This window comes from Echiichthys vipera, assembly GCF_963691815.1.
Source record: "Echiichthys vipera genome assembly, chromosome: 4".
NCBI lineage: Eukaryota > Metazoa > Chordata > Actinopteri > Perciformes > Trachinidae > Echiichthys > Echiichthys vipera.
Window position 1 is genome coordinate 25,778,666 of NC_139829.1, and position 64,324 is coordinate 25,842,989.

The window sequence follows — 64,324 nt, forward strand, 5'->3', positions numbered from 1 at the left end:
GTGCACACTTCACATGCAGGCTGTGAGGAACCTTTCCTTACAGACCTGACGTAGGGTAAAAAAACATCCTATATTCTCGCGAGATGAGTTGTAGTGGCGCGAATAAACAACAAGGAGTTTCTCCAGTAAATACCTACCCGCTACTGTGTCGCTTAGTGGTCCTCTCTGTGGTAAAACTTGTCTAAACTACTGCATTTGAACAAATATAACGTTGACATTTAAGTTTGAAACACCGACACGTCGTCAGAGTTTCGGTGAAGCTCAATATTTGTGTCTGTTTGCTTCGTAAAGGCAAACTATGTCGGACGCTTTGTCTGATGACGGCAGCGACGTCAACCAAGATGACACCGAGGAGGATGTTATGACCCCGGCGGAGCTGATATCCAAACTCGAAGAAGTGAGAGTTTAAATGTTGTTTATCGGGGACATGAAGTGCCAAAGACCTCCTCAAGTCTCTGAAACTGTCAGCTGTGTCATCCGATGTGTCAGCTTTTCTTTCTGCAGGACGGAAAACTGACACATGGGTCTGAGAATAATAATAATAATAATAATAATACCAATAGGGCTACACGGTGGTGTAGTGGTTAGCACTGTCGCCTCCAGGTTCGCATCCCGGCCTGGGCCTTTCTGTGCGGAGTTTGCATGTTCTCCCCGTGTCTGCGTGGGTTTCCTCCGGGTTCTCCGGTTTCCTCCCATAATCCAAAGTCATGCATGTGTTAGGTTAATTGATGACTCTAAAATTGCCCGTAGGTGTGAATGGTTGTCTGTCTCTGTTCGTCTCTATGTGCCCTGTGATAGACTGGCGTCCTGTCCAGGGTGTACCCTGCCTCACGCCCGATGTCAGCTGCGATCGGCTCCAGCACCCCCGCGACCCCGACCCCGACCCCGGGATAAGCGGTTGAAGATGAATGAATGAATGATAATACCAATATTATGTTCAGTATAACCTGTCATCATCATGTGCAATATACCCCTATTACATCACGTCATGCCATTTTCAATTTACTCTATAGACACTTTATGTTTATATTTCACCTATTTAATGGTCCTTTGTTATCTTATATTGTTATACTTATCTTTTAATGTTATTGCTATTGTTTTTTTAATTGTTACTGCAATTTTGGAGCAATATGGAATAGTCATTTCCTTTGGCATTAATAAAGTCTTAATTGTCTTATTTTATTTGCAGGCTTGGCTGAATGAGAAGTTCTCCCCGGAGCTGCTGGAAAACAAATCGGAGGTGGTGGAGTGTGTGATGGAGCAGCTGAGTCACATGGTAAATTAAATGGGGAATACTTCCTTCTCTGCGGGTTGTGTATCCTACTGTATGTTCAGAAACACTCGCGATTCCACCTACATTTCTAGATGTCACACAGTCACAGCACATACAGTATGGTGCAGGGCTACAATAAATAACGATCATGCACTGCATTGGTTTCAATCATTCCTTTATCTCCAAAAAGTAGTTATATATACCACATTGTAAAAGTGTCCTTCATTGAAAATGTTACTCAAGTATGCATACGTAAGTATTGATAGCAATGTGCGTAAAATATCAAGCGGTGGTTTACTGTTATATTATTAATAAATAAGTAATAATGTTTAAGCTGCGTTTCACTGTCAGTTGACCAAGACGGAGCGGTTTTTCTTCTTTTTTTGTGATGTATACATAAATGTGTGTGTTTTTTCATATTTGCTGAAACTATCACTATATCCTGACTGCACGCTGAGACAGCTGATCTCTGGAAAAGATTGTATTCCTACCTCCATCTTCTGTTCCTGCTCTGCTCCCAGAGACCTCTGCATGTGCTCCTAATGGCATCTGCTAGATTCCACCACGCCCGGCTTACAACAACCAATTATGAGCCAATCTCATTTTACAGCCAAACGATACACTAAAACATGTTTCTGAAAACACTTCATGCAAAAAATATGGAACACAGTACCAGAATCTTGATTCACATTTTTAGCGCTGCCTGGTTTCACAGGTTGATCAGAGTTCATGAGCAGTCATTGACACTGCGTCGGAGGCTCCTCGGCTCTGACTGGTTGTCCGTCAATTGCAGATGGCATTAAGAGCAGACCGAGAGGTAGATTTTCAAATACCGTCTGTCTCATTGTGCTGTCTGAATATGGTGACAATTTCAGAAAATATGAAATTTTTTTTACAGAAAGTTATCAACTCAAAAAGTACAATATTTCCCTTAGTGTTGTGGAATGAAATTAAACTACTCAAGCACAGCACTAAAGTAAATGTACTTACTTATTAACATCCCACCTATGTTAATCTGTCAGTTTTTTGGACTAATGAAATATCATTAATTGTATAATCTGGCAAGTGACTTCTGCTGTTCAAAAGTTCTTCTCTTCTTTCCTTAAATAATGGCTATTTTAACTTTAAAACCAAATGCATTATTTACGTTTTGCCCCCCCAAAAAGGAATAAATAAGCCAATAAAACTTTAAAAATGTAATCATTGTCCCCACAGTGTTGCATGACAGGGAGAATACCTTGATTTTTAATTTGTTTTCCTGTCCGGTAAAGCATCGTCTGAATGACCCTCGATCATAATTGAACCACAACAGTGCAAAGGAGATTTAAATATTCTGGGATACTTTCTTTGGGCCTAGTTCCCTGATCCAATTCCAACAATGCTAATATTAGACAAACCTTCTTGTTCTATTCTGACGCTATAACAATAGCTTTGATAAAGCAACACACCTGTTTAATTCACTTGTTATAGGTATTATTGGGCACTTGACACTGAAGCAGGAACCTGTTCCTTTTTTAATCTGCACAGATTTGAATGCTAATGTAACTGTTTATTTCACTGGTGATTTATTCTATTCCTCCTGAACTGTTGCTCAGAGTTTCTTTGTGTCTTTCTGCTCTTTCACTTGTCGTCTGGTTGGACCATTGTACAACTTTTTTTTCCAAATCCTTTATACAAAATAACATCTGTTAGTAAAGAGGACTTTCTACAACCTAAAAAGCATGAAAGGCCATTCTAAAATATTGAGTGGTCCTCTCAGCTATTAGACTGTATCCAATCAGTCAGTATCCATATTCTAATCATATTCCAAATCTGTTGCTTTTCTGGTCTTTGTAAACCCCCTTGAATAAAGGAAATGTTCATTTCTGACAGTGTCCTGACCTTTTCCCCCAATAGGAAGCCAACTTGCAGAGGGTGAAGAAAGGTGACGCGAAGGCCAGCATCCATCGCATGGAAATAGACAGGATTCGCTTTGTGCTCAGCAGTTACCTGCGCTCTCGTCTGCAGAAGGTCATTAAGGTCAACAATGCAGAATAAAGGTCACTTTACACTCTGTCTGTTTACAGAATTGCCTGACCTTTGTGCCTTGTATGTCTAGATTGAAAAGTTTTTCCCACATGTCCTGGAGAGAGAAAAGTCTCGAGGTGAGGGAGATCCGTCACTGCTTTCACCTGAGGAGTTTGCCTTTGCCAAAGAGTAAGTATAGTAGAGTTACGTCAGAGCTGTATGTTTATACTTCTGTCTTTGTGACACTTTGGGGGTAAAAATGCATGTTATCTGGTAAACAGGTACCATGCCAACACAGAAACATACCTGAAGGCTGTAGCACTAAAGCGCATGCCCCCCAACCTGCAGACAGTGGATATGCTCAAAGCAGGTAAAAAAAAAGAAGAAGAAGAAACATCTCTTTTGTATTGCCAGAAATGCTGCTGATGTATTAGCATGCGCTGACAGATGGTGGCATTTGCGCTGACATTTTCACCGACCACCATATTAAATCTCATGTATTCTGATGTAATCCCAGTGCCTGAGCCCTGCCTGGACTCCTTTGTGTTTCTACGAGTGAAGGAGAGACAGGAAAACATCTTGGTTGAGCCTGAAACAGACGATCAGAGGTACGTTTCAGTCGTTGTCCCTGTTATTTAAAACCCACTAGGTGGCAGTGTCACCGTTTCACATTGATCCTTTTTCTGGATAGATACTGAAACAACTGATATTATCTCTATTCTCTCTTCTATCAGAGAATATGTTGTAGATCTGGAAGAGGGCTCTCAGCATCTAATGAGGTATCGAACCATCGCACCGCTTGTTTCAAGTGGAGCTGTGCAGTTAATTTGAATGTTGAGGTAAGTAACAATGAGATTGACTGTTGTCTTTCTCATTAACTGCCCTCACATCCTCTAGTACCCACATCTGCTTATTAATTTCTGCAGTTCTTATATAAGCAAGTGCTTTGCAGGGATATCTGGATTTATTTTTAGCTCTCACTGTTGTGTGTCACTGTTTTTTTTCAGTGTTCCTTGTTTCTTGGCAACAGATTATGGAAGAAATGGGTTTTTTTTAGAACCAAAATATGTTCACAATAAGGCAGATTTGACATGTCACTGAACTACAGTTAACCATTTGATACAATTAAAACCATAATTTCTGTTGTTGCAGGTCAAGAGGAGGCCTATTTTTGTAACAAAGCGGAAGGAGGAAGGGGCACATTGACCTGCAGTTATTAATACATCTGGAAATGCACCCATCTTTGTCTGTCAGGATTAAGGATTAACCCATGGGATCAAAAAAACGGACATCTGTGGCAGCATATTCAAGACATGAAACACCAAATATAAAGACATACTGGTGTTGTCCGAAGTGCTGGCTGACGAATGACTCAGTTTGCTGTGATGTTATTTTTGGATGTTTTTTTGTATTTTGTCACATAAATTTGGTTATGTAATTATAATGTATTCTGGTGAGTTGGTGTCTGTTAGTTTATCTTATCTCCTAATACATTCTGTAACTTTATCCAGATGACTCACATTATTGGACTTTTTCCTCTGCTGCTCAGTAACAAGATGCACCCGAAGGTGAAATTTCATCAGTTCGCATGGCATCATAGTGCATGCCAAGCCGAGCACATGTTAATGCACGTGTATGTTTGAAAGAATGTTGTTTTTGTTTATTTGTAATGACATTCATACTTAAATTAATATGCATTACTGCTGTTATGCATTATAAATCCTCCTGTAATCGGCTACCACATCCAAAATTGTATATTATGTGCTTTTAACGCCCTCTGCTTAACAAGTTTTACTTTTCTTTTGAGTGTTTTTTTAGTTTTGCCCTGAAAGAATGTGTGTAACATTGTCTTCTGCTAGACATAATTGTCTTAATAGCATTGTTATGCAAGAGTTTCAGAGGGAGCAATCAGTGCTTATTGTTTACCCTCATGTAAATTACCCACTTTTGGAACTAATAAGGGACAGAGGGAGAGCGGGGCTTTGCAACTGACTGTCATCTTTTGAACTGCACCAGTGATCTAGCTAATATGGAATCCTTTAAGCCAGTGTTATTTGGAGATCAGGAATAATACACTGGGAGGGTTTTGATTCGCCTGTCTAACGAGGAAGAAATCTAGTAGGGTTATACACCTGATAAAACACAGAAGCGTTTCGAGTACATGAATTCTACTACTCATTCAATCTTGGAAAATGAAAGCAGGGTTTTTTTTAGACCTTGAAAATGTAGACTGGAGAAAAATAAAAACTTGATTGATCATTGAACGGTTATGAAAACATCTGATTTATTTGATTCAGTGCAGCATCCAACATTGTTTTACCTCTGTCAGCGTTCTGGACATAGACAGTCAAATCCTTACCAGTATAATCCCATCAAAATGGCCTCAAGTGTGTTGTCCGAATGCATCTCAGTAAGTCTGAAAGCACTATATGGTTTCATGTAACTCAATATGCACGTACGGACTTGGATTGATTCTTGAATAGCTTCCTCACTTAGGCATCTGGAATCCGGCCCTCAGCGTCATGCTGACGAAATGTGGGGCAGGGATCCCTCCAGAACAAGAGCCAGCTAGCAGAGGACTTGGATCCAGGCCTCAGTGTGTATTGACAGGTCTGAGAATAGAGCCAGGGATGACTGGAATAGTTTCCACAATGCAGAGCTGAGTAACATACAGTATACCTGACCGTATTCAACTAAGCAGCACTGGGCAACACCTTCATGAGGTGACAATACAGACAGCATTTTACAATAAATGCTTTTGTCTTGACCGTCAAGTACGAAATTGAGTAGCGCCTAAGATAATTGTTACAACCTACTGTAAATGTTGAAATCTGTACTATAAGCAGGTCTTAAACAACATGTCACGAAACCATCATACTGTACGTAGCTGATTGGTCAGGACTGTGGAGAAGGAGGAGTTTACAACATGACAGCTTAACTGAGGTGGTATAAATACGATCCTGCAAGATTCCCCTGCGGGCAAAGGGATGACACAGACTTCAGACAAGTTGCTGCTCCTGGGAGTTTGTAAGTATGATTTCAAATATATTCGATTTTTGTGTTTGTGTGTGGGAGATTATAATATTTAAAATATTACATCAATGATTTTGCAATCTTTATCAAAACACTGCCTGTTGTAATCCTGACATACAATGTTGTTGTTTTTTAATCCTAGAACTCCAACCAAACATTGAGCATAAGATTCTCACTCAACAACAGTCCACCAGTACAGAGATGTCCAATACAACGTAAGCACTCCATGCAAACTAAATGTGTGTTGATTCTATGTGTGTTATCACTTCTCATCAATTGAAGTGAATTGAAATTATCATGTCTTATGATGCATTCTTTAATACACCTCAAAAATAACAGCACAGTTGCAGTATATGCAAAGGTTTAATCCCATTTCTAGGGCAGCAGACTTTATTAAAAACTCACCGTTTTATCTCTTTAAAGTGTCCTCCCAGGGGTTGGCCTCGGGTCAATGGCCCACTCAGCTGGACTTGCAGAGATCGCTGTCAGGCTGTGCTTGAACCAACGTAAACAGCTGTGTCCTCATGTTTGGGTTCCCATCCTCAAACCCCAGCGTCCTTGCATCCGTCCTCAGGTTTCAGATCAGCTGCCTTCTGACATCTCGAGCCAAGCCTATCTGACCCACCCTCTTCTATCTTCCTGGGATGACTTTGATGATGAGGATGATGATATTTTTTTCCCAATCAAGAACAAACATGTGATTTTCGCTGACTCGCGGGGAATGTCTCTAACATCTGTGCGAGTGTTTTCGGATGAAGATGAGCAGCCTGACCTCGACCTACTGCCGTCGCTGCAGGGTTTGGGGAGCATGACGGGGGATGGTTACAGCTGTACCATCAGCACCTGCTGCCCAGGAACGCAGCTCAAACTGGGCTTCCTGCAGCCTTCTGCAGATTTTAAGGCTTTCCGTGCAAAGCTGGCAGAGAGCATGGTTATCCTGGAGAACTGCAGCGTTACTGAACAGGCCCTTCAAGGTACTGTCCGAGTCAGGAACATCAGTTTCCAGAAGGAGGTGCGTGTACGCATCACCTTTGACTCATGGCAGAGCTACAGAGATGTGGCCTGTACGTACCTGCAGAAACGCTTCGGAGGGCCTCAGACAGACATCTTTGAATTTGACATTGCCATTCCTAAAGTGCTAGATGCCAAAAGGAAGATAGAATTCTGTCTAAGTTATTTACCAGGAGGGCAGAGCAAGCCTTTTTGGGACAATAACAACGGACAGAATTACAGCATTGCTGTGTGTGTGAGCTCACATCTCTGTCGCGGGATGAATCCAAGTGAAAGGGCATGACTTACTTACGCAACCTAGATAGGGTCCTGATTTTTGTCAGACTTAAAACATTGTTCGTGGGTAAAGATGAGCTGGATATATTTTTTTTATTACACTGGAATTTATTTTCATAAATGTTGTAGACATCTTGGCAAGTGCATTGTATTAAAAAGAAGTCATTGCATTCATTTCTTTCCCAGTTTTCTTTCACATTCAGTTTCAAAAGAATGAGCCTTTTTTTTAGCTCTTTTGTCATGTCCTACAGTCTAGACACTCACCAATGCATGCTTTACTGTTGTGCACCAGCGATGGGATCCCTTTCACTTTGGGCATTTCTGGGATTCCCATATAGGTCAGAGATTACTGGGCAGGGAAAACAGAGCTCCGGCAGCAAGAGAGAAGCTAATCTTAGCTCAGCCCTGTTTATAGAGCCGGGGCTTGCTGTCAGAAAGACTGATTGCAGGGAACTTTATGATATCATCTTCCCTATTACCTTTATCCTACAATCGCAAAACTCTGAATGGCCATGCTTTCACTGTCACATTGCACCATATTTGTCTGTGCTCGCAAAAGTGTGTTGTGCAACATTTAGACACTGCGGTACATTTTCAAAATCATAACTCAAAAAAAAAAAGCATTAAAGCATTTGGCAGGGATGCTGAGAATTGAAGTTAAAGCTACGATGTAGGATTAGTATTGAACAATTGGCAATAATAAGTCTTTTTTTAAAAAGCAAACATCTGGCAGTGCCTTTTATAGAGAAAGCAAACTATTTGTTATAACCGCTAACATTTAAAAAAAATTTAGCTTTAGAATTTCAGCTTTTTCATCTTCAGGTTGTATCAATCCCAATCGAAACCACATCAAGCTTGTAGAACAGCATGAAATAAAACATCTAGATGGAGGAAAAAAAGATATATAATGTGCCACACCAGACACTAGAGAGAGAATACAGCAAAATATAAATGTATAGCAAAATATCTCAGCAAATCCAATATTTTTCAGCCTTCTAAAGCCTATCATGTCACCAATAGGGTTTTGTTCAACCGTCATGAATCGTCTGTATTTCCAGCTGTGATCATGATGAAGTTCTGCGTTAAACACTGTAAAAGTCATTCTATTAATTACTCACTATTCTAGTCCAGGCAGGAGGGAATAGGGGCAGTAGCATGCACGCACCCTGAGAGGTGGGCTGTTTCCACTGTGTTCTGACCTACACATGATGGTGTCGACTGTTTTGTCTTGTGCAACACTGTCTCTTTCAGTATCGCAGGCTCACACACTCCCAGGTCTGCCCTACATCTCCCTCAGCGACCCACACTGATGTTGCACACTTTGCAGCTCGGGTCTTTTTTGGCGTTTGCTGTGGTCAGACTCATAAGCTGGTGGTGCCCGCTGATTTGCTCCACACCGCCCTGATCCAAAGGAACCGGCTCTGTGAAAAGCACCTCAAGGATGACGTCGCTGGCGTGGCAGTACACAGGCTCCTCCCCCGGCCTCTGGGGCTCAGTGTATGTCAGGAAGGGGTTAGAGCCCAAGTCCAGCATAGGGAGACGTGTGCGACAGAAGGTATCTCCCTCTGAGCCAACAGGGGCCAGCACCAGCACCACATAGTGGTAGGCTGTGTACATACAGTAGAAGTCTGCAAAGTACAGGGAGATGTTAGGGTTCAGCAGGTGTCCAGCTGGGATTTGAAAACGCAGGGGGCCGTACGGGGAGTCTTTGGGAGGGAGGCCTGTATCAAACTCTGTGTTGCAGCTGAAGAAGACTCCCTGCAATTTGCCGTTGATAGGAGAACCATGACTCCCACTGATGTCCTTTAGGGCTGGACGCATCAGGCCTTCACACTCCCTTCTAATCCAAGATATGAGGACAAAAAGGAGTATTATACTTCACATTTGTTGAATACCCTTTCTTCATGTGGGTTTAATGAGAAAATCATTATCTCTCTTATGTCTGTATGCTCAATATGAAGCTACAGCGAGTGACTGGTTAGGTTAACTTAGCACAAAGACTGGAAACAGGTAGTCCGCCTCTGTCCAAATGTTACAAAATCCACCTACTGGCACCTCTAAAGTGTGTTCAATCAGGACAAAACTGACTTGGAAAGGCGTCTTCAGACCAAACGCAAAGACGTGGACCTGAGTCAAATCTAGTCACTATTTTGATGACTTGCAACTTGACAAAAAAAAAGACTTGAGACTTGACTTGGAGATTAAAGACTCATAACTTGACTTGATGCACGATGACTCTATTGACTTGACATTTTATGTTTTAGGTTTAAATATTAATAATAAAAATGTTCAATGTGTCAAACCTGTGACTTGCCCAAGAAAAAAATGACTCAGGACTTGGAGACTTGGACCAAATGACAATACCAGACGATAGCCAAAGGGTTCCAAGACTGTATTTCGGCCAGTGCGTTCCACCTCTTTTGTTTTCCACAAGGACAGTTTACCTGCATGCAACCACAGCATGCTCAAACGTGATTGGTAAAAACATACTACTTGAGATATTGTCCCATTGCCTACAGATTTTATATTCCCATGCAGAATCTGTGTCTAGAGATTAGACAGCCAGTACTATATATCTTGGCCAGGCACAGTTACTTCATGGAATCTTGTTACCACGGTGAGGTTCCAGGCAACCAGTGAGCTTTAGAGGTGCTGGTACTAGGCAGATTTTTCTTTTACCATTGGACAGGGTCAGAATAGCTGTTGTCCATTGTTTTCAGTCTTAGCTAAGATAACTAACAAACTGCTTTCAGTGGCTTCCTATTTACCATACAGAAATGAGAGTGGTTTAATTGCTGCTGGAATTGTTTTGTTTATACAATTAAAAGATGAGAATGCAGCGCTGACCTGACAAAGTCGAAGTAGTCTGGGTGCTGGTTGCGATAAAACACAGAGAATTTCAGCAGCCTCCCTGAAGAGCCCTTTGCCTTGTCAAGAAGCTGCTGTAGGTGTTCCATGGCATAATCTGCAAAATTGATAAAGGAGGGGTTGTGTAAAATGCAAATGACTACCCTGCACTGAGGCAGATACATCTTTTTCCTTGTCCTTATTTTGTATTACTTTCGTCATCAGTCTTATACTCTGAGATGTATCAGTAGTTAGCTGCCTGTCAGTCATGGTGTATCATACCCCCGGTGCAGAACTCCACCACCTGGCTCCACTCTGACACCAGGTAGTCACCGTCTGGCTGTCGGACAGCGGTTTGAACAGCAACACAGTACTCTGTCCGTGGGCTGAGAAACCAGTGTCCCCTCACCGCCATGGGAAGAGGCACAGCCTTGGCCACCAGCTTGGTTGGCACATCCTGGAGGACAAAGCAGTGAAGAGTTGACATCAGGGACAGGGAGGCTAGTACAGGCTGCTGTGTTAAATTTTCATTTAAAAACAAATGCAAATTCATTGTTAGGTCATCCTTTTCCCTCCATAAACTTTGCATGATAAGCATGATATTCCACTTCAAGCTCAAGCTGCTGTAACACACCTAATCAAATCAGCAGCTTTGTTTTGGCCAAGATCTCTTATCAGCTAACTATTAAAGGCTCAGAGGCCCATATATCCATGGCAACATATCTGATGGAAGTTTGTTTGTGCCAGTTTGTGTATCGAAGAGGGCATTCAGGAACCACTCACTTAGCTTTTGCAAAAGCACTTTTTGAGCTGAATTGCCAGCTGCAATAGTAGGCCATAACAGTCAGTAATTTGCATCTGAAACAAAGGAAAGGGTAGACTTTAGCTTCTTGCGCTGAATTTAGATATCAAATTGATCAGTCGGCATTCGACCAATGTAAAAAGGTAAAATCTTTCCTTTAGCAATATTTAAGCATGAGCCACTAGCATAGATTAGTCCTGTGAGGTTGTACTTACTAAATACTATGTCAGTATGCTAATACGCTCACAATGAACAATGAACATGCTGATGTTAAGCAGATAAATTGTTAAACATGTTCACCTCCTTAGATTAGTGTGTTAGCATGCTGATATTTTCTGAAAACAAAGTACAGTTGAAGCTAATGGGTTTGACCTGATGTTGGCGCTACATGAAAAGTCAGGTTTATCAAGTACATCCAGCTTAATCCTCTTTGGCACATGAGTGTCAGTACAAGATTTCATGGTAATCTATTAAATAGTATTTTAGCAAATCTTTTTGAACGACTCTTTTTAATGCCCTAGTCAGCCTGTGAAATGTACGAAATGCTTTTGTGGATGAAACAGATTAAAAAGGGTTCCAAATCACACTCCTCTTCCAGCTGCTTTGCTGTTATGTAATAGTAATAATAAGTATGTTGTTCAGAGCATCTCTGTTGACATTACATTGTGGCCGTATGCCATTGCTGTGCTTAATTTGTTAAGCTAAAAACAGTTCTGTGCTGCAGATGAATTTGTCAGCTTTTGTCCACTTTAAGAGGAAGCAATGTGCAAGTGAGTCACAAGCCCTGAAGCTGTTGACTGCATTCATTTTCCTTTTTCGCCTGTATTGAAAGTGACTGAAAGGGCGCAACCGCTGTCTTTTGTGCTCAGACTAATGCAGAATATCATAAGGCAGTTAGACCCATCTCAACTTCAATAAAATGCATGTTTTTTTGTCTCATTTAGGGTGTCTGCTATTCATTTTAAAGGGCATACGGTACAAGGAGGACTGGGATTGGTGTGAACCTGGAATATGAATAATGACAGCATGGCAAAAGACACATTACTGGGACGGATACATCCAGGGAAAGGACAAAGAAAGCCACATGAGGTCAGACCCTGTGTTTGAAGCGGTTAGGGTCCCTGCTTTCTTTGCGGCTCAGGTCAATGAAGAAGTGTGTGGCTCTGGCGATGTCCTCGGGGGTCATATCCCACGTGATGCGGAAGGAGTCACACGTCACCTCACAAATCTGGATATTGCAGGGGGTGGCGAGAGGCGTGTCCATATTTTTTGATCTGCCATTCAACAGAGAGGTAAAGGAGGATAGTTAGACTACAGTGTTATCACTGTAATAACAGTGCTTGAAAAGAAGGCAACATCTGCTAAAAGATTAAATTGTACCATTTTCAGCGATACCAAGTGGACACTGCAAAACAGTTCAGAAACACTGCGTCTGATATCACCTTAGACATATGCCATTAACCTTTCATTTAGGGACGTGTCTGCACTATTCTGCTCTTTTCTGCTCTTTTCTCTCCTCCTCCCCCCTTTCCTCGCCCTCAACTGACATTTCCCATCATAACACACCTCGATACGCTCCCAGCTGACTGACTAGCCCCTGCTTTCCCCTGTGCATTTCATAATCCACCTACAGCAGTTTCCAAGCAACCGTGTGTCTGCAGCCTCCCTTCTCCTGTGATCCTCAAGGAAGGGGTCACAAACAAAACCGCTGCTGCTCCCGTCAGCAACAATTTAAACTGAAGGTAACTTTTTAAACACATATGCCTTCTGATTGAAGTGTACCTTTTTAAAAAAACAAAAACAAAAAAAAACAGCTGAGCTTAGTGAACTACTTGCAGCTCGAGGAAAATCTTGAAGCAGCTTTGATACTGTTTGGGCAGGAATAAGAGAGGTTTAAGTAGGTATCAGCAGCAGGTGATGTAAGATCATATTTCCTTTAGTTGCCCATCAGTGATTCGATCCAGGCTGCTGCACATAGCCTTGAGTGTCAGGCTGAGGGCAATGTGTTGGTCTGTGTTTTATTAGCTGTCATCATCCCTCTCAAAAACTGATGGTGAGTCTCTGCAGCGTGCGCACAACGGTCATCTTCTTTTGCCCTGAGCCTCAGCACACATCGTTTCCTCCACAGCTTGCCTGTGTTTTTCATCCATCTTAAATGTGTTTTTGTAATCACGTCCTCCAGTGTTGGTCACCCGTGTAATATTTTTCTCCATACTTCTCCAGCATTTCAGCACCAGTAAAGTTACCTTTATTAAAAATCACTCTCAGACTGAGCATGCTAACAGTGGCGTCCCCAAGAGGTGGAGAAGGGGTGGGGGGCCCTTTCAATCCAGATTGAGTTAATTTCTAACGATGTTTCCTACTTCACTGCAAGCCCGTTCTCAGTGTATGTGCACTGGTGGCTTGATTTTCTACATCTCATAACATATACATTCAATATTAAACCAGGATTAACTTCCAAACTAGTTGTGATGTCACAAATCATGCTTGTAGGCCCACCCTTTCCACTTTCAGCAGATAAATGTGAAAACAAGAAGAGAAACATGTTTTTGGGTGAGCCATATACTACAACAACATGTTCTCATGAACAGGTTTGAAAAGTTCTGCACACAAATTCGTATGATAACTTATGATACGGTGAACGAAAGTCGACCGCGATATGGCGACGGACCGGAAGTCGGCTGCAAAGTCGACCCCGAAAAGGTGATGGACCGGAAGTGGTACACAACACCAACGCACCAAAACTATCGCTACGTGACTGATTTTAGCCTACAAAAGATGATGGTTAGGGTTAGGCTCGAAAACCACTTGGTTAGGATTAGAAAAAAGGTGCAGGGTTTGTTTAGTAAATACAGGATATGAACGCCACTGGCCTGGGAAAAGAACCCTGCTCGCCTGGGAGTCTTCTATTTTGTGACCCATCCATTACACCAAACACCTCCTTAGGTGGATATTCTGTGTCTTATACTACATCTCCTGATTTCAATACGTGAAATACACACGGAATAACTATGTGGAATACACACGCTTTACAGTGCTTTGCTTTATGCAGTTACAAAAGCGTGGAATACGCACAAAATTAATATGTGGAAAATGCACTAATGACTGTGCGTCGCTTTCCGTTGTTATTATGTAAATCCATGAGAATGGCCTGACGACAACAGCATAAAGAATTCCTGAAATTCAGTTATGGCTTTTGGTTTTGGTGTGTCAGCCCAAGATTTTCAGTGTCCCCATCTGGCCATCCCTGTGAATGATTTCCAGCGGTGCCACTGTATGCTTAATCACTACAAGCAATCATAACACGCTCATTTGGTTGTCTGCATGACCCTACAGATTCCTGGTGTAGTGTCATTGTCTAACTGTGAGGTCTGTTGAGGTGTTCTCCCGTCAGGATGATGGACAGGCTGCAGCAGCTCATTAAAGCCTGTGAACTGTGAAATTTGTGCGGTAGTTCATTCACACGGGGGCCAGGAGAGTGAGCTGTTGCGTCACGCACGTGTGTTTCCATGCGTCAGTTTTCCAGCTGCCGTTCTCTTTCTAACCGTGGTTTCCTTTCAGAGATAGAAACTGGGGCATGGAGAGATTCTCACAGGGCATGTCATCAAAGCTCCCATGTCTCTGTATGTGTTCCACTTCTGGATCAAAATGAGTACATGTGAACACAGTTCACACACAGGTTTCCATATCAATCACACAATCCCGTTGTCGCCCTGATTTATAAATCAGCCTGTAAAAAGGAATGTGAGCCAATTATCTCTGCTGCAGAACTGGCTTTGTTGCTCCAAAACAGGCAATTGGGTCTAACTAATAATTATAACAGGGACTCACATCATAAATCATAATTAGAAGTGTCTACATCAAGCTGTTAGTTACAATTCTTGCACTAGCTGAAATCTAGCCTTATCTCTGTGAGGCGGCATCATGAAAGAAGAAGGCTGCATTCATGCATATGGAGCAGGGCACTGAAAGCAACTCTGAGCTTTAAAGTCATTTATTTTCCTCTAAGGAGGCACATTTGGTCATTTTAGATGGTTGCATGGGGGAGGAAGCAGAATTTTCTCAGTATATGTTATAAACTAAAGGGGGTGATATAACCATTACGCATAATGAAACCCTTAGCACAAGTTTAATGAACAAGTTATTGAACTGAGATTTCGTGTGACTATAGTGCAGTTTGAGACGCTGTGCCCCCCTTGCACAATCAAACCAAGCATTAACATTTAGGAAAAGGAGCATTGCAGTCAATGCTGCTGTAGGAAATATCCTCACAACCTCATGTGAAATGGCATTAATGGGATGAAATAAATGTAATGTACATTAAGATGCAAGTAAAACTACTGTATTCATCTGACTTAATGTCTAATACTAGTTGAGAAATGCACAAATGAAATGCAGCATTACAGCATACGATTCTCTGATCTCCACAAAGTACAATACAATTTACCCGAGCACTACAAGCATCTGCAAGTAGGCTTATTTAGAAGAATTCCTTACTTGTACGTGGCTCAACCTGGTGATGGAAAAAGATTACAGCCGGGCAGATGTTTACTATCTTCTTTTTCCACTCTTCTACTTGCCTCCTCTGCTGCAGTAGGTGATGGATCCCCCAGGAAAACTGATTAGGAGGTGAAACGAACACACAGGCTCCTCTCTCAGTCAGTTTCTCTCTCACTCTCTCTCTGTGTCACGCAAACACTCTAACACCCCCACCACCACCACTCCCCTCCCTCTCTCTCACCCCTCCCAATCTCATTTTTGCTCTGGGCTCATGAGGATGATGTTTACTTGACTCCTATATGCAGCTTCACTGGATGAATTAAACACTAAACGAAGCATGAGAGTGTGACCACAGTGAGACACTCAGTCAACCTTGTCAGCATTGTGCTCTTGCACGTCAGCCAGTCATACAAAACACATGAGTCGCCAGTAAACCTGCCTTGAGGCGTAAAATCCACACACACTCTTATATAGACTGAACACTTGCATAATGTCACCTCTCAGATATGAAGACACTATGGACACAAGGACTGTGAGGGAGGGGAAAAACATTGTTTTACACGCTTCACTGGCTACTGCATGTTCAAAAGAGATTATAATGAGTGATGTCCCAGTAAATTACATAGAGCCCCATCAAGATCTCAAAAAATATACATGTGCCAACTGTTATGCCATATGGACCAACTCCACAGGCCATCTCGCCCCCAGCCTATCCGGAAGCAAGGGATGTCACTGTGTAAGTTCAGAGTAAGCAGATTTCCCTTCATTTTCAGAGTTTTTTTTTTTTACTGGTTCAATCTCATGGGGGCAATTTAATTAAGTATTTCAGTAGAGATTAAAGAGACCCTCTCCAGATTAGTGGGTATAATCTGCTGCTAAAACAATGGATATGGGCGTAGAATAAAGATAGATAACAAAGGGATAAACTGACAGTGAGAGTGCAGTCATTTCACAAAAACACATCATATTTGTGTTTAAAAAATGACAAAGATAGATTGCAATAATTCCAGAAACTGCTGTATTGAAAAACTTCATTTATTTCCAGCCAGCCGCAGAAAAGCAATACCCTCAGAGTATAATTAAACTGCAATCATCCATCATTAGTCATGCTATGACAGTCTGCCTCCGTCCAAATGACCCTCTCAGCTCCAGAGGTGGAAATAGTCCGTTTATAGGGGAGGGCTGTCTGTTGAAAAGAGAATTCAGTCCATTTACATAAAGCACTTTAAATGTCCTAAAATTGACAGTTTCCTTTGTATTTCAATGATTATATATATCTAAACTTTAAGAAACACAGATGGGTGAAAATACTATATAGCCAAACTGCAGGACAGTTGCATAATGTTCTCTTAACATTAACATGGCACTATATATATATATACGTATATGCTATAATTTACTGTATATATTGGCACTGTATTGACTTATTGCATATTACAACTATACTGTTGCTATATTGTAGCCTACCTGACTTTTAATGTAGCAGGTGAGCTCACAAGCCATGAGCTCTCTATTCTCATTATACCGGCCGAGTGTATGTGTACACGGGGAGCTTGTGCTTGAAGCATAATTCATCTAAAATAGTTTATCCAGTGTAAGCTATTCTGAAAAATGAGCCGTGAGCATTAGCCTACTTCCGTTACATTTTGTAAATCACTGACTGTGCATGTTATTAGCCTATTTATTTATTATGAACTTGTAATATGTAGTAGTCACAAAGGAATTATCCATAGGCAAGATTATTATGAAAACTGGTCATTTTATGTCCTTAATAAAGACATTATTATTAAATTGTCACAATGCTAATTATTAGTAGTATTATAATTCATTATTATTGTTATTTATATTATTATTATTATCATTATTAAAATTGTTATAATCCATACGATAATAGAATTTATATATATACCGTATGCGAGTCTTTCTGCGCAGGTTTGATCCACGTGAACTTAGAGGGTGATGACACTGCGGAAGTGTCATGGCGCCGTGCGTCGTGCAGTGTCAGACGCAGCAATAGCCCAAAACAATTTGTAATGACTCTTTTCTTACAAGTTTGGACTTATTCTCTAATTCGGACATCCGACGAATCATAACGTAAGTGTCCGGAGAAGCATGACGTGTCAACAGTTGCTAATGACAGCGTTAAAGTTCAGCATACTCGCATTGTATGCCTGTATTCGTGTTTTAATTTGGCCACGTGTTGCTCGATTTATGCCGTTGTTGAACCAATAACACTAAATATTACGAGCCGAATGTCAAACAATAAAGTGGTCATTGGCTTGTGCACTTAAAATCGTAGTAGTTGTTTACGTCACTGAACTACAAGTGTTTAAAAGGCTAGGATGGTGAAAAAGCAGAGGACCATTATTATCATTAGGATTATTATTATTATTAATATTATTAGAAATTATTGCTTTCTCCATTCAACAAAACACTGCTTAAAAAAAAGACAAAATCGAATAAAACATTTGAATTGATTGCTACAATAATCAGTGATGGTATAAATGCATCATCAGCTGCTCAGAAAAGACTATTACAGAGACAAAAAATAACCTCATCATCTTATCATTCAGTTATCTGTGGAAGATCTGTAAATAAAACTTTGCAGTGGAGTCAGTATATATCTTATCTGTTCTTCTATGTACACTATGACAATAATTTTAGTAAGGATATCTGCATTAGTATTCATATTATTGATCAAACACACACACACAGGGTCTTTATTCCTTTTGCCACATGTCTCCAGATTAGGATGGCAGATTCAGGCTCAGGTAACCCCAGTGGTCAGCGCGTGCCAACCCCTGGAGGGAGCGGTACAGTACCACTGATGGGTCGCCGAACACCCGCCACCCTCTCTTCTGGCCGTCTCCCCTCAATGCGCTCCAGAGACCTCACCCTGGGAGGAGTGAAGAAGGTAATGTACTGCATATCACTGTTAAAAATGATCATTGTCATGGAAATGTTTGAATCCGACACCTCGCTGCTCCTTGTGCTTATACTTAAGTACTTTTACTTTCTTTCTTTTTTTTAGAAAACCTTTACACCCAACATTATTGTCAGAAAAGCCAAAGACGAGTAAGTTCTCAACTGACCTCAAAAGGAAAAAAAATATTTGTCTAAAAACATGGATTCAACTATCTCTATGACTGCCGTGCCAATGACTTTAACTGTTACGACAGAACAAAAGCTGAAAGCGGGCAGAGGAGAGACAGGAAGGATGGAGGTCGAGGTCGGGGTCCGAGAGACAGAGGCAGGGGCCGAGGTCGCCCAGAGGTCATCCAGTCCCACTCTATTTTTGAGCAGGGGCCCGCAGAGATGATGATGAAAAAGAAAGGTAGGAGTTCAGCTAGTTGACCACTCCTTCTATACTGGTTATGTGTTTTACCAATGCAGTTTCACAGCCTATAATACACGTTTCTGTCTTGTCTTGGGTTAAGTGCCTCCCTGTATCTCACACAGGTAGCTATGAAAATGAGAGAGAGGCTCCGAGCATGGGACCTTCACCCATCATCAATATCAAAAAGGAGAAGAGAGAGACAGAGGAAGAGACCAAAGAGATTCTTGCCAAGCTGGAGCGAGATAATGTAAGTCCCTTGGTTGTTAGTCAGTAGTGAGTCATCAGTAACCTTCATCTTGCATTTTCCTTGAATGTAAAGTGTAAGTCTGACGTAAATGCACCCTGTGTTTTTTCCGGCATTAATGACATCAAATAAGCCGTTGATCAAACAGAGAAATCCCAGAGAGTCACTAACAGCCAGACATGGCTTACACCGAGTAACTCGGAGCGGAGCGCTGAACCATCCAAAACAACATTTTTGAAACCACTAAGGGCGCACGCACACTGTCCTTCCGCACCCGGCCAAAACCGTTTTTTTAACTAAAGCCTGGTGCATTTGAGCACAGTCCACGGCCCGCCTGAGAGAGGTGGGCTTTTGTAGAGCGTGTTTGCACATGTACGAGCACGAGCACAATGCCTACGGCGGTTCTGATGTCATTTATGTCCGCCTGTTCGGACATAGAAATTAGAAGGACGGACCATGCGCGGACATTTAACAACAACAATGGCGGCGAAAGGTTCACGTCGGTGTGATGCGGAGGTGGAGTGTTTACTGCAGATTTGGTCGATGAAAATATTCAAAAACAGGACGCACAAAAACTCTGAGGTCTATGGAAAGATTTGTAAACAAAGAGACGCATCGCGATGACGTCAATCAATGCGTGTGACGTGTTACGGCGTGATGACGTATGGACAGCGAGAAGCATTTGCGCGAGGCCCAGGCAGTGTGAGTACAAACGGGTCTGGGGAGAGGGAGGGGAGACAAGTACCCTAAAGCCCGGGGAGCGGTGCGGAAGGAGTGCGCCCTAAAATTGATCAAAATAGCATCAAACCTCTACAGTAGCAAGATAACAGTCCCTACACATAAAACGAAGCGCCAACAACGTAGTTAGCGAACCCCGAATCTATTAAAAAAGAGTGTTTTACAAGGCTACAAGCCTCAGCAGAAGACTAGGTCCGTGTTGACAGGCAGCCCAAACAAGTCGAGTTCCATTCAAGAAGGAAAGTACTGAACTGAACTCCAGTGCATTATTCGACTTGTTTGCTTCTTTTTATGTGTCGGGACTGTTATCAATTTACTACAGAGGTTTGGTGCTATTTTGAGCAATATTAGTGGTTAAAAAAAAGCTGTTTTGGATGGTTTAGCACTTTGCCAGGAGTTACTCAGTGTAAGCCATATCTGGCTGCTAGCGGCCCTCTCAGATTTCTCTGTAAATAGGTGAACAACGAAATATGTCCTGATGGCTTATGTAATGCCGAAACAGACCATGGGGTGCATTTACGCTGGACTTACACTTTAACTTTCCTTCTCTGTTGCATCCATTCAGTTTATAGACGATCCATTTTTGAGGAGTGAGCGGAGGAGCTGCCCTGTTCAGCTTCCCCTTGCTGTTTCTGGATGGGGATTCACAGAGGAATTTAGTAAAGATGCTGTTCAAATTAAGAAGATGGATGAGGATGGTGAACTCATGGAAGATGCAGTCGAAGGTAACAAGATACAACTTGAGATTGTGTGCCCAGCCCAATAGTCTTGATTTTGTTTTTGTGTGGAAGCAGGAAATACATGGCAATCTCTTCTAAAATACACCTTATCCTCTCTTCAGTGAAACAGGAGCCAGAGGAAACTGAAATAAAGAAGTCAGAGGGAGCTTTCAGGCCCCCTCCTCTCCCTGAACCTGAAGTTCTTCCTGACCTGCTTCATAGATGGAGTCTGAGCAAAGGGGAGGAGCTGTTCTTCATGCAGATGCCTGACACGCTGCCCGGCCAGCCCCCCACCAAAGAGCACAAGCCGGTGAAAACAGAGGTGCAGTCAGAGGACGGACAATCGGTGCTTTTGAAAACAGAGTCGCAGGTAAAGTTGTCGTCTACGCGCTAAATGCATGATGATGTCGAGGTTGTGTGTGCAAACGCTACTTTTGATTTTAAACAGGAGGAGGAAGCCGAAGACAATGCCTGCAATCTGAAAGACCTGCGGGAGGGTCTTGTGGGAAAGCTGCTGGTGCGGAAGTCTGGCCGGGTCCAGCTCATTCTGGGACAAGTGACACTTGATGTGTCTCTAGGAGCAACATGTTCTTTTCTTCAGGTATGATCCTAGTATCGATGTGTCTCTTTCTCGCCCCTGTCACACATGCATTGTAAACCTGAAATGATCTAGTCATTACCTGGAGGAGTTGTATGTGAAAACGCAAATGTCTGAATCAGTTGGATCGGTCCTAAAACTGACTTTAGCCTTCCAGCTCTCTGGTGCAGAGTCTGTTTAATTCCGATTGAGCCCACGTGTGAGAATTCACAGCAAACGAGTGGGTGTGTTGATGCCGTTTCTATCATGCTGCTTGCGCGAAAATGTAAAAAAAACAAACCAAAATCTGAGGATGAAGAAGAAGAGTGATGTACGTGAAGAGGCCAACAAAAATGTCTTAACCGGAGAGGCGACGCAATTCTGGCTCTTGTTTCGGAAAGAGCAGATGACAAATTCAAGGAACAGCAAGGGACTTTGGTTGTTTATGACCAAATTACAAACCGGCCCCATGACTGCAGTGTAATCAACATTATGTCCTGCCTACTGCACACTCTACCCAAGCGCCACCCCTCACCTCCAACACCTGGATTATTTCCACTGAGTGAGAACGCATCTGATATGGATAATCTGCTGTTGCGTGCTACAGTACATGTGTAAAAAGGGCTACCCCAGGCAACGTCCAGGCTTGATTCATTGGATTATTCATCTGAGAAAATGGCGTCCGTTTTGTCTTCATACTGTATCTCTTTCTACACAGCTCAACTTTGTCTTTCAGTGTCTCTTTACAAACTGCTGTTCCATTATTTTATCATGGAATATTTATATATATATATAACATTTCTGACACGCTTTCTCTTCTTCCCCGCCCCGTTTTCTCAGGAGCTGGTCTCTATTGGTTCGGAGGGAAGAACAGGCGACTTGACTGTATTAGGGAATGTCAAACACAAAATGGTTTGTTCCCCAGACTTTGACGCTCTACTGCAGAGTAGTGCATAATGCTCGTCAGAGCAGATGGATACACTTGCGATGTTGACAAAATGTTCACTTATACCATGGAACCTGTCATCCAATACAAGTATATTGGCCATTGATTGCACTTCTGTATTTTCAGAGTGGCTATAAAACATATTGAAAAACACTATAAATATGAAATATATTAAGTTTTAGTTTCTTCTGTGAAATAAGCATATTAATTCAGGGTTCAAAGATTGAATGGCGTGCCAAGTTTCAGTACTGTTTTCATTTCTCTATATCCGAGATGACTTGACAAGACTGTTCATGGATGTAAATGTGTGAATAAAAGTTTTTGTTATATCAGTGCGTTAGTATCAAATTGTTGAATTTGGTAGTTTTGCCCATATTACAAAAACAAAACATTTTCTCACGTATCTCTGGTGACCATGCAGATACATCTTTACTTTTATTTGCTGGGGTTTGAGTTATGTGAGATAACTATCCACACATTGACCCTTTGTGTGTGCTGATCAAAAAATCATTAGGACTCTTGCCCAACCTGCTGCTCCTTTCTCAGGCCTTGTGATTCTAAAAAAAATCATCATATATTTACAAACCATATTTAATGTGTGATACTTCAATGTGTTTTTGTTCATGTGAATGCTTTCTTTGAAGCTTATTGTTTGCATCCCCACTCAGAACGACTGTCGAAGCTGATAGTATCAAATGCACACCCGCTCATCAAATATTGCTCTACAGCGACACTAGTGGTCAAACTGTATACATGTAATTTAAGATATCAGTGCAGTACCTTGTTTTGGCCACCAGGTGTCAGGGCCGAACTGAGCGTGTTGGTCGGTTAATACCATAGGTTTAGCCAGCAACGAGCCGCCCGTTGTCTGCTCGTGTTGCTCGCCGGGTGGAGTTAGGCTACAGTCCGCAAGACAAAAGACAAGTGACTGACCAGTGAAAGCCGACTGTACCGGCTGTGCGCAGGAGGACGTAACGTGCCTGAAGGTTGGTAAACTACTCAGTCCTTTAAATGACATACGTGTGTTAACTGTTAACATGTAAGATACTAATTTACAAAGTAACTAAACCAAGCTTAGAACAAAAAGGGTTGGTTCAGCGTTTCATGTAGCTAACGCTGCTACACCCGGGCGGTCCTCGGGGGGTGCTGAGCGCTAGCTAGCTGAACGAGGTGGAGCACGCCAGGAGACAACATTTAGCCCGACCGTTAGCTCGGAGGCCACGGGCTAACTTTAGACATTAGGTCGTCCTTATGGGTACTGGACTCTTGCGAGTAACCCACCAGCTTAGGTCGTGTTTGTATGCTAAATGCTTTTGGGTGGCTAGTGGGGGCTGCTAAATGATCACAGAAAGCGCTGGCTGTTAACTGCTGTAGTGATGAGCTTACCCCAGTGAGGTTTACTCGGGTTGGAGCCTCTTGTTAGCATCTTCTGAGGAGATGAGGACGGAGGGCCTCTAACGCTATCCCTGTACTGTGGCTGATAACGATAAGCTAGTTTATAAAGTTATCTGGCCGTTAGCTGAAGGGAGACTCTTAAGCAGCCTTTTCCCAACAGTAGAGGCATCATTTCTTTTATATTGACAGAGGCTAGCACTAACTTTAAATAACGCTAGTATACAGAGGATAGTGAGACAGGGATACGTTTTTATTAGATCACACGATCATAGACGATGTATTATTGTGACGTTGATCATCCTAAACGTTTGTTTATAAATCTTTTTTCAGGTCGGTGTTCCACTGATCTGCAAACAGCCCCTTCAGCATCTTCCCCAGACAAGAGAGCCGCCTGCTGTGCCTGGTTGTTTACATCTCTGTCCGCCAGCGGGAAGCTTTTACTCAAATAAGCAAAGGAAATCTGCAGCAAGGACCTGCCTTTTTGCATCAAGACATCATATTCATTTTCTTGGAATAAAATTAGATTGAGTTTCAGAAACTGGTTGATGGTGGAAAAATAATGAAATTTATTAAGATTGCCCAAGGGGGCAACGTCAAGATGGTCCCTTTTACTTGTATTGATTCTATTTTCAGTGTGCGGAGAAGCTCTATACCCTAGTTGTCTTGATGAAGGACTTTTTCTGACAAAAGATAAGGGTCCACTTGGGGCCAGGAGGTGGAGTGCTGTGCCTCCTCTGCCATTTTTTTTTAACTATTTGATATATTTAACCGCCCTCCTGACTTCAAGATGGAACTCTTCTTCAACCCCTTTGACAACTTGGTGTGTATCCTGCTGGGCATCTCCTTCACCGTGTGGTTCACCCTGCTGCTGGTCTTCATCATCGTGCCTGCCATCTTTGGAGTGTCCTTTGGCATCCGACGTCTTTATATGAAAACTTTATTAAAGCTCTTCGAGGTAAGAGTTTGCTGCATGATGGCCCACTACTTTCCATTTATTTGAAGAAAGAAGGACAAGTAGAATTATCTTAAACCGGAATGGAAACAATGTATGCACACAATATAAAAGTGTGTCAAGATGCGTTTCCCTTCTTGCACAGCCGATTGTGTTTCCTGGTCCTGTCAAACAGCATGTCTCTGTTCTTCAAAGACAGCCTGTATTTACTCTGGGTGTACATTTTGTCCGCCCTTTCATTCAACATTGAAAACTCTCCTCGGAGAGCAATTACCTTTATAAAATATGTGTTTTAAAGCTGTTCAGGTTCAACTTTTTAGAAATGTGTTGGCCTCATATGTACATTTTAGGTGTATGTTTTATGCTCGTCTTCTGGCATGCAACCAGTAGCCGTTGTATTTACTGGCACTGAGCTATTCTTCTCTTGTTATGTAACCAGAGAAAACAGTGGTACAGAGCTCGTCAGTAACTGTTGTCTGTGACAACAGCCTGGAATTTTGCTTACTGATATGCAGTTTTTGCTTTCTATAAATTCAAGCTTCATTGCGCAATGGAGCTAGTTGATGATGTCAGTATATACCATTTAATGGTCTCCTCGCCTAGTTGACTCCAAACACAGTTATCTAGTTTCTCTCTTTCGGCTATCTCTGGTGTATCTTCTCTAGTAAAGCTGTCATCACTTTCCAGCATGAACCTCTTGAGAGCAGAGCCAGAAATAAATGAACCAGCGGGAGATACGAGAGACTTTCTTAGCTCATGATTCCAGTGGCAACCACGAGATTTAGAGGAAAGGTCAAAGGACAGATGCAGTACAGACTGTGCGAACCAGAAGCAAAGTTTGTGCTATATGCATGTGTGTCATTGCTTGTGATGGTCTGCATTTCATGCTTGATGAAGTAAAAAAAATGGATAATTGTCATGTTACGGTGCAAAACCAAGACATGTTTTTGCAATAAGTTGCTCAAAGAGAGTTTACTCTGGCTGTTAGCCTATCAGTGTGACAAAAATCTGAATGTCCTGCTCACTTAAAAGTTAGTTGTGCTGTAATCCCGCACCTTTCACAATCAGCTCTGGAGCCACATGGTAGCAAGATGGACTTGCTCTATTTTGGTTCTGTTCTTTTCCTCTCCCCCGAAAGAATCATTACTGACAACTGCAGCTCTGTTTATACGTCATCTTAGTATTCCAACTTGTCATGACATGATTTATAGGTAGCTATGAAACAAAGCAAAAGATAGCTAGTTTTGCATCTAATCTAGCCATCTAGCTAGTTGAGTAATTATGACCATCCTAGATCAATCAAATGCACATATCAGTGCTTTTTGGGCTGAATGTCTTAAGTCTTAGAATTGTCCATTTTTCAGGCCTAGTAAACATCTTTTTTTCAATTTGGCTCTCATTGTGTATGGTCATAGACGAAACAGCTTGCCCAAAGCCGCAAAGCATCTATGTCTACAGTTAATGTAAAGAAAGTAGACGTTTAAAAGTGATTTGGATTCAGAGGTATAAGCTGGTTTTACAGCAAGACTCCTGCAAGCAACATCTGTGTCGCTCAACATTCTTGGAATTGTTTTGAAAGTGCCCCTGGCTAAAACCAGTTTTTTTGACACAGACGCCCTTCTACCATTACTGTATTTCAGTATACTTACAATGATGTAAGTCGTCAACTTTTCCCCATCTTTGATTGGTGCAGACAAACCTTGGAGTTATGTAATTTGGTATGAACTGTAGTTTGAGACGGTTCTAACACCCCCCAGTCCATAATTACCTGATCTTTCCTGCTAGAACACTTTGTCCCTTTCCTGCCTCTCAGTTTAGTGGTTTGTTTTTATCCACAAGTTAGCATTTTAATCTTAATGTCTGTGGATCAAGGCTGTGTTCACTAATGAGCCATGCATATTATTGTTCCAGGAAGAGTTCAATTTATGAGAATTTACTATCTTGTTTCCTGAACTTTAAACCTTAAGTTTTATACTCACATTAACAACCATATATACTAGAAAAGAGAGATAACAAAAGAAAGATTTGAGGAGGAAGCAGCTGTTTATGTACTCTGATCATAGTTAAGCTGTTTTTCTCGAATGTTCAAATTCCGAAAGTCAGATATTACAACAGTCTGCTAAGTGGCAGCTGGTAGCAACAGAAACATGTTGCATGTTGTCTGGGCTCCCTCTCTAATTTTTTTATGACGGTGTGTTTCAGACCCCCAAATAAACAACTTAATGTGCTTAATGTGAACCTATTGTTTAAGTTGTTAATCAAGTGAAATGTGTTTAGTTCACCCTTGTATTTTTACACACCTTTTGTTCTTTCTTTGTAGTGGGCCACACTGAGGATAGAGAGAGGAGTGAAAGAAAAGAATCACCTCTTGTACAAACCCTACTCAAATGGTAAGATGTGCTATTGGTCTGCATGTTCAGTAGGTGTATTTTGTTTTTAGAGATGAATATTGAGCCCCTTCCTCTGTTCCAGCTATCATTGCCAAGGAGCCCACCTCCTTGGAGCAGGAGATCAAGGAGATCCGGCGGAGCGGTAGCAACAGAGACCTGGACTCAGCCCCTGAGTTTGAGATGTCTGACATCTTCTATTTTGCCCGGCGAGGAGTGGAGAGCATCATGGACGATGAGGTGACCAAGCGGTTCTCTGCTGAGGAGTTGGAGTCCTGGAATCTGCTGACCCGCAGCAACAACAACTTCCACTACATCAGCTTGCGGCTGACCGTCCTATGGGGGCTAGGCCTGCTCATCCGCTATGGCTTCCTGCTGCCTCTCAGGTATCAGCTGTACCTCCAACATAAAGGTTGTTTTAAATTATAAGAGGAACCCTTTCCACACAAGCTTTTGAAGAAAACGGAACACATTGACACAGAGCCTTGAGAAACTAAACCTCAGTGATAAACCCTGTGTTTTTTTAAAAACAATGTTTGTTATATCTACCTAATGTTATGACATTTTGACACTGGCAAGTGTCTTTCAAGCCAGTGAGGTGGTGCGACTCTAGTCTGTAAAAAGGTTGGCAGTCCAGGATGCCTGGGAGGTTGGAGACTGCCCCAGAACACACATGGAACGTTACATGTTGGCACTTGCAGTGAATTAAAGAGGGAGATCCTCATTCGGGGGCAGCTTAGACAGTCACAGGGACAGTGACTCAGTACTAAGCCTGGCTGGCTCATTTCCAGTCGCTAGTGGGGAGACGAATCAGGCCACCGCTGCACATACAGACATTCTAGTGTCCCATCCAGTTAATAGATTCTCTCATTCAGTACTTGTCCAGTTGGATATTGACCTGGCTCACTCACTAGCATGAAACCATCACCTCTAATGTTTATCTAATCCTCGCTCATTTTAAATCAGCACTTTCTCCAATCCTGGATGATGAGTTCATCCAGATTAAGTCAACCTGTTGGTCTGTTTGATTATCGCCTATGCCCTGCTGCAGGTTCTGGAGTCGATTATCAGTGACAATAGGGAGCAGTGGAGAGTGTGAAACTTTTAATTGATAACCAGAACCCGCTTCCCTGCGTAACATTACTTGTGACATTCACGTAATCTGAGTGGCTACTCAGTGAAAGCCTGTCATACAAAAGACAACTTCCATGGCTAAGGATCATGTTCTTGCATGTGCCAGTAAAACACTAATTAGTTTTAAATGTGTTATCCCTCCTGTCTGTGTTTTTCTTTAGAAATGATGTTGCTTGTTAAACGATTCCTCGTTGTAGGATTAGGTGTAACCCTCCTGCCTGTCTGTCTTTCAGGGTAACTCTTGCCTTCACTGGTGTAGGCCTCCTTGTGTTCCTCACCTGTGTTATTGGGCTACTGCCCAATGGAAGGTACGACTGATAACAAGCTGGTCTTTTTAATTGATTCAAAATAAATAGATTTGCCATCTAGACACACAAAGTACATAATGCTGTTGTATGTTCCTTCTTGCAGGATGAAGAACTTTCTGAGTGAGAAAGTCCATTTGATGTGCTACAGAATATGTGTCAGAGCTCTGACTGCCATTATAACCTACCATGATAGGTAAGGAACGTACATTGCTGTTCCACACCTCTTGAAGTGATGTGACTTTCATTGGGCGTGAACCCATTCCGAATAGTTTTTTTTGACTCCTCATAGAACGGTATTATTTTCACCCAGCAGTAGTGGGCTTTGTGGTAAAATGTTTACAGTTCCTATCAGATGAGGACATGGGGTGTAAAAGGGAAGATGGAGCAAATGTTGGAGTTATTCAGTCTCTGAAATACTTTATGCAAACACATGTCATATGCACATACTGTAACTTGCAGTAGTTATTTCACACATCATTTTTATTTTTTAAGGAAAGCTTGTCCTTGCTGCAGATATTATTTCAAACTTTGTAAAAGTGTTGAAAGCAATGTTCCTGCAATGCCCAGTTCTTACTCTTGGCTCCTCATCATCCCCACTAGCTGTTTTGCCAACAGTTTTTATCATAAAGGTTAACATGATGGGGGCTGCTGTTGGTTGATTGCTTTTCTGTTTTGACCACTGTTGCTTCAGTGTTTCCCTGTTTCTTTTCAACTTCTTGGTCAATTTCTCAATTTCTTTTGTGCTTGTGTATTCTTTGCCTTGACAACCTAGCTCAAGTTCTTACTGAAAATATTGATTATGTGATATTATTTTTTGTTTGTTTTACTTAAAAACAAAATTCCGTTTTATTGGGACAGAGCCCTGCAATGATGCTCACTTGTTCACTGTTGATGATGTAACTACATTTGGAAGAAAAAAAAACCTTCATAAAAGGACAAACATTCTTTATTTTTTAAAATTCATGGCAATTATTTAATTAGGGAAAACCAATTAAAAACAAATCTATCTTCTACAATGGTGCCCTGCAGATACACGATGAGACATTTTTACAATAAAAAGTATAAAACCAACAATCTTATGCCAAACACAGGCCTAAATCCAAAGGACACACAAGACCAAATAATTCACAATACAAGCAAGAGACAGTATCTTTTTTTTATTCTTCATTCTCAAAAATGATCTGCTGCAGACCTTTTGCCATGACGGAGAAGGGGCCTACGTGAGATTACATAATGACAGATGATTTATCTTTATGGAGAATAGAAACAGGGTGTGTTAGCACTTGCAATGTGAGCGCCCAGAGCAAGAGAGTATGCAAGGGAGGGTGTCTGAGGCTAGACAGAGACTGTCTACACTGATATTCATCGCAGCAAGCATATGAGCCTAGGTGAAGCACAAAACCCTCCTCAGTAATACTTTCTTACACACAAAGCTACGGCACACTCAGTCAAGCTACAGTCATTTTGTAAACAAAATACACAATGCTTGGAGCTGTTGAATTCACATAGCTGTTTTACTATCCTGTGAAGATCCAAAATTGTGTCCCAGTGTTATGATCGAAGTGGATATTGTTGGTAGTGAGTATCTTGTTGAAATTGTGGCCTTTTTGACATTTTATTTTAAATATGGCTGAGAGAATCTAAGTGGCACATGCAACTGTAGATGTAGCTTTAATGAAGAGGATGGGCACATACAACAGGATGTGAAGGAGGAAGTTGATGCTTTATGTATTTTTCCATCAACTGTAGTGTATAACAATTGGTGTTTTTTTGGTTTTGTGCAGACTCGACTGAATTAAAAATGAAACCGTTGTGATGACATAAGCTAAGAAGAAGTAATGGGCACTATTATTTGATTAGAAGGAGAATCAAACATGGCATAATTTCTGTCTTTCCATTCACTGGGGAAAAACTCATTGGTTGATACAGATAAAGTACTGACGGGTGTGAAGAGGATCCATATAATTTCTTGCAGCCTTTGAATGTCTGCCATCAAGGCCTGGCCTGTTGAAACACATATTACTCTCTACTCTGGGGCTAAAAATACACAATTGACAGAGGAAGTCTCTCTCTCTCGCCTCACTTTTGCTCTCTCTCGCTCTCTGTCTCTCCCGCTCTCTCTAAGATTGTAACTCTATCTTTGGAATGTGGACTTGATAGGTTCAGGCTTATTTCATGCTCTGGGGGGGTCAAACCTTTTTAGCATATCCACCATAGTTTGCTTTGTTTCTCCCAAAGGGGCAGTTGCCCAAAGAGCACCCAAATCTCTATGAGGAATAATTTTGACTTAGTTTCATTGATTTTATAATTGTGTGTATTTTGTCATTTGCTACAACATTCATTAATTGATTGAGTTATTTTTAATGAATCCATGAAGTGATTCATGATACCTCATTTAACGGTCTCCCTGTCTCCACTTTTACAGTGAGAATAGACCCAAGAATGGTGGTATCTGTGTCGCCAACCATACCTCACCCATAGATGTCATCATCTTGGCCAGCGATGGCTGCTATGCTATGGTAACTACACTGCTGCTGAGCATAGAGCTACACAAATATTGACACTGGTCCCTTGGGTCACTATTGCAGCTGCTTATCTGTTGAAATTACACTTGTGTTTGTGTTGTTAGGTTGGCCAAATTCACGGGGGCTTGATGGGGGTCATTCAGAGATCCATGGTCAAAGCCTGCCCTCACATTTGGTTTGAACGCTCAGAAGTCAAAGACAGACATCTAGTGGCCAAAAGGTAGCATTGCAACCTTTGTTTTTAATGCCAAGTTTTGTTATTGTAGTTTACCTTCTGTCTGTAAGACCATTTTTTTGCATTCAGTAAGAGTTGTTGCAAAGTATTTTTTCATGTTGAATTTGTAGTCAATATGTATGTGTTACTAAAATATAGTTGCTTTCTGTACATTCTAATTGTGTCTTAAGAATCTCTAAGAGATTTTAAGTAATAACCTACATGCTTCATGTCTTGCAGATTGAGCGACCATGTAGAAGATAAATATAAACTGCCCATTCTCATTTTCCCAGAAGGTGAGTTTGTTCAATGTTTGTATACAGGAAGACTTCATAATCACACTATAGTCATCTAGTTTTCTTAAAAAGCCCCACAAGTCCTAATTTAGTTTGTGTAAATACTCTTAATCCCCAGGTACTTGCATTAACAACACGTCAGTTATGATGTTTAAGAAGGGCAGTTTTGATATTGGTGCAACAGTCTACCCTGTGGCCATTAAGGTGAGTCTTTTTTTTCTTTTTCTGAGACGTTGTTTTCACCTGCTACATGTTATTTTAATGAAAATTCTGGGGTGTTTGATCCTCACAGTATGACCCCAGATTTGGCGACGCCTTCTGGAACAGCAGCAAGTTTGGAATGGTCAACTACCTATTGCGCATGATGAGCAGCTGGGCCATCGTCTGCAGTGTGTGGTACCTTCCTCCCATGTCTAGAGAGGTGAGACTCCATGGTTAACTTTAGGCTTCCCAACAGATTATTTTCTCTTTGATGACTTAAACAATTAACATGTTAGCAGAGTTTATCATTTTGCTCACTTGCAATTAGTTGATAATAGATATAATATAATATATTTGATAGCTATGCTGTGTTTTATTTGTTATGACCACTTGTTTACCTATATTATATTTATGTCAATCTTCTCCAACAGGAGGATGAGGATGCTGTACAATTTGCCAATCGTGTAAAGGCAGCCATAGCCAGGCAAGGTGGACTGGTCGACCTCTTGTGGTAAGAAGACGCCCATTCAGCTCAATGGTTTCTACACTTTTGCATTTAAACCCTTTGACTGAGGAGGGATAAAGGCCATGATTCAACACACACGGGTGGCCGTTCTTTACAGATTGTTCTCATGAGTTAACATTTTCACAGCAGACACTTAGGTATAGGTGTAATCAACAATAATAAAAAACGTTATAGCCCTGGAATCATGTATGCTCACAAACTTGTTTCCACCTGCAAATGTCTGCCTTGAAAAGGGTCTTTAAATTACCAGTAAGTTTAATATGAATTTGTTAGCTGTTACGTAGATGCAGGCCAAAGGGTGCAGTTTTAGTCAATGTTAAGTGACTGTAGCCGTGTTTAAAATGCATTATTTGATAATAATAGAAAGTGCTTACAATATAATACAGTTGACATTTTGACTTGACATCACAGGTGTATCTAATTAGATTAAATATATATTTTCCCCAAATTCATCCAGATCAGTTTGATGGCGATGTGGGCATTGTGTTCAGATGAGTGGTGTTTGGCCTGGCTCAGCGCCAAACAAGCAAAACGCCATTCATCTGAACACAGTGCCTACATTGCCATGGCACAGACCTGGATTCAAATGGGTAAACTATCTCTTTAGTTATAGCTACATTCCTTTTCCCAGTGAACTAGTTCCAAGGCCCTGCATGTTAGCTTACTGCCACCTAAACCAATCAGCACCCTCATTAGCGTTATCAGTTACACCTGTGATTGTTCTGATCATCATTGTCTTCCTTCCTCTGTTTTTCTGGTCAGCTCAGTGTACAGACTTCAAATCAAGTCTATTGCAGCATCTTAACTGCCCACTACTTTATTTATTGTTGTCTCTAATTTTACACTCGTTTGTAGGGATGGAGGATTGAAGCGAGGAAAGGTAAAGGATACCTTTAAAGAAGAGCAGCAGAAGCTGTACAGTAAAATGCTGGTGGGCACCCAAGAGGACCGCAGTCGCTCCTGAATGCTCTGTGTGGAGATGGACTGGCTCAGAGACCCAGTTGGGCACCTCTGACTTAATAGGCAGTCAGCCGGGCTCTCTTTCTCTCTCTACTGGAGTTCCTGGACTGGAAAATTCCCTCTCTGATGTCAACAGTACTCCATTTGGCTTCCTCGGTCACTGTCGCTTCAGTTTTCGTCGCTGTTACGGGTCATTCTGAGTCTGCTGTCCTTTGTTGGAATAGCTTGACTAAAGCCCTGCTTGCATTAGAATGAAAACAAGGTGCACACAGAAAAGGAGCATTGTCTTCCTTGTCAGTCTTTTGAGGGATAACTTGTAGTATTATGTATCATTAGGTTACTGTCTTTGTTTGGTAGTTTTAACTTTTTAATTTTATTGTACTGTCATGTTTGTATCACACTGTGTTCAAGTAACAGAGCTGATTGTACCCGGGACATAGGGGGGAGTTATAAAGATGAGAAGAAGTTTGTTCTAAAGCTAAAACCTGTGACTGAGTTTGGGCTTTGCATGACTGGCTTGTGCTCACGACTTATGGCACGATGCCAGATTTTGTTACATTTCAAATATTTGTATGGGCTTTTTCCAAGAGAGAAAAAAATATTTTAAGCTTTGTGTTTTACATTAAGACTTCTTATATGAACACGTGGTCACTATGGGAGTTACTTTGCAGGTGAGCTCTTGAAATGTCTGTTTCTCTGCTTCTTCCATGGAATGTGTAAATGCTCACATTATGAAATGGAAAATGTAAATCCACAGTTGCTCTGATGGAAGTTTATGGATTGAGGCAGATATTCCTGTTTATGTTCTAGCTAATAATGCAGCATAACTGGAGTCAAAGGGTTTATAGTCCAATTTTTGCCAATTTATTTGGGATGGGGCCATGGCATACAGACAATGGCATAGGATATAGACCATCACAGCTGGTCACCTGACTAAAACATGGTTATAATGACAGTTAGCTGATCCATATTCATACTAACGTACTTCCTAACAGGCATCATGTTCTACATTGGCTTTCTGCTTGTGCAGTGACCATTTTGCCTACTTTATTTTAAGTGAACTCTAAAAGCTATTGTCTATTTCCCCCTCACATCAGTGATCTTTCTCCTACGTGACAGCCTCTTCAGGAAGTTTTTAAGGAGAGACGAAGTGCAGCTGTAGTTCGGACTCCCCGTTATGCTGGGGTTGAGGAACCCAGTGGACATCCTTCAGGGTTTCTCCCTGAGGCCCTCATCCCTCTACTTTTCTGTTATCAGGGACAGTCGTTTAGATTGTGTCAAATCCGTTCATCAAAATAAATGTTCAAGAATGTGACTCCACCTCTGACTAAAGGATTTTTGTTGTGCTTCTCACACCTTCGATCATGTTTGTTTTCCTCTGATGCAGGCACAAAGGGGTTTTTAACTTGTTCTTACAGAAGCTTTTCAAACTAGACGTCCCATAACATGGCTGCAGGTGAGGTATACATATATTTTAGATTCACTCTAGAGTAACTTTAGAGTTAGTGACTTTATTTGAAGGAAATATCTGTCTGCTGTTTTCAGTATATTTCTATTGAAATGCAGTTTACAGTTGTGTTTTTCTTTTAAAAAATGTAGAATGAAACACTTATTTGGCAAAATGTTATATTCAAATTGGACATTTTTCAAAAAAGCCATAGGAACTACAACTGACCTCCAAATTTGCAACATGTGCCATGTGATAAATATTTCCATTTAAGGTGAATGTACTCTAAATTATACCAGGTGATAATAATACGTGTTATTTAGATTATTTTACCCCTTCCATGTTATCCTATGTATCTCATTTAACAGTTTGGGTTTTTTTTCCTTGACTGGCAAAGGATTTTCAAAATTAAAGCATCTTTCCTGGGATATTTTTTAGAATTTAATGTTTATAATACAAACAATACTGCCTTAATAAGCTGCTGCTTGTCTGTGCTATTCTTGGGAAGCCGAGACTCTGGCAACATTTCCTGTCTGATTTATTGTCCAGTGGGCACCAAACTGTTTGGCATGAGGATTGAGAGCTTTATTTTGAACATTATATATTTTCCCATGGATGTATTCTGCTAATTCTTTTGCACCTGCTTCTTCTAAATCCCAGCAGTCCTGGCTGCAATAAACTACCGTAGTCCTTTCAGAGAGGTTTCCCCTCTAACTATCTTTGTTTCCAAACCTGTGATGGACATGGCAGCATTCTTTTGCATCTCTGTTGCAATAGTTTCAAATGGATCTGTTGACGGAGAATAAAGCACACAGTGCTCAGGGGAGGAGTAAGAGGAAGCGGGGCGAAGAGCTCAAAAGGTTGGCTGTGAAAACCATGCCATGGTTGAACAGCTCACTAAGCTCACTATGGAGAAGCAGAGTACCCCCCCAGCAATCTTTGCTTTACCCTGGGCTGGAGCGGGGACTGCTGGATGGCACAGGTCCAATGACTCCAAATTGGACTGTTGCAGCTTTATGCTGCACTGGGTAGAAAAAGCTACTGTCGCGGTGTTGTAAAACGTTGTGGTTACTTTGCTGTTGTGATGACTGGATGTTGTAGGAGGCAGGCTCTTCTAGAGAACATGACTAAACTGTGGTTATGCACATAAAAACAAAACCAACTCCACTGATGTGCTAGTTTTACCCAAGAGCTGCAGGCTACATGGGCTGTGCAGTTCTAAGGTATGCAAAGGTAATAGCAGTGATTAGTGATGAGCACACACCTAAGGCAAAGTCACAAATGAAGATAAACCCCCTCTTGTTATATACGTTTGAGGCTTTTCTGGTTGTAAAATAGGGAGACCAATAAAAGCAAACACACACTGTCCTGAGTGAAAGGATGGTTCATTGAAAGAAAATTTTCACAGAAAGAAAATGACTAACTTCCTGTTGAGACTGCACAGAATGAGCCCGTGGTATGTTGAATGGCGAGTTGGGCCCTTATAGGTATTTTCTTTAAGTCGTCTGGTAGTGAAGTTACACTTTACATTATATGCCTACATGGTATACAAGTTTATTACAAATATAACAAACAGAATAATATACAACATGGGTTAAGGTTAGGGACTTAAAAGTAGTAGATATTTTGCAATGCATGCCACACAGACAGGTTTGTATGGCAATCAAATATTATAGGATTATCTTTAGAAGTTACACACGTTGGAGTGACGGTCACGACGTCGGCTCAGCTGTGATAAAGTCAACACAATGAAGACTAAGTCTACCTCTCGCAGTAAATGGGCGGAGGCGGAGCCCCGGAGTTCACAACTCACCGCTGCTTGGTCCGGTTATCTGCGCGTTTGACAAGGCGGCGGCAGCAGATGCGCCGTCCATGCTGGTTTAAGTCTGCTAAGCAGCTACTAGTCCAATTAAGCGAGAGGAGGCGGAAATCCACCGCATGTAGGATATTCAACTAAACTTACTGCTCCTTGGCACGACGATGGATATGAGCGCCGCTCCGGCATACGGTGACGACCTAATGACGACAGCCCGCCATAACCAAGCAAGTTGGTCCAGAAGCGACTCTGTATCATCTGTGGGATGCTGTGTGTAGAGTTGGCGGTAGTAGTCGCGATTTGGGCTCACACACACATTAAGCCTTTATAAGCTCCTGAAGAGTATCCGTTGGAGGCCTGCACGCGCGTCATTCTGCAAGGAGTTTCCTCGAGACCAGTGTTTGGAGGTGGCTCTTCAACATGGAAACGTTCACTGATGTGCTGCTGGTCACCGCAAATGTCGGGTCACTCTTTGACAATGTAAGTAGAGCGGTAAGAGTTACATTAAAAGTGCACCAGACTGCAGTGCCGCCAGAGGATTATATAGGACCTACTTAATGTTGTTAGGCTGATATAGAAATAAGGAGTCGAGAGGAAGCAGGATGTAAGTTTTACTAGCATACATCTTTGATAGGATGTAACAAATGTTGCTAACCTTTTTGTTACTTTTATTGTAGTTCATGTGTGGGTTTTTTTTTGTAGCCTATCCAATAAGCAACGTTGTCGAGTTGCTCAGTCGTGTTTTCTTTTATCGGCTGTCAGTGACGCGCTCAATAGTATTCATCCGCTGTTGTTGTTGTTGATTAAGACTGATTCATTAGAAAGAAGAGCCACGAGACAAAGTTGATCTCTTACCCTGGATGCGTACGTTTTGAACGTCACACGTGACCTATAAGAGGATGGTGTTACACTGAAATCTGTGAGCCGTCAGACGTGAAACTGACGGCTCAGCCATGACAAATTGTCTTATTGTTCACCCAAAACCCTACAGGTGGGCGAGACAACTTATTTGAACTGTCATCTTTTCATCACTTTTCATCTGAAAAAATTTTCATCTTAATGTAACATGATGTGCTTTAATAACTTAATGTAACTTAATGTTTAAAATGATGACTTCATTTAGCAAGGGTTCTCATCATTGATAGCCTATAACATGTTATTACTACAGCACGTTTTAAAGTTTAGAGGGAAAAGAAGAGGTCAAGATTTAGAATTAACTGATTCAATTAATTCGTTTTTTAAAAAAGTTATATTTTATATTAACCTTTTTCTTCATATGCATCTGATCCATTTTTTTGGTGTAACAGTGAACCTCAGGTGTTGACCACATTTTGTGTTGTGGACTAATCATGTGTTTGTGTTCATTTGTTATATTCCCCCGGACATGCTTGACATTTCATGTCTTCCAGATCCTCTAAGTAGGTAGTATGAGACCCACCTCTCAGTTTTTACATCAATTAGTCCTATGTTGACCCTCTCCAGGTGTGCCCCAGAATCATCACGACAACTGGCAACTGTAGGCCGGCTATGTACAATCCCTGTTTAACATTACTGATTGTGACGTCCGTACAGGGAGGGTCTGTGTTACTTAATAGTCAGTTTATAGCATCCTTATCACACCATAGGCATTTACATCACCGGCTCCAGTGGTATCACTATATTTCTATAATATCTAAATTAGAGTTCAAAGCCTAATCAAAAATATTTGTATCTTTAACAGAAGGTAAAGAAACAACAGTAAGACCACTTTATTACTGTCAGGGATAAAGGAGATTAGAGTGTATTTTGAGTACTCTAAAGAGTGGTTTTCAGTGTTCGCCTGTGCAGGGCTGACAAAACTTTTTAGACTTTGCAGGGAGGAGGGTTTCTTACAGTCATGGAAATTTGGCTCAGGAGCATGTTTCCGGTTGCCAGATCTGGCTCTGATGAAAACATGTTAGATCCCATTGTGGGAGATATGTAAACAGATGACTATCTTCCCCGGGGGGACTTGAGCTTTTCTACTGACTTAGGCCCCCCTAATTCTATAAACAAACCTAAATGTTCACCCAGCCTTTGGGATAAGAGCAAGACCTTAAGCACATCTCAGGATAAATCCTATTGCTTTTACAGTACTGGGGCTAACAATGTCCCGTCAGAGCAGTTTAGCCAGTGAGGCATTCAACTCTGACTGCTACTCTGTGCCACCAGTAACATTCATCCTGGAGATTATGTCCATTGTTTCGTCTGAGCTTGCGTAATGGCTATACATGGACTTGGTTGCATTGAATAGATGTTACCGTCACGCAAACTTTCCCTATATACAAATTATAATATGTAGTTGGAACACATTATTACCAAAGTCACATTTCCAGCCAGGTTTCATTATCAGACATCTTGGAACAACAAAGCATTAACCACAATGCTGAATTCATTAAAGTCAACAGTTTCTTTGGATCAATGCGGCCTCGGAAGCTCTCTTAGGATCCTTCTTGTTCAACGTGCCCCGTCTTGTTTCCTGACTCAGTGCTACTTGTTTGCCACTGAAGGGAAAAACATAGTATCTTGTGGTTGGATTGTAGAGTATTATAGAAAGAAGCATTTTATTGAATTGCTTTGCTCTTGTTGTTAAATTGTAGCCTGGAAACCAGATGAATTTGCCAAACTCGTGTCATTTTCAACTATTCTGGCAGATAGGTCTGGCCCCTCTCCCATACAGAAAGATTTTGGTGTACGGACCATTCATAACCATTTATCTCATGTCGGGCGGGTTTCGGACGATGACTGATGGCGTCACTGCCCATTCTGAAGGTCCATTGCTCACAAAACTCCATATTCTGTTACTGTAATACCTATTTCTCACATAAAATGTATACAGAAACGCATTTAAGTGTACTATTTAGCTGTAATTTGAGAAAGTGTGTGACCCAGCCGGTATTGTTTTTCACGCTCATATTGTGACCCAGCCGCTGTTGTTTTTCACGCTCATATTGTGACCCAGCCGCTGTTGTTTTTCACGCTCACTTCTCTACCCTTAAAATTGAAAATGAACTGCGAGGGCCCTGGCTAGTTATATTGCACACACAGGCCCAGAGTACACACACATGCACCACCAGGACCCATTCGCATGCATTACTCGAGAGGTGACAAAGTAATGGGGCTGCCACATAGTCACTGCGCCGAGCAGTCAGGGGTTCTGTGCCTCGCTCAAAGGCAACTCAGCAGTGCTGAAGAAGCTACCAGTCCACACTCTGCACTTTAGTAAGAGCGGGACTTGAACTTGTCCCTGCCGCTCCTTTAATAAAACTTACCATCAGGGATGATGTGTGGACGGTGAAAGGTGCAGCTACACTTGAATGAGACTACATGCTGGAACACAACCATTGGAACAAACAGGATAGTATTTCCAGACAATAGTTATTGTTTGTTTTAACCCGGTCAGAGTTAATAATTGCTAGATGAACTATACCTCTTGAACCTTGATATTACAGTTAAGAATGAATCAGGGTCGGTGGATAGAGCTTGGGTTCAGTAGTGCATTCAAACTGTGTTTCTCGGCAGAATGATGTGACTGCCATGCAAATAGATTATGCAAAGCCATTTCTCCGCTGGTATGAAAGCACCTGGTGTCGTAGAAGATTGTACATTACCATGTAACAGGAAAAATCTGAAGTTGATAAAAAAGGATAAATTCAGTCATTTTTCAGTTTACAGCTACACTAAGGAACACGGTGCAGCTTTAAAACGGGCAGTGTAAGCAATAAATAAAAACAATAAATAATAAATAAATGGAACTCTACCTGTAGGTTCAAACAGGGAAGGGTTCACTAAGTAAGCCCGACCTTGTTTGACAGTTTGGCTTGTGTGAGGTTTTTCCGCATGTTTTCCTCATACATGTTTAACAAGATAACCAGCTGTCAAGTGACCATGAAATATAAAACTCACTGCCAGGGATGATGTGTGGACCGTGGCCAGATTGTGGGAGGTGCAGCCACACTTGAATGAGACTACATCCTGGAACACACAACCAATAGACCAATATACCTACAGGATAATATTCCCAGACAGTCTTTATTATTTGAACCTGTTCAGAGTTTATTATAGTTCCGAGTATTTACTTTCTGCGATTAATGACTTCCTGATTTCCATTTGACCTGCTCGTCAGTTAGCTGGAAAAGTAATTCTAAAGCCAGATGCTATGATTAGTTTTTTGTTGTAAATTAATAAATACATTATTTTTTATATCTAAATTATAGGGAAAGCATTTTATGAAAGATTAGGACTGACTAATTTTTTGTGAATATTTTTGTGTAAGCAAGTGATTAAATGAGATTAAAGCTTTAAAGATTGATATACACCACTTTTAAGGCATCTACCCATGAACTGCTATCACCCGCTAAAGATCACCGGTCCTTCCCTAAAAATAGACAAAAATGGGTCATGGTGGGTCTCTAAAGGTGAGACCATTTTTTCAGAAACGATTGCATGCCTTTTGATGATTTCTCTTTTTGTCATTTGATAGGTGGGTGAGATTCAAAATGAATGGTTACAAGAATTGTATAAGGTAAGTTTGGGGCTCCTGGATCGTTCATTAATAGTTCACAATTTTAAACATTTAGTACTTCCACTCATCACTGGCAGTCATTTTGTGAATAGGCTGGTTCAGTTTAGGCAAATGAAAACTATATTATAGTCTTCTGGCCCACTTTTGTAGGCTTCTGGCATCCTTACATTAGTGACACCCCAACACACGACAGCTCCATGTTCCTCTGCAAACTGGACACTGTGCATCAGCTGATACTTAGCTGATGCCACACCGGAAATTCAGTCACGGAGACACTCCACATGACCCCTAATGGATAGTTCACTTAATCCTCTAGCGTGTTGGCCCCCTTCACTCCTCATTACTCTGTAATGTAAAACCTGTGGACTAAGACCTGTTTGTGTTGTTTTGTTACAGACTATCCACAGCCACAAGCCGCAGTTCATCGCCCTGCACTTCCAGGAGGTGGGAGGGAAGGACTACATGGTCAACATGGGCCATGCTGAAAACTTCTTTAGGTAGGACTAATGTGCCACTGATCATCCATTTTGCTCAGTACAATCACGTTAGTCCTTCACCATGTTTCTGATATTATCACAAGAAACAAAAAAAAGTCTGGTCTCTTTATTTTAATTCTACTTGCTTTCCAATAGCTCCGCAAGTAACAGCTATTGATTTATCTGTCTGACTATTCCCCCTTTCATTCATTAATTGCTTGATCTATAAAATATTTGTAACATAGCTTATTTCGTCAAACATTCCCAAACCTAAATGTATGCAGTTTACAACCGCAGAAGATTAAGAAAACCAACAGACTAGATTCAGCCTCTCAAATATCAGGCTTTGGCAGTTAGACAATAATTCAAAATCCTCGGCAATTAGTTTTTTTGTTCGACTAATCAGTTAATCGACTTATCTCTTCAGCTGTACATCAAAGGGAACAAAGTTTTTCGATCTATGGCCTAAAAGATAGCTCTGTTGTTTCCAGGAGCATTGAGTCCAGTGAGGAAATGAAAGACTTTGACAGGGTCTGCATCTATGTGGACAACCAGTTCCAAGCTGAAGACAGCTTCACGGTAAGAAACACAAAAGTCTCAATCAGAGTAGTTCACATGTGCCTCCACTAGATGGGGTCCTTCTCCATGTTAGTGCTCAGAGGTAGTTGGAGGTGTTGGATGCACTCTGCTGATGCTGATGAGTGAAAAGAAGGAGCAGGTGGACAGTCAACACTTTAGCAAAGCCAGTTTGCAGCCCCCCAGTGGAGCATTTGTACATGTCTTTAGTTTATTTGAGTATGTATATTATTAGACTATATATATATCTATATATATGTATATAGATATATATATATATTTTTGTAAAATGAAATTGTGCTCATAAACCGTCTTACCACAAAGCACATCAGACCCTAAAAAAAAATATTTCATTTAAATAATAAAGAAATTAAATAATATAAGTTGTTGTGGTTGCTGTTGTTTTTTAGAATAAGTAGGCTATCATGGGGCGTTTTGATCAATTAAAGAATGTTCTCTGTCTAATGTTTCATTCCTGAAGAAGGTAAAAGAAACCAGATCAAAGCTTAAACTTTGCAGTAAATGTGCAGATTTGTTAAATTTGTTTTAAATATGATTTGTTGTTGAAAACCACAGTCTTATGAAGGTTACAGATCTCCAAAATGGATGTAACAAAGACAGAGGAGAAGTCAGCTTCATTACCCATGCCACTACCTGCATCTCTCATCGTCGTCTATTATTTGAGTCGGAGCTGGTGCTCTTCAGTGCAGCACGCTGCTTCATGGCCTCAGATCCAGTCTCCACACCTGTCGTGAAAGCCATCTCTTGCTTCTGACTTCTTCTTTTAGTGACGTCACACAGCACAAGCAAGTTTTGAGTGTGTTTGGAGTTATAATAAACTCGTAATGGGTCTGGCATTAGTTTGTCTGAAATGCTGCCCTGGTTGAGAGTAACACCTCCCGGGGTTGAGAGAAGTGGCTGAGTATTTCTTAAACTATTAACCCTTACTCCTCCCATGTAGTACCCCCACACTGGACGTCTGACAGTAGGGGTCAATGGCTGCATCTGTGGACTGAAGGTGTGTGAAGTAAAATGGAGAAAGTCAATGGCCAGGTGTGGGGGAGACGGGCCAAAGTCAATACATTTAACTCTAGATTAAAACTATTGATCCCAGCCCATTTGTGCACGATAAATAAAGTGTGTGGGGTGGAAGACAGCTGGGACTAAGTTTCCCCTGCGCTCAAGTGTTCGCACCCTCCACTGTTTGCCCCGAGAGGGTTGCAGCCCCCCCCCCCCAACACACACACACACTCCTCCTAATGCCTCATTCTCATTTCGTCGGTGCCACCTGCATTGATTTTCAATTTGTTTCCCCCTGGCTTCGAATCATCAGTTATACGGCCAAGAGAGAGTTTGGGGGGTTCTCCTTTCAGACGGGCTGCAGGAGCAGAGGGGGCAGACTTGCTTGCATTCCCAGTACAAATGGTGTTTTGATAAAAAATCACTTGTAAGTCAATATTTTTTTATTAAACTGTGCACAAACCTGATTGATGAAGATAGGTGTTTGGCAGAGTATGTGGAGGAGTGTGTGTGTGTGTGTGTGTGTGTGTGTGTGTGTGTGTGTGTGTGTGTGTGTGTGTGTGTGTGTGTGTGTGTGTGTGTGTGTGTGTGTGTGTGTGTGTGTGTGTGTGTGTGTGTGTGTGTGTGTGTGTGTGTGTGTGTGTGTGTGTGTGTGTGTGTGTGTGTGTGTGTGTGTGTGTGTGTGTGTGTGTGTGTGTGTGTGTGTGTGAACATGACATTGTCACTGATTCAACATAGACCAAGCCAAATTTATTTTTCTAATTTTCTTTATATATATTATTATAAATTTCACTTTTCCTGAGCTGATTATCAGGTAGGTCTATTCTATAACTTGCTTTTAAGAAACATTCTTGATTCAGCATTTAGTTTTAGTATTAAGTTAAGAACCCTATCAGATTTGGTCAAATAACTCTGAGTCGAAACCTAGTTCGGACAAGTTGACCACTAATTGCCGTTCACTGGAGCCGACCACGGGGACACTTCGGGGGTTGCACAGCGGTCCGTCACGCCCCGAGCCTTCTGAGCGCTGGCTGATTTTTCTTTGGCCCCCAGTCACAGTGGCAGCGTTGGCAGACAGCAGGCCTACTGCTTAATACCTTTTAAATTGTTTTAATTTTCTGTCTTTATTGATCTCACAGGGCATGATTAATCAGATCAGTGGAGCAGGCAGTTAGTACATTAAAAATTGTCAGCCCCATGTCAGGGATGATTGGGTGCTGAAGTGTGTGTATGGCTGGGGTGGGGGGGCGGGGGCAGCATTTGTTGTGCAGTTATGTGCTCACTGTGAACGTCTCTATTCTTTAAACTTTCATGTGTCTTTGGGAGAGTAACAATATACTGTGTTGCACTCGATCGTTCAATACGGGGCTCGCAATTCAGCTCACATGATGGGGAAATGAACAATTCAATTCATCATCTCAAGAGGTTGAGTTGAGATCATGAGGTTGATGTTTTATTTTCATTGTGGACCGCTGTTGTGAAACCACCCTAAATGGATCAGACACAGCTCGAGCATTCCATCTAAAAAAAATGTTTCATAAAGTTTTAATGTTAATTTTAAAAATGGCAATACATAAGGTACATTTTTAAAGCACCTTTACTGGACTTAATGTAGCTTCTTCATGTGTTCTTTGCAGCAAATGTCTGAAACAAAAGGTGTTTGCAACAACATTAAAAAGTATAATTTCAGTACGATTTTATTTTTTGGATCTTGGGATGTTTATGGTTAACCTGAGACCAATTTTACATATTATTACTTTTTTCGCAAGCATTAACCCTTCTGTCCTTTATTCCCTCTCTCCAAAGGCGTTGGGGAGCATGTACTTCATCCACAAGACACTGAAAAACATCCATCAGTATGATTTTAATGGTAAAAACTTTATACCTCATTCATTACATTTGTATAGATTGTTATCATGTCATTAGTTGTCAGCTGTGTGTATTAATATTGCTTTTTCCTTGACAAAAAAAGAGATACTTTTAGGTCTCAACATAAACCACTCCTCTTGCATCCTCTGCATTCAACATTGCATAGAGTGAGAGCAATGTTGCATGTGATTGGCAAGATTCTTGTTAATATCAGGCATTTCTCTGTGTGTAATGGCAGTTTGATGGCCCACCCTTCCTGGCCAGATATTTGCAAAGAACCTGAAGTGGAGCTGTTATTTTCCTGCTGCATAGTCCAGTCACGTTAGGCGTGAAAAAGCTCCTCAGAAAAGCTTATGGAAGAACCATAAACATCCTGCAGCTGCCACTTGCTGTTTGGCCCAAACCGATTGTTGTTCACCAAACACAGTCTAATGGCTCGCTTATAGATCCTCTCATCACGTATGCCGCTCTGATGAGGTTAACACCAGTTTATTGATTCCTGTTTGCATGTTTTCTCACTCTTTTACATGTCATGCCTACTCCCCCCCTCCCCTCGCAGTTAAGGATTTTAAAGCGGTGTCAGGACAGAAGAAGCATGTTGGCTCTCTGGACAGGGTCGCCACAGTGGAGAAAGAAAAATTCCCAAAGAATTTCTGGCCTGATGTGAGTATGTATGCATGAGTGTGCATCTACACTTGCCTACATTTCTGTGTGTGTGTGTGTGTGTGCAGATATGGGGAGGGGTACGTGAGGGCCAAAGGGAGATGTTAGGACAGATGAGTCTACTGGGGCTGTAGGGGCTGTCTGCCCACACTGACAGGGAGATGAGACAAATTATGTGAAAGAATCAATAGTTATCAGTTTGGCTCTTTAAAGACATGGCTCACTGCTGTTTAGTGACTCACTCTAATTTGTCTCTGTTGCAGTTCAAGTGGTCCAGAAAGGGCTTCATGAGGACCCGTTGGATCATACACAACCAGTAAGCACTAACTTCACTTCACTTCACTTTTGGTTGTTTGTTGACTTGTGTGAAATACAGGTGTTGGGGGAAAAACACTGTTGTGATAATCTAGCACTCTGGTGAGCATGTAGGTTGCCTTGCTCAAACAGCTTTGAAAGTCAGTGTGTTCATCTGTTTTGGGCCCATGATACGTATAAAAACAAAGAAACCCTGGCTTGATAACGTAGCTGTCAAAGAAGTAATCTGTCATCAAACAAAGGACAGTCGGTTTCTCTTTCTGTTTACAATCTCCTAGGAGGGCTTGGTAAAAATACTGTATCTCAATACTAGTGCTGATACTTATAGATATATATATACTTTTTTCAAGCGGCAATACTGAAACATGAAGCCAACACAGAAGTGTCTAAAACTGAAGTTCCTCGAATCGCCACTTGAGGCTGGCTCCAAAAGCAACACTATTCCCATAGAGCCCCATGTTAAAATGCACAACTTTACAGCAGAAAAAAAACTGTTCAGTTTGGTACAAACAAAAAACGGTATTGTTCCCTGTAATTAATTCCCCTGTTCATGAAACAAGTACAGTGTGTGAATTCTTATATAACTCACCTGTTTGAATAGGCATATAACAGATCGGCCACGCCCTATAATTAATTTAGTCTGGCGACTGAACTGTCTTGAAAATAATCCGCTATTTTACACATAACCAATTTAGCATGGTTCCCTGTCGACGCAGACCATATACTAAACATTTTTATGTAATAACAGTAGCAAAGAATATCTATTTATAATGTATGTTTTGAAACCACTGAATTGAAGTAAATAAAGCTAAGTATGAACAGTCACACTGGCATGAACAGCTGCCTGTGTTTTCTGGCAACTGTAGTCACTATTTGCTCTGCCCTGTTGTCACCTGGGGATAATAACAAAAGGAGCGCACAATCTGTGTGCCACAAGATCATGCTGTGAGTCAAATCAGCTCCTTTTGTTGGATGCACATTAATTGTTTTCCAGTGACAACCAAAGAAAAGGAGTGAACGCTCAGCACAAAAGACAAATGTGCTTGTTTGTGGACTCAGCATTAGCACGAGTGCGCCCGCTGATAAGAAAGCTTCTCATAAGTGACACCCATGTTGGCTTGTCAGGCTTTGGCGTTATCAAATCGTTTCCTGTTTGCTTTCTCCACCTGCCACAAATCACCATACTTTGTCTGTGTGTGTGTTTTGTGTGTGTTCTTCGCAGAGGTCTGGACCTGGTCAATGTGCACCTCTTCCACGATGCCTCCAACCTCATTGCCTGCAACTCCAGTCCCTCTATTTACTCAGCCAACCGCAAAAACGCTCTCAGATATGTCATCAACAGGTCTGATTTCAAGCTGCACACAAGTTCTGAAAACATGACTGTGAAATGTACAAAATTACAGCAAACACCAAAAAACGAAAAACAACAATCATTTAAGAATCCTTGTCTGACTCGATGACCTCTATTGATGGAGAATATCCACAGTCTTGCCCAATATCATCATATAAACAGAATATTTTTTTTGAACTCTTTACACTTTTTAAATGGACTATTCTGAAAATATTGTCATATTCATGTGAATTTGTACACACTCACGCAAGGTAAGGTTTTAGACCCAAACATCTGTGTGATTCCTGACAGCACCATTCCCTTCCAGAATATCAGACAGTGGCTACACTCCGCTGCCTTTCCTCCTGTTTGGAGATTTCAACTTCCGTCTTGACACACTTAGTCTGGTTCAGGTATGTAATAACTTTTATCCTGATGAGGTGGTGATGACGTGTACCAGCCTGGCATTTTTGACATAAACACTTCCTTGTGTTTGTGTTTCTGTGAGCAGCATCTGTCCACTTCGGCAGATGTGCAGACAGTGAAGAAGGATAGCAGTAATGAAGTGGAGAAGATCATCTGCGAAGAAAAAGACAATGACCACCAGGTGATTAAAACCTGTTTCATTAAGACAACTGACATTTTAATTGCCAGTGATGCTTTCACTTCACCTGCTTTCATTTCACCCGCAGGTGCTGCTCCACATTGAGGAGAAGCTGTTCACCTACCTGCACCAGGCGGTTTTCAGGGAGGACAACGGCAGAGCAGTGAGAATCAACTTTCACCTAAACTGATCCCGTGCTACACCATGGCCTCAGAGAAACTCTGTGCTGTAACAATAACTTAGTTAGAACCGGCTGCTTAGCAACAATCTGACATGTCTCCACAGATTATTAGATTAGACCCCATCAGCGGAAATACAGTAATATGAATGACAGTAGAGCAAATACAAAATCTGGGAGGTAAATGAAACTGTGATAACAACAGGGTTTTCACCCATGCTTCAGTTGTACTCACTCACTTCAGGCTTGTTTGGAATGTGTTGAGATTTCCTCTGGCGCTAATCAGTAATGGCCTGTATCCCTCAGCTTTTGAAGTTTGATAAAGAAGTCGCAGCCTTTCGTGATGTTATTAGGGAAGAGGACATCAAGTTTCCACCCAGGTAACTAAGCTGAATGCTGCAGTCTTTATACTGTGTATGAACTCCCACCTCTGTTAAATACTCTCTCCGCCTCTCTCTTTCAGCTACCCCTACAGTGAAGAGTACACTAAACCGATCCAGTACATGAACACTCGCTGTCCTGCATGGTGTGATCGTATCCTCATGTCACACACCGCCCAAGAATTCATCCACAGGGTCAGTCGATGCTGAATTTAAAGCCAGAATTCATAACTTTCTGCATGTTATCTGTCTTTGTACTTGCACACAGTGCAGAATATATTCTCTGTTTTATATATACACAGTTTCAAAATTACAACTTTTTAATCGGTTAGTTGTCATCAGATAAGGCTAAGTGGCTGGTGCACCTTTCTAACCCCATAATTCAAACAATATTTACATTCTCACATGACTAGAGAGTTTATAACAACATTAGTGTCTTCATCATAAAAGCTAACCAAGGATGGTATTATTAGTTAGTGCATTACCTGTTCAAATGAGGTCAAGAGTCAACATCTTCAAATCTATGGTAGTTGCTGTTGCTAAGCTTCCCATTCTTGCACGGCACATTATGATAAAGGTGCAGGTTTACAACTTATTGATTGCCAGCTGCAGTCTTAATCAGGTGTAACTAGCTAGCTGATTAAGCTAACAATAGCTTCATGAGTCAGTTGGAAATGCTGTCTCTGACTTTTTAATGTTTCCAGTGTTTTAAACTATGCACTTTTGGCCACGTACATACCATATATACTGTGTGAGACTAGACTGAGCCCAGGGAAAAAGTCAGCATCCTCATGAGTTGATGATCTACTTAGAAGAAGTCGAAAAACAGTATTGTTGTACACTGTATAATGACTCTGGTTTGAACCATCTCTTGGCCTTGTCATCATGATAATAGTTTTAATAATAATATTGATGAAATGATATGTATCACACCTTTTAAAAACAGAAGTTTACAAAGTGCTTTGACAGACAAAGCAAATAGAAAGCTATGCACATACACGTATATACAACAAACTGAGATTAAACGATAGGAAGCCTTTAAAGGAGCACTGTGTCAGTTTTACTCCCATCTTGTAGTAAAATTGAATATTGCATTTAAGCGAAGAGTGCTCACTAGCGCCTGGCTTTTGCACACGGGCAACTTGGTTGCAACTGTGGTAGGCGCTACCTGCCAAGAAGCTATTTCCACTTTTTTGGTGACGAGGATTCCTTCTCCTGTGGTGTGGCAAAAGTATCATGCATTATGAACAAAAGTGCAGTGCAGGCTTTCAAATTTGCCTTGCTGAGCTCCTTCTCCAGGCTTCCACAGTCACACTGGCGCTGAGCCAAAAGCTGTTTAGCCTTACCGGTACTCCGTAGGCCTAGTTCTTTATGTCCCTTTCGGGCGTTCATAGTTTTTATAGACCAGAAGGACATGGATGACAGATAAGAAATGATTCGCTGAGGATGATTAGTCAGATTGTTGGCAGAGGTAATTGTACACCAATGAGGACTTATTTATGAATGAAGACGTTGATTTGTGGTAATAAATTACTTAAGACGCTACACAGTGTCCCTTTTAAAGAAACAGTAGAATGGCAAAAGAATAACTAAGAGGGTAAAAGGACAATAAAAAAGGCGACCACATAAAGACAAGTCTATAAAATGTGTTTTAAGAAGTGATTTAAAAGAAGTCACTGATTCAGCAAACCTTATCTCCTCATATTATCATGTAATTGAGCATTAATAACCCTCAACCGCACAGATGACATAAAATTGCCACATCTGAATTAAGATAAGTTATAGATGTAATGCTGCATTTTATTTCCTTTTGTTACTAAAAACTCATTCATCTTTCCAGGGAGATGACGGTGAGAAGAGTGTTGTTTACAACACAGTGGGTCCTAATGTCTGTATGGGAGACCACAAGGTAACAGTTGAGGTAGCATGTATGTTATGCAGGCAAACAAACTAGCCATGGAGACTGGAGAGTGACTCTGGCGTGTTTTTCTTGTAGCCGGTTTTCCTGTTCTTCTCACTGAAGACAAATGACCATTGACTCGGATCCTTCTCAATGGTAAGAAGATGTGCCAGTGAGTGTGTTTCTATACTGTACTGTGTGTGTGTGTGTGTGTGTGTGTGTGTGTGTGTGTGTGTGTGTGTGTGTGTGTGTGTGTGTGTGTGTGTGTGTGTGTGTGTGTGTGTGTGTGTGTGTGTGTGTGTGTGTGTGTGTGTGTGTGTGTGTGTGTGTGTGTGTGTGTGTGTGTGTGTGTGTGTGTGTGTGTGTGTGTGTGTGTGTGTGTGTGTGTGTGTGTGTGTGTGTGTGTGTGTGTGTTGATTCCAAATGGGGAGGGAATTCAGTGTGTGAGAGCGATCACAGTAATCTTGCTCAGGTCCCCAGAGAGCCGTAACCCAGGCTGGCCCACTGGAGCTGGGGTATGAACTAAGATGAAGTGCCTTGCGGGACACAGGCGCTCCTTTGTGTCCAGCGTAGTAGGACCACAGGCGATCAGCACCTTTCACTGATCTATGTCCATTGAATCCTCTCCACTGTCACTGTGGCTACACACCAAGTGCATTGCTGGCCCGCTTTTCATTAATTACCATCTGGATGGTCGGCCAGAGACACATGCATTGTGCTGGACAGCGTATTGGCATTTTTACGGCCATGATTTTGTTTTGCTGCCATTTAAATGTATTTTTTTCAGGGATTGACTGCTTTTTCATGAGAGTCCTTCTTCAGAGGGCTGCAAAATAATGAGTCCAAGCAATGAAGGGAGTTAGAAGATGCTGCAGCCAGTTTGCTTTTCCTTTTCTGTTTGACATTTGACAAGCTACGTTTTATGTGTGTGTTTTCTGATGGCATGGAGACACACAGCCATCCAATATTGGTTTTCTGCCTTGTCTCTTGCGTACAGAGACGATCCCCAAATTCTTTGCATTTTCAAGTTGAGGAACATTTTTCTTAAAATTTCCCAAGTGCTTTCCCAAGTTGTTTTAGTCCTGCAACTGCAAACTCTGATTCAATGCAGACTAGCTAAATGTAGATTGCTAGCTCAGAGGTTGTCGGTTGCCCTAGCAAAGGGATTTTGAGAACGTAATGCGTTGGATGTCAGACTTGATCCCAGCACTGTTCTTCTGTTGATGCTTTAATGTTCACATTACTTTTCCAATACTGTCTGTCTGGATGTATACTGTATTCACCATCTGTCTGAAATGCTCTGTAGTAGCTCCTGTCTTTTTTAGCCCCCCCAAAAAAAGTCCAATCTGCCAGTTTTTTCAGGTCTTCCGCAACTACGCTCTCGGTGTCTGTGCACTGTCAACACAGCCGGGGAATGACTGTAAAGGCACTATCTACCTACATATAATAGGGTAGAATCCCTGTTAGCAAGATACTGCGTCCCCACACACTGTATTCTGCACCTGCACTGTGTTCTACTTGGAGAGGAAAAAGGAACTATCACACTTGTGGAACAGAGTCCCACAACTGTTCTCATTCCTTTGTTTTTGTTTTTGGTCGCTACATGATGTGTGATCTGTTTCTTTGTGTGTGTCTGTTGCAGGTCTGTAACCACACCATCCTCACAGCTCGCACAGTATCAGTACCACCTGCATGGTAATCAAGGTAATCCGTATGATGGTTACCTGGCACAAACCCACCCATCAGCCAGCAGCGGGGTCTCAACACAGGTTGCCCCCGCTGTAATAATACCCCGTCCTCACATATGACTGTCTCACTGCCACATACTGTGGAGCGCAGCACGAGTTTCATGATCACAGATTTATCAGCAGCTGTTATGGATTTTAGTTTTTCAGATTCTCCACTCACTCTCAAATCATAAGTCCCAGAGCCTGAAAGCTTAGCGTCTTTGAGGATGTTCCTGCAATCCCTGCCTGCAGCCCAGGAGATCAAGACTGCAGTGCCGACTGTGGACCAGCCCCTTTTTTACATGCACGTGTATGCAAAACATTTTTACCTTTTTTTTTCCTGATTGTAGTTGTTGCATTAAAAAGGTGTGAGACAAACCCCAGCCAAGTCATCACAAATGTACTCATTACTTATTGGCCCTAAATCATTTATTAAATCTCTCCAGTCAGTACGATAGCCCACTTTGCAGCATTCGAACTGAATAGCTTCCACTCAGTAGGTTTTAAATTAGCCAATCAGAATCCAGTATGGTGAAACTGATGTAAATAACTTTTAGTTGAACATTATAAACAACATTATTATATACAATTATTATGAGCCGCTAATAATGATGAAAATAGAAAAATACCGGATCTTTAATTTTTAGTTGAGGTGGAAATATAAGTATAAGTTTCTTACTATCACTGTAAGCCGGATTATACACCACAGAGAAACACAGTTGAGGAATGTTGTTAGCTCAGTTTCCTGTTGACATGTTAGTTTTCATCGATGAAGGACCGGTTACTGACATGTTTTTCATACTTGTAGCTTTCCCAGCGGCTTTAACTATGTCTCGTGTCTCATCATCACATAACAAAATCACACCCGGACCTGATTTTGACGATTGTGTAATATGTTAAAATGTCACTAGACAGTGGACAAAAGTTCAATAACATTTTAGAGCCACAACAAACCAACTACAGCAGTTTACGAATGCCGCTGTAGGAGCTGAATGTATTAATATAACAGCAGCAGAGTGTTGAATGTCAAGTAACATTATTTTGCTGTTTTTCTTATATACCAACTGTACATCAATACCAAGTGCTTTATTCCACAAGCTATAACTCAGCAGTTCTCAACTTTTTTCGATTTAAGCCGTCCTCACTCAGAAAGTTTTCTTTACAGTTTGTCTGTGCAGAAATCTTCTCCACCCTGTTCTGGTTGGCATCGACCTTATTTCATTGCCAAAAGATTAATAATGTAGGCCTCAAATGTTTACTTCTAACTGTAAGCATGGCTTCACTTGATCTTCACAAAATCCTGTATATATACAGTATATACACACACGTGTGCATCCACACAACTCACTGTCTGGGTTTGGATTGATTTGTCTTATTTTGTTTTTGTTGATCCATATTCTCATACTGTAGCACCAGAACTGTATAATATTTTTGATGTGTGAATTATGTTTTTATTTGGCATTAATGATAACTAATTGAAACAATTAAAAATATGTTTATGGTTCGTTACTTACATCTGTCCTTTAATCCTTTGAAATTTGAGTGTTTTGTGAAAATGACTGTCTTATGCAACTCATACATAAATACTTTTCATGCATAAATTCAGAGAATCATATCAAGTTTGGACTGCCAGTCATGTTTGTACAGACTAAAGCCTTGGCATAACAAGATGCGTAATGAATCAGTGACAGAAATGTTTGTGTAGATTGAACAGTTTTAAAGTGATAAACGTAGCAGTTCACTGATGATCAGTAATGGGAGTAGGGTTCCTTATAAGGGCAGTATTACCTTTAGATTAACTCTGGTCAAACACTACATCATTGTTACATTACACTTTGTAAATAAAATATTCCCCTTATAAATGTTCTGCATTGTAATTTATTTGCTTTACCAGCACTGCATATGCAATCTAACACGTCAGGATTTTTAGACTGACAGCTTAGGGCTTTTGTGGAGTGACCATATTCATCGCTGAGTTTATATGAGTCACAACACTTTGGGGCAATGCTACATTAAAGACGTGATCCTCTACATTGGTGTTGTTTCCCGCGTGTAGCTGATAAACCTGAATGGTTGGGTAAGTCCTACTGTGTGGCACACCTTTCAGAAAATAAGATGTGGATCTTGGCAGGGGTGTACTACAATGAATAAATTAAATGATTCATTTCTATTATTGCATTTTAACAAGACGAATGCAAAGTCTCCCTATGCTTTGAAGTGAAGAACTGACAGATTGGAGAAATATAGATTAAAGCCATACATTAACTTACGCTGTGTTATACATTAATTTTCCATAGAATTCATTCTGGAGGTGAGCTGTGCTTATTTTGTGGCAGAAGAAAAACTGCATCTTAAACCTGCCCTCTAAAGCTGGAATAGGCTGCTATTTAGGACATTTTGTCTAGATGGAAAGTCTTCAAAAGGTCGGCAAATCAAGAGACAGATTCTAAACTTAATTGCATTTCTTCTTTTTTTGGGGGGTTGATTCAGTGGTCAGACAGCAGCAGGTTGGAGGGAGACTAAAAGATGGATTGCTTTCGGAAAATTCATAAAGCACAAAGATTGTAGGTACTCAATCATTTTTAAATATTTGTATAGCTCCTGTATAGACTTGATCAACATTCACATGACAGAATTGGCGATGAATGATACGCTGGTGTATTTAATTATCTTTGATGCGAACTATCAAATCTGAATTGTCTTTGACAGAATCATCTGGCCCGACGTCTGAACCATGCGGAGGCTAAATGCACTGAGCCTAAATGGTGAATGAGCTGCTCTGTTGGTATTGATTTGGTGTTGACATGGGTTGTGGGGGTCATTGTCCTCAATTAAGCCGGACCACACTGGTAAATCACACAAGATTTGACCTTTAACCTTTGCACCTCTCTCTTTAGCGTTTGCCTTTTTGCTTGCACTTTTAGTTTTGTCACTTGATAGCAAATACACTGTGGGAAATTAAAACATATATTGCTCATGCTTGATAAAAAATTCACAATAATGAATTGTGCAGCATTGTTGATCATTTTTTTTTATTTACAATTTATTTCAAAAGCTAGTAGACAATAATGGAAAACAAAGCTGTCAACATGTAATTAATTTAACCAACTTCAAGTCAACACTAAATATAAGCATTTAGCATAATTATAAGTTATACGTACGGGAAATTATAATAAATGACACATATGCGAGCGAAGCCCAGTTTAGCCTTGGGTTCATCAGCACAGAAGCCCATATCCCACATAATGCCCGATGAGGTGTCCGTTATTGGGAGTTAATGTCCTCCCTAACTTCCATTTATTCCTGATAATGAACACCTCGTCACTGTGTCTCATTTACTGTAGTGTCTGTGGGTGTTAAATAGTCTATTGTTTAAAAGCAAATTCCCTAGAAATACTTCCACACTGAGAATGGAAACGGTTTGCACATACATTGGGTTTATCCATGGATTAATACAGCAGCTTCAACTGTTCAAAGGAGAACACATACATCATTTTAGGTTACTCTCTTTTTTATTTAGTATCACCAATAGCATCATGCATTTTTAAATGTCATTTTCATAGATGTTTGTACAAAATGTTGTGTAGGACGTAACTCCACCGCATACCAGTGTAACATTAAACAGGCCAGTGATACAACAGTAACTTATAAAAGTAAACGTCTTTTTTCAGCTTCATTTTTACAGCCTGCTTCTCTATTGAACCTTTGACGACCACAAATGACCTCTTCTGAACATGCGCAGATGCTTAAACTTTGTATTTAAAACGAATTATTTTTATTACAACATGCAGGTCTGCTGAGAAGCGCGCGCGTGTGTGTGTGTGTGTGTGTGTGCGTGCCTGTGTGTTTTGCAGGAAGTTTTTCAGACGTGGTGCGGCCCGAGGCGCAGGACGGAGAAAGCTCTGCGGTGTTTGCGTAGCAGCAGTCGGATCTTATCGTCGTCGGAGTCGGGGTCCAGAGGCCTGTTGTACTCCTCATCCTCCACCTCGTTCTCCGAGGCCTCGCCGCCTTGACCCGCGAGGCTGGTCTGCGTGGAGCTCGGCTCTAAGGCGCTCTTCTTCCTCCACTTGGTGCGTCTGTTCTGAAACCACACCTAAACACAACACACGTGAGTGACGTAGAGAGGCTACTGCACCTCACCTTTCAAAGGTTTGTACTCAAAAACATCATTGGTAGGGTCAAAAATAGAGGAATATATATATATATCTATATATATATAGATATAGATATATATATAGACATAAAAAATCGTTGGAATAACATGTTATACGTTGTAAGGCACCTCACACAAAAGCATAATTCCAAAAGCTTTAAGGTAGAAGTGTGCTGTTGTCTTTACCTTGACTTGGGACTCAGTCATGCCCAGAGAATAAGCCAGCCTCGCTCTCTCAGGCCCGGCCAGGTACTTGGTCTGCTCGAATGTTTTCTCCAGTGCAAATATCTGATGTCCACTAAATGTTGGTCTGGTGTGTTTCTTCCTGCCCGACATCTCCCCCAGAGGACCACTAACTGAAAAGGATAATTGCATACTTCATTTAAAATATAAAAATAAAAACAGTGCTGGGTTTCTTTTTAGAGTCTTACACTGGATGTACATTCACCCACTGGAATACTTTGAGGATTGAATATTTTTCTCGGATAAAGCCAGAAAAGTGTTTGAGTTCCTGCTGTTTCATAATTAGAAACACTGATGTTGAATCATATCCATCCTTTAATCACAAAGTCACTTTGAATATGAATACTGGTAGAAGAAGTTTAATATGGCCATTAATCCAAACAGATTAATAATCTTTGTCTTTGTCTACATATATGATATGAGGGACATCTTTTGATTGGATGTTTGAAATGCCACATATATTCATCAACCCCTGTGAGTCCTTGCATTTGTATTTTCTTGATTATTCCCTTAGAAATATAATAATATTTAAAATATGGGTAAAATATTGAATAATAATGAAATAATATTAATCTAAGCGTTATTCCAAACTAAAGCTTTTGGTCAAATCACCTACAGTATACATACTACTTGATGCGTCTGAGTTATTGAAGTGAGTACATATTATGTATCTTTTCTGATTAGAGTGCATTTGTCTTCTTTAGTGAAGACAAAGGACACTCACTAAAAGGTAACACGTCTTGTTGAGTCCTCAGAGACAGACACGGGGGAGTTGTAATGTGTTGATGAGCTGGGTGATGAGTCCGTGCTGCAGTACTGAGACTCACTGTTGGTGCACTGCTGCCTCCCTCCTCTCCAGTCACAGCTGCTCTCCGCCCAGCAGCTCATACTGCGACCCTTTATGGGACACTCGGCGTTGGGCTTTGAGAAGCCGCCCAGGGACGAGTTGTAGTCTCGGTTATAGTACATGGACGTGCTGGTGACGGAGGGGCTGAACCCCCCCATTGTGGAGTATCCGGACAGCAGGGTGGTGGTGCCCGTGGAGCCCATCCCCATCATGGAGCGGCTCAGGATGTCGCTGATGCCGTGAGGCGTCCCCGCCTGCAGCTGGCTGTTCAGGCCCGGGTTGAGCTTGTAGAAAGAGTTGGGCACTGAGTACTGGCACACTGGTGCCTTGAGTTCCGAGGGGAATTGGTTCAGGCTGTTGTTGAACAGGAAAGACCCCTGGATGTTTGGATCCATGGGAAGTACTGTAACTCTGTCTCCAGGTCTCAGTAACACATCCAATAAGATCCAGGCAGGAAAAGAGCTCTGACGGGCCCACGAGTTCTCTCACCCACAGGCCGATGTCTTGGATCTGGGATCACACCCACCGTCCCCAGATATTCTAATAATTAAGAGTCAATTTTAACAAAGTCCCTGGTGTTCGCCAAAGTTGCTACCGCATCAAGAAAAAAGCCGATAAACTCTTCACTCTCGCCCTTCACCTCTTCTCAGCCACAGTGTGGTCTGTGATAATCCCATATCTGACGTTTGAAGTGAGCCCTCTGGACACAGATTTCAGTGTTCTCCTAAAGACACATGCCTCCTGCCGGCTCTCTGCTCAGAAGTCATAAATAAGCAGTATGTGGAAATGGAGTGGCACCTTGATAAAGATAGGCCACATTAGAATGCAGCCTGGGATTGGCCTGGGTCTCACAGCTTTAATGCCTCTCTATTGGCTCCTCGCTGAGAGCCAAGCCTTTTATTGGAAGGCAGCAGATTAATAGTGTTTTGAACAGGTGGAGTGGGAACGAGTTGATTTTTTGATGGCCTGCCATGTCTGACCAAGTGTGGTGGAGCAGAGGCAGCTGAGCCTGGAGTACAGAGAGGAAGAGGAGAAGAAGGGCTGCTCTGTTTCCTGGATTATTACTGGAGAAATGTAGTTTTGAAACAAAATATTATATTTTTTTATTGTACATAACATAACCAGGACCCAAATGAGACACAGTCTGCATTCATGCACCATGTTAACTAATCGTATATCTCAGTTTCTGATTATTACAGGCATACATCCATACATCATGAGTGTGTTTCTCCTACTATTCCATGCTTTAAATGTATAAAAGGCAAAGATATTCAAGATATCAAATCTGAATCTGGAGCTTCATATTACCTCATTGAGTTCTCAACAGGTTCTCAGATTCATCTTATATGCAGTGGCATTAGACCACATCTTAATCTATGAATGAATATGGCATTAAGTGTTAGAAATGTATCATGTTAAAGGGGACAGCTTGGATTTTTTGAATTGTGGTTGTATGAAGTGCTTATCCTACTAACTGATTGAGGAAGCATTTTGTGTACGATGTGACTACAGTACATCTGCTCTGGTCGCAGAGACTTTGCTCTTCTCTGCCTGTGTGTCTATCTCCCTCTCTCTCTCTCTCTCACTCTATATATATATATATATATATATATATATATATATATGTATTATATAACTTTGGCAGAAGCTGGTTTGGCTCCAGTATATTTCTGTGAGAGAAACATTGCTTTGAAATTCTCAGGCATGCTGCTATACTACTACTACTTAAGCTGCTGCTGCAGAGTTTGCAAGCTCTGCCAAATTACAAATTGCTAAAAAGATCCAACTACAAGAGACGTTTCCTTCAAATTTGCAGCATCCAACAACCCTGGAAATTTCAATTTGCCTCTGAGCATGCACCGTTGGATCTCATTAAGTATGTTGGAAAATCCCAACTCACCAATCGGATTCAACAAACGTTCTATCTGTTATTGGCGGTTGTAACCAATGACGACAGCGATGCGCAGTCGAAGTCGTCACCTGGTTCATTGCTCTGATCGGTCATAGTCGGTCGTAGTCGGTGGTATTGTGAAATGCATGCGTTGGTGCCGCCCCTTGAGTTGGGAAGGTTTATTGCTCGTGGCCAGACCCTATATCTGGATAGATGTGGGTCTGGATTTCCAGGCTAGCGTACATTTGTAGGTAGATCGGCTCAAGGTTAGATCCCTTTCCCACCACAAATAAACTGTACTGTAGCGTACCAGAGTTTGTTTGTAACTCGACTGAGAACTGCACCAAGGGGGGTCAATACTCTGCTATATTAATTAAAACCTGACATGAAGTTGGGATTGGGCCAAGTATGTGACATTTCAGTAGGTATTTAAAATGTATTTCAATATAATTTAGTTCTGAGTTATTAATTTGGCATACAAGAAATGGGACGATCAACTAGCACTTCATGGGAAGAGAGAAGTTGAGCTTAATTGCATTTTTACTTTCCACCATATCAACCACAATAAAGTTGAAATTCTTTAATACTTCAAGATTCAAAATTCCGTCATTGTTATTCCTCAATTATAAGTATAAGCTCTTTGTCATTGCAGCAATCATAGCAATTAAAACTAACAATAGAAAAGCATTGGGAAAAGTAATAAAAGTAAACAAACAATGTAATGGTCAAGTGATTTACTTTAATGCGTTTGGAATTGGAGTGGGTACATTAATGAGTTCTTTTAGATCCCGCAGTAACTTCTGACATATTTTAACTTCAGGATGCATAGATCTTTTTTTTTTTTTCAATATGAAATGCCTAGAATCAAACGCTTGGTATCTAGAGGACATAATCTTGCTGTCACATACATATAAACACATGTTTCTGTATTATAATTGAATACATGCACAGGCCTGCATCTGCTTACTCAGCATAGGTCAGTCCTACAGTGTCTGTCATTCTAGTTAGTCATGTGACAGTTGGTCAGAGTAGGAGAAAAGTTAGTAACTTTCCAGGAGAGATGATGTCATTTTGGATTTTCATTCAAGGGCCTCATCCTGTCACATGGTCAGCACTGCCAACCAATGAGGACTGAAGAAGTGAGGGCGTGTGTCCTGTAGAGGGTGACAAAGCTCTGCACTCACCGGTGAGGAATAACCAGCAACAACAGAGGAAATTTTTGAGTATGGAGCTTTGCATGCTCTCACCAATTAACCATGTCTGAAGTTCCCTCAAGTCCACTGCGCCAGTCAGGGACGTGATATCCCACATTTTGGTGATATTTTCCATGACATATTAAATGAAGGGATTTTTTTCTGTGTTTCTCTAAAAGGAGCTCATATTGCATTCAGATTCCTAATTAGTGTGTTGTCCCGTGGCTCTGATAAAAATGCAAAATTGGGGTCTGAACATTTAAATATTACATTCATACAGCAGCCACAATACCACAATTAATCTTACAAATAGAATATTAAATACATCCAATTTTGCAGTAAACACAAGCCAGTACAGGACACTGTTACATGAGAGCTATTAAATACACTTTAAAAGGTTGCATACACAGCAAATGATTTAAGCACACATCAAATACAGGCGACATGAAGAAAAATGACATTTACAGTAAAGTCCTGAGAAAAGACCAACAAGCTGTGTGTCCCTATAAAAATGTTAATACATGACTGTCAGCATAAAACACTATCACAAGACCATGACATATAATGAAAGTGATTCTGTTCCATTCAACCTCACGTTGTTATTTTATGTTTGTATTGCGGCTCTCAAGGTCACTGATTTAAACAGAAACTAAACGAAAAGCTGGTGCCCTGCCCACCCTGCTCTCAGCTCTAGGTAAATTTCCAAACTTTTGGTTCCGCCCTCATTCCTCCTCCTTTTGCTTTCCCATGTGAAGCAGGCGGGAATGTTTGTGTTTTGAAGCCACACGTGCACCATGATTTAAAGGCAGCCGACACTCCTGCTTCATGACAAATCGAACCCAGATACAGACCTGAGCACATCTTCTCTCGAGACACGAAGAAAAGTAACATCTGCCACTTCAAGATGATGAAGGAGAGCGGCAACACCAACTCTGGTGAGATATTTATTCTCTCTGCAGAGAACTTGATAAAACGTAGTACTGAGAATACGTTAATAGTAAGTAAGTATTATGGTAACAATTACATTATGTTGAAAATAGGTCTTATAGTTTGTTTTTTGCACGTGGACATCATGAACACATTTGTTATTTTATGAAGAGGTATAGAAAGCCACTATTCTGTCAATTCAGAAAGATGATTGATGATTATTATTGTAAATAATCTGATTATGTGAGGTACCAAACAGAAGCAACCTTTTCATGCCCAGGTCATTTCTTATCAGTTATAAGTGCTGTAAAAAGGGAGATTAGCAAACGAGCAGAGGACTTGAACATAAATAGGAAGAATCAAGGATTTACAACTTGTGTTGTGAAACTCACTGATGAATAAAAGGTTTTACATACAGTAAGTAGTTGCTTAATGCTACACGAGTGTGAGTCACACCTGCAAGATAAATCTTAGTGTTCACAGGCAGCTATCATTTACGGCAACTCTTCCTTTGATGAGTGTTTTGATTGTAAACAGTGTTCACTTTTAATTTTTACATGTATGGCACAATTTACCTGAGAAAGCATGTGTGCTACTTTCAATATTACGTTTTACAACTTAATCAGTCATTGTAAAGTCTCCCTCAGATAAACGTTATCACTGTAGTAAAGCAATGATTAACTTACATCCGGTTAAATTATAGAGAAAAAAAAGTGGCAGAGTGAGAATAATGAGACCCTGAGGACCGAGATTAGTTGTTATGTTGTTCATAAATTACTTTACTTTGATAAATGTATATATTTTGATAATATTTTCTTAATATAAGTCACTTGTTCACAACAGCTTGATAATGAGTGGACAAGTCTCCAGGAATCCAGGATTCTGCGTACATTCCGCATAATATTTGCAGGACAGTTTATTGTTTACTATGCTGCATTTAGGTACTAGATACAAAACTTCCTTGTTTTTGGTGTGACTGTCTGTGACACACACACACACACACACACACACACACACACACACACACACACACACACACAGATTTAATAAATAATTTAACTGAAAAATAACTCACATGATGCAATCATGGCTACATCACGATTCTGTTTTGAACTGTGTTTTTCTTCCTTTGCAGTTGTTCTGTCAGAGACGTCACACAGGTGTAGTCTGTCCTGTCTCGGGCCTCTGACCTTCCACCCTCAGGTTGTGGGAAACATGGTCCGCCTGAGCCGTGGGTGTCGCCTCGCAGAGAGGACTGAGGGCACTTTTAAGAACGGCCTAGTGTTCAGCAGCCGCCCGGTGAAGATCCAGGAGAGGATTTGTCTGAGGGTGGAGAAAGATTTGTTCAACTGGCACGGAGCTCTGCGTGTTGGCTTCACCAACGTGCCGCCCTCAACCAGATCTCTGCCTCTGCCAATCATGGCCATCCCCGACCTCACTAACATCCAAGGCCACTGGGCTGCTCCTGTGCATGAATCCCACTGCCGATTAGGGTCAGAGCTACAGTTCTGGGTCTCTGGTGGAGGGAACGTATACGTCACGAGCAACGACATCAAGGAGCACAAGCTGCTGACAGGAGTAGATCTCAGCAAGCCGCTGTGGGCCATGATAGACATCTACGGACAGACGTCCTCCATTTCCCTCTTGGGTATGTTTACTATAAACAACAATGATGTATTGTTTACTGTGCCGTCTGTTTTTTCTTGTTCCTATTTATTCCATGTGCACTAATAATTCCAAGTAACGTAATGTTATAAGTAAGTAGTAATGTTATAAGAAGAGGAAATTACTTAATGCCTCTACTCTTTACTGCAGGTTCAGAGAAAAGGGAGGTGTTTCGCACCAGACGGTCCTGTCCTGTACCTGAACGCCTCACTTCACCCGACGTTGAGAACCACTACAGTTTGATTCCTGATGCCTCAAGCCCTGATGGAAACAGTGATGATGAAAGCATCTCCTGTCTGAAAGGCCCAACAGGTAAGAAATAGTCCTGATATCTTATTTCAGTGTTTGGAACTTTTCTCTGATGTCAGTCTTGTAATTATGATTCCTCTGTTTTGATCACAGGTGAAGGCGGTGTAATGGACTGTGTGGTGTGCATGGAAAAACAGGCCAGAATCACTTTGCCCTGTGGTCACCGGTGTTTATGTGACCATTGCGCCTTTAGAGTCTCCCAGCAGTTTGGCACCTGTCCGCTGTGCAGACACAAGATCGTAGCTCCATCAGTGGAGGGGCGGAGTGTCCCCGTGCTGCTCTGAGCTCCAACAAGACACCAGGCAGAAATCACCAAATACAAGCTCCTGAGTGACTGTAACAAAGAAAAGGCTTTGAGTGGCACCTACTTAATGTGACCAGCCAGGAACCTTTGTTACATGTCATTTAACTCTGTCTTCCTCCATATTTCAATGTTTAAAGCATGTGTAACACATGATGAAATGTTGAGGTAAGGATATTAAGATGGAGTAGTTTCTCTGCACTTATATATTACATTTTCACTAAGGATGAAGGCAAGCATGAATGTTATTGGTGAGGAGAATATATTGTAAATATTTTGTTATGTCATTTACATTCACTGCACTGTATATTTATTGTTGTAAAGTTATTTTTGTTGTTTGGAAAATATATTTTTTTATGATTTGATTGTCATATGTCTGAAAAAATAAAATGTATTATATCTAACAGAAGATTCTATTTTGTGTTGTTCTTATTTCATTGAAATATCTTGTTATATTTATTGTAAAATGTGTGTGATGCAAGTTAATATATATGATTTAACTACTTTTATTCAGTGAGATTTATTGATATAACGTAACAGTTTGATAAAACAAGTCGACCTTGAGTAGAGACTCCCGAGATCAAAATAATAGCATGTTTTCAGAGAAACGTTTATAATTCATGTTGCAAAGAATGGTTTGCAAATTTGAAAATGAACACAATACTAGCACATGGCAGAAAACACAACTTTCACATTACTGATGAAACTTAATCTACGGTCATAAAGCATCACTCAGGTTGCTC

At 41.2% G+C, this 64,324-nt stretch overlaps 8 protein-coding genes across 8 annotated transcripts; 6 read left to right on the plus strand and 2 right to left on the minus strand.

Moving 5' to 3' along the window:
• The first annotated feature begins 232 nt into the window (after window positions 1–232).
• On the plus strand, window positions 233–4,936 carry gins4 (GINS complex subunit 4 (Sld5 homolog)). The gene is made up of 8 exons (XM_083911770.1): window positions 233–397; window positions 1,190–1,276; window positions 3,170–3,283; window positions 3,372–3,469; window positions 3,562–3,650; window positions 3,798–3,888; window positions 4,015–4,119; window positions 4,433–4,936. Exons 1-7 carry the CDS (start codon window positions 299–301, stop codon window positions 4,109–4,111), a joined length of 675 nt encoding a protein of 224 aa, XP_083767896.1. The 5' UTR covers window positions 233–298; the 3' UTR covers window positions 4,112–4,119; window positions 4,433–4,936.
• Window positions 4,937–6,257: 1,321 nt separating this feature from the next.
• ppp1r3c2b (protein phosphatase 1 regulatory subunit 3C2, duplicate b) lies at window positions 6,258–7,774 on the plus strand. The gene is made up of 3 exons (XM_083912323.1): window positions 6,258–6,307; window positions 6,456–6,528; window positions 6,737–7,774. Exons 2-3 carry the CDS (start codon window positions 6,515–6,517, stop codon window positions 7,605–7,607), a joined length of 885 nt encoding a protein of 294 aa, XP_083768449.1. The 5' UTR covers window positions 6,258–6,307; window positions 6,456–6,514; the 3' UTR covers window positions 7,608–7,774.
• A 1,119-nt stretch (window positions 7,775–8,893) lies between these two features.
• Window positions 8,894–12,513, minus strand: phyhip (phytanoyl-CoA 2-hydroxylase interacting protein; the record flags this gene model as incomplete). Its single annotated transcript, XM_083912011.1, has 4 exons — window positions 8,894–9,440; window positions 10,448–10,565; window positions 10,730–10,904; window positions 12,346–12,513. 4 exons carry the CDS (start codon window positions 12,511–12,513, stop codon window positions 8,894–8,896), a joined length of 1,008 nt encoding a protein of 335 aa, XP_083768137.1.
• A 5,196-nt stretch (window positions 12,514–17,709) lies between these two features.
• polr3d (polymerase (RNA) III (DNA directed) polypeptide D) lies at window positions 17,710–22,535 on the plus strand. Its single transcript, XM_083913159.1, has 9 exons — window positions 17,710–17,843; window positions 18,496–18,663; window positions 18,781–18,824; window positions 18,929–19,083; window positions 19,209–19,333; window positions 20,634–20,793; window positions 20,910–21,157; window positions 21,236–21,388; window positions 22,205–22,535. The coding sequence occupies exons 2-9, from the start codon at window positions 18,502–18,504 to the stop codon at window positions 22,319–22,321; spliced, it is 1,164 nt and encodes a 387-aa protein (XP_083769285.1). The 5' UTR covers window positions 17,710–17,843; window positions 18,496–18,501; the 3' UTR covers window positions 22,322–22,535.
• A 622-nt stretch (window positions 22,536–23,157) lies between these two features.
• LOC310945787 (glycerol-3-phosphate acyltransferase 4) lies at window positions 23,158–34,933 on the plus strand. The gene is made up of 13 exons (XM_083911995.1): window positions 23,158–23,296; window positions 24,036–24,660; window positions 26,978–27,047; window positions 27,130–27,430; window positions 28,412–28,486; window positions 28,590–28,679; window positions 30,912–31,005; window positions 31,116–31,231; window positions 31,466–31,521; window positions 31,640–31,725; window positions 31,814–31,942; window positions 32,154–32,233; window positions 33,104–34,933. The coding sequence occupies exons 2-13, from the start codon at window positions 24,493–24,495 to the stop codon at window positions 33,210–33,212; spliced, it is 1,374 nt and encodes a 457-aa protein (XP_083768121.1). The 5' UTR covers window positions 23,158–23,296; window positions 24,036–24,492; the 3' UTR covers window positions 33,213–34,933.
• Window positions 34,934–36,488: 1,555 nt separating this feature from the next.
• inpp5l (inositol polyphosphate-5-phosphatase L) lies at window positions 36,489–53,901 on the plus strand. Its single transcript, XM_083912707.1, has 16 exons — window positions 36,489–36,951; window positions 40,973–41,014; window positions 41,411–41,511; window positions 41,982–42,069; window positions 44,893–44,956; window positions 45,515–45,618; window positions 45,882–45,934; window positions 47,156–47,275; window positions 47,592–47,676; window positions 47,775–47,870; window positions 47,956–48,030; window positions 48,352–48,425; window positions 48,509–48,620; window positions 50,266–50,334; window positions 50,422–50,481; window positions 51,968–53,901. Exons 1-15 carry the CDS (start codon window positions 36,892–36,894, stop codon window positions 50,461–50,463), a joined length of 1,185 nt encoding a protein of 394 aa, XP_083768833.1. The 5' UTR covers window positions 36,489–36,891; the 3' UTR covers window positions 50,464–50,481; window positions 51,968–53,901.
• A 1,915-nt stretch (window positions 53,902–55,816) lies between these two features.
• Window positions 55,817–57,690, minus strand: nkx6.3 (NK6 homeobox 3; the record flags this gene model as incomplete). Its single annotated transcript, XM_083911960.1, has 3 exons — window positions 55,817–56,145; window positions 56,392–56,561; window positions 57,276–57,690. 3 exons carry the CDS (start codon window positions 57,688–57,690, stop codon window positions 55,915–55,917), a joined length of 816 nt encoding a protein of 271 aa, XP_083768086.1. The 3' UTR covers window positions 55,817–55,914.
• A 3,593-nt stretch (window positions 57,691–61,283) lies between these two features.
• On the plus strand, window positions 61,284–63,694 carry LOC310946349 (E3 ubiquitin-protein ligase NEURL3; the record flags this gene model as incomplete). The annotated part of the gene is made up of 4 exons (XM_083912791.1): window positions 61,284–61,314; window positions 62,442–62,954; window positions 63,122–63,283; window positions 63,374–63,694. 4 exons carry the CDS (start codon window positions 61,284–61,286, stop codon window positions 63,562–63,564), a joined length of 897 nt encoding a protein of 298 aa, XP_083768917.1. The 3' UTR covers window positions 63,565–63,694.
• Window positions 63,695–64,324: the final 630 nt, after the last annotated feature.

What these genes read in the sequence shown, in the direction of transcription:
- gins4 (XM_083911770.1), top strand. Translation starts at nt 299, where the DNA reads ATGTCGGACGCTTTGTCTGATGACGGCAGCGACGTCAACCAAGATGAC. An exon ending in TGATATCCAAACTCGAAGAA is followed by an intron (nt 398 to 1,189) that starts GTGAGAGTTTAA and finishes TTTTATTTGCAG; the next exon opens with GCTTGGCTGAATGAGAAGTT. An exon ending in TGCGCTCTCGTCTGCAGAAG is followed by an intron (nt 3,284 to 3,371) that starts GTCATTAAGGTC and finishes TTGTATGTCTAG; the next exon opens with ATTGAAAAGTTTTTCCCACA.
- polr3d (XM_083913159.1), top strand. Translation starts at nt 18,502, where the DNA reads ATGGCAGATTCAGGCTCAGGTAACCCCAGTGGTCAGCGCGTGCCAACC. An exon ending in CCCTGGGAGGAGTGAAGAAG is followed by an intron (nt 18,664 to 18,780) that starts GTAATGTACTGC and finishes TCTTTTTTTTAG; the next exon opens with AAAACCTTTACACCCAACAT. An exon ending in GATGATGATGAAAAAGAAAG is followed by an intron (nt 19,084 to 19,208) that starts GTAGGAGTTCAG and finishes TATCTCACACAG; the next exon opens with GTAGCTATGAAAATGAGAGA.
- LOC310945787 (XM_083911995.1), top strand. Translation starts at nt 24,493, where the DNA reads ATGGAACTCTTCTTCAACCCCTTTGACAACTTGGTGTGTATCCTGCTG. An exon ending in GGGCTACTGCCCAATGGAAG is followed by an intron (nt 28,487 to 28,589) that starts GTACGACTGATA and finishes TCCTTCTTGCAG; the next exon opens with GATGAAGAACTTTCTGAGTG. An exon ending in AGACATCTAGTGGCCAAAAG is followed by an intron (nt 31,232 to 31,465) that starts GTAGCATTGCAA and finishes CATGTCTTGCAG; the next exon opens with ATTGAGCGACCATGTAGAAG.
- inpp5l (XM_083912707.1), top strand. Translation starts at nt 36,892, where the DNA reads ATGGAAACGTTCACTGATGTGCTGCTGGTCACCGCAAATGTCGGGTCA. An exon ending in CAAAGAATTTCTGGCCTGAT is followed by an intron (nt 45,619 to 45,881) that starts GTGAGTATGTAT and finishes TCTCTGTTGCAG; the next exon opens with TTCAAGTGGTCCAGAAAGGG. An exon ending in CGTTGGATCATACACAACCA is followed by an intron (nt 45,935 to 47,155) that starts GTAAGCACTAAC and finishes TGTTCTTCGCAG; the next exon opens with AGGTCTGGACCTGGTCAATG.